General features: G+C 41.7%; 1 protein-coding gene across 1 annotated transcript; it reads right to left on the reverse strand.

The window, feature by feature from the left end:
• Positions 1–3,410: 3,410 nt before the first annotated feature.
• Positions 3,411–39,896, reverse strand: LOC122543150 (AP-3 complex subunit mu-2). Its single transcript, XM_043681522.1, has 8 exons — positions 39,517–39,896; positions 25,698–25,869; positions 23,267–23,404; positions 20,963–21,048; positions 18,857–18,990; positions 13,560–13,767; positions 7,780–7,924; positions 3,411–5,497 (listed from the first exon to the last, which is right to left on the reverse strand). Exons 1-8 carry the CDS (start codon positions 39,787–39,789, stop codon positions 5,397–5,399), a joined length of 1,257 nt encoding a protein of 418 aa, XP_043537457.1. The 5' UTR covers positions 39,790–39,896; the 3' UTR covers positions 3,411–5,396.
• Between the last annotated feature and the right edge of the window lie 24,539 nt (positions 39,897–64,435).

Consider the following 64,435-nt stretch of genomic DNA (forward strand, 5'->3'; position numbering starts at 1 on the left):
ATGGGGATGCAGGTTTTGATTGATAATATGTAAATTTCAGAAGTTCTTTCAAGCCACAGTTCTGAGATATCAAGATTTTTTTTAAAAAAAAGTAATATCTCAGCTCAGAAAATGCATTAAAGATGTGGGGTTAGAATCTATTATTTTTTTAAAAAAGTGACATTTCCACTTCAATTTCTTAGGCATGTTGTATTTAAATAACGAGCAATGCAGTAACAGGGTGGGGTGGGGAGAGAGGGTGCAGCATTGTTTGTTTATTCATTGAATATGAACATTTCTGACCTATTCCGGATTGCCAGGAGAAAAGTGGTGCTCTTGAACTGCTGGATTCTGTGTGATGAAGGAACACCCACATTGCATTACTTATCTCACAGCTCTGATTTGGACTAAGCTGTAACAGTAATACTGGACAAGTCAGATCCCAGAGTGACCTCTGAATCGCAGCAGCATAAATTTTATTTTTGTAATTGATTTATTGGGGTGGTCAGTCACGGAATATGTTCAAAACAGGTTGCAATGTACATTTAACAAAATAAAATCAAACATTTTGAGCATTCAAGGGGAAAAACAAAAATGTTACAAATTGTAAGAACTGTTTGAAAGGGTTTTATGACAAATATCATAAATAAAGTCAGCACAGTCTTATAAATACTCAAACTTCAATGAAGGGTCACCCTATTTCCATAGTTTTTTGTTCAGTTCACAAAGCTGTACTTGGTTTTCTTTTGGCAACTTCTGCATGCCTTGATGTCATTGAAATAATTCTGCAGAGACCAGAAACCCATTGCCAAGTCACCCTTCATTTACACCTGGAAAGTCCCTGACAATGAGCCAGCTCCCTCAGAGACAGCTCTCAGACTAAACAGCACCTCTGACACTCCTGTTTCTGCCAGTCAGACAGACCCAATCAGGAACTCCAATTCTATGATGTCCACCTGGCTGACATCATTCCAATCACTGTCCCTAAGACCCTTAAACTGATAATACAGATCACTTACTCCATAACATGTATTCTATAAATGCATTTAACAGTCTTGCATGATGTCTTACTCTCAGACACTTTAAAAGTCTTTGTTTCTGGAGCTTTAATCTCCTAAACCATGAAACTTTTGCTGACTTGATTGTTTTGGAGACTGATAGGCCTTTTTCTCTGATTTAATCACTTCTCGCAGACCTGTAAACAACCCTACAAATCACATTTTATGCACACTTATTAAAAAGTGCTACTCTTAATTCACAATCCTCACCACTTTTTCCATGCTTCATTCTGTGCTGAAATCAAGTATCTTTGTATATTCACGTCCTAGCTTTGATACTTTGCATTCAATTCTGTCAGATTATATATTTATAGCTCATTGATTAGACAATCTGTCCATTTTGTCACAATACTATGTTTCGGTACAGAGCCTTTAGTTCTGATTTTTACTCAGCTTGTAATTTCTGATCTTGCTTGCTGACTGACAGACCCTTAAGTTTGAATGTTCAGTCCCTTTTGCTGCACTCTGTTGATTAACCATGTTGTAACCCTCTACTACTGCCTTGTCCTTTCCATTTAAATTTATCACTTCTCCCCTCACATGACACCAAACTGCTAAACTTCAAAGCCTCTCCACTGCCCAAATTATACAATTCAGCGCAACACTTGTGCCAGTGAAATTCAAGTGAAGACCAAACCATAGGTACTGCTGCCACTTTCTGCAAGTATGGTAGTAGTATCCCATAAACTGAAAGATTTCTCCCACACCAATCTCTGAATGATACATTTAACTCTCTGATCTTATTTGCCCTTCACCAATTTGTGGTGATGTAAAAAAACAAAAGAAGCAGAAGGAAGACCAAGAGCATTTGGTTTCTGATGTTAGTTATAATTTGGAATGTGCAAGTTTCCAGAGGCAAAGTGAATATGCCTTTAAGGTTTTGTAAGAGAAAGAAATGTGTAAAGGAACTAGCAAGTAGAATTAAATCTAGGACACGTGTCTAAGTTATGGTATCAATAATGAAACAGTTACTCATGTTAGCAAAGTGACATCGTGAGACAGTTGTTTTGGCTGATTTCTTCCCTAACAGGACGATAATATTGATCTTTCAAAGTGTTATGTCCATGCAAGGACAACACAAAAAAAGTTAGTATTGAAATAAGAGAACAGAAAAAATAGACAATAGTTTATTTGCCAAGGAAATTGTATGTCACTGCAAGAGGACAGAAGATGTGGAAGGATGTTTCATCATGGTACGTGAACAAGGTATATTACTGTAGAATGAGAAAATTGAATTTAGAGTGAGATGTGTGTCTAACTGCCATATTTGTAATGGTATTGAACATGGAACCACAGAATGGGCATTTTTGAAGTGTACTGGGTAATGACAGTGCTGAATATATGAAAAGAATACAATGAGTAGCAACTGATGTACAACCACTGAAATTATACTCAAAAGGTCGACACGAGTATTGCACTTCTCTTACCTATCAAATAACCATTGCACTTAGAAGTATATGAAACAGGTTGCAGATGGAGAAGAGTACATTCAAGGCCAATGGTGGGACATGATATGTTAGCATTTCAGTGAAAAAAAATCTCAATTTTAGGCCAATAAAAGAATGTGGTGTAAAATTAAGTGCTGTCTTTCAACAATCCAGTTGTGATTCATCTAGTACATTTTGGGCTCATCCACTGTTTGTCTAAAAACACTGCGCAAAGTTTGAGAAGATTTGTAGCTCGGGTACTCATTGTTGTGGTTCTGTTCGCCGAGCTGGGAATTTGTGTTGCAGACGTTTTGTCCCCTGTCTAGGTGACATCCTCAGTGCTTGGGAGCCTCCTGTGAAGCGCTTCTGTGATCTTTCCTCCACCATTTATAGTGGTTTGAATCTGCCGCTTCCGGTGGTCAGTTCCAGCTGTCCGTTGCAGTGGTCGGTATATTGGGTCCAGGTCCATGTGCTTATTGATAGAATCTGTGGATGAATGCCATGTCTCTAGGAATTCTCTGGCTGTTCTCTGTTTGGCTTGTCCTATAATAGTAGTGTTGTCCCAGTCGAATTTGACAAGCAACATGAATTCGACTGGGACAACACTACTATTATAGGACAAGCCAAACAGAGAACAGCCAGGGAATTCCGAGAGGCATGGCACTCATCCACAGATTCAATCAATAAGCACATCGACCTGGACCCAATATACCGACCACTGCAACGGACAGCTGTAACTGACAACCGGAAGCGGCAGATTCAAACCACTACAAATGCCGGAGGAAAGATCACAGAAGCGCTTCACAGGAGGCTCCCAAGCACTGAGGATGTCACCTAGACAGTGGACGAAACGTCTGCAACACAAATTCTCAGCTCGGCAAACAGAACCACAACATTCTATGAGCTTAAAGAAAAGGACTTCAAGTGACAACACATTATGCAGATATCGGTTACAATAATGTTTTACTTTATTTAATGCTAAAGAATACACACCTCAAGCAAAATGATCAGATTCTTACAGAATCATACTCAGGAATAACATTAACCAACAGGAAATTGCACCAATACTCATTCCGTTAAATATTTCCAAATACTTAAAAGAAAATAAATTAAAACATATACAAGACATGACCCAAATCTGCCAAAAGGATGTAATGAGGTAACAGTTTCAGGTAATCTTGGTGTTTGTTACACACGAACCTGTGTCACATCTTTAAATGACTGGATCGACTTGATTTTATTTGGGTGTCAACATGGTTAAATGAACCAAATACAGGAAGTTCAGTCTTCATGAGATGACAAAAAAAGTACATGTCTATTTTGCTTTGTTTTGTTTTCTGTATATACTCTCTCACTTTCTTATCAAATTCAGTTAATAGTGTTCAGTGTTGAATTCAATTATTTTCATCAACAAAAGGTTTACTATCTCCAGTTTTGCACGTCAAAATGGTGGTGGAACAAAAATAAAGTAAACAAGAATAAAAAAGTTATTGGGAGAACTGCAAGATCTATTTACTTTAGCAACAGCTTTTGAAGTTTAATAATTCCACAAAGAATTGGGTGGGGAAAAATAATCCAGGGCAAGAGAGCAGGTGAAGATGACAATTTGTGCTGTGAATTCACAAAGCTGACTATTAGTACATCATCTTATTCACCAAAATTGTAATGTCATCGTAGTTGAAGATTGTTGACAAATAATACTTCGAAATGAAGATGTTTCCTGCTTAATTCACTGCCCCTCAAATTAAGAGGGCCAACCAACATGAAAATCAGGAAAATGCATATTTCTCTATGAGACATTCTTCCACATCTGATCTGAAAATCAGGAAAGACGAAAGGATGTCAAACAGATGTCTAAACATATACTTTCAAGTTAAGTTTTTGTTACAAACATTCACCATATCTTGCTTCATTTCTAAGATTATTTTGTATGGTCCTTTCTAATAGGATACCCATTCCGATACTCAAATGCTCCAGTCACAGAATATATAAATCGTTGAATAATTTCAGTGACTTCACAAATCATTCCCACATCGACATTAGGGACACACAATAGTTGACAATTCACTTTTTAAAACTATAACGTACGGGTATGGTCTGGAAAATAAACCAAGATAACAGATTGAAAGATCTGGTCCAAAAAAATAGCCTTGCAGCAGTCCACTGCACTGCAGAAAATACAACGCATCTTTCAAAGAAAATGTCAAGAGAGAATTCTGTACTGCACATAATTGTTGTTATGCAAGGACACCAGCCAACATGGTTCAGAAATGTAGCCTTTATGGCATTTGTGCACCACTAACTATGCTGCCTCAAGATTGGAATATCAGTTTTCCTTTAGGGAGAACAACAAGATCACGTGAAAACCACATATCCTCATGATGGGGAGTAACATAAAATTAAATCCTCACCTTCGGAAATCAGAATCCTAAGTTACTGACATAATGACAACATTAAAAAAAAGGACAATGGTTTTTTGAGAGTTTGGTTGAAGGTGCTACACAGTATCACTGCACTCCATAACACTGCGTTTTCTATTCCGTATGCCAACCCTGCAATGCAAAATTAACACCACTTTGCAATTTTTCAGCTTTTATCTTGCCCCATAAACTATGTTTCCAGTTAGAATTTAATAGATTTAAATCATTTTCTTTGAGAATAAGGTAGTTGATGATAATAAACAGCATTTCTTAAAAGTCAGGAAGGCGTAAATAAATTTCACAGCAGGGCACATCAAGTATAAACCTTTGGCTCACGTCAAGAACACTGCAAGTTAACTTGGAGTTCAACTCAAAAGCCCCTCAAGTACGGTTAACGATGTCATTTGGTTGTACTAATAACAACTTAACACACAAGGAAAAGGGAAGATTCAATTGGTAAGCAAACGGGGAGGCAAAGAGTCTTGCTGCTGCAGCAGTTGCCTTCAGAAGAGTTATGTTCGAACTTGAAATTTTCCAGCTTTTGTCATGTACTTGATGCCTTTAAATGGTTTATATTTCTCACCATACATGTCCAGTCGATTTACCTTCAAACCTGAGACAAGATGGAACACAATATCAGTTAGAGGGTTTATTCCATTCAGAAGTCAATGCCAATAAGGTATAGTCCATAGAACTAAAATTGCATTTTGTGGATCACAGTACGCAAAAATGAAAAGGGTTGCAAGAAATGAAGGGACAATCCAAAGACTCTGGCAGTTGTAAAGTCAAGATGATCATCTGTATCTAGTTCCATATTCCAGCAGAAAACATATTTGCAGTTGCATTGTAGTCATATTGATAACGGATCAAAAATCAAAATGTCACACAGCTGTCAAATGAAATGCTGTTCTGAGATTGGTACAGCATCACACTGTACCTAGGTACCTTTGTACTTAAGGTGGCACTGCAATTGGTGACTTGGTAAACTTGCAATGCACTTGTGTGAATACATGTGACAATAAACCTAATTATAATCAAAGTGCACTTCGTTTTTCTAACCCCTCAAACTTAAAACAGAATGATGTGGAGGAGCTAGTGTTGGACTGGGGTGGACAAAGTTAAAAAATCACAACACCAGGTTATAGTCCAACAGATTTATTTGAAAGCACTAGCTTTCAAAGCATTGCTCCTTTACCAGTGAACTGTAGAGCAGTTCTGGACAGCTGTGCCTTATGATCCTGCTTCACAGCTACCTGAAGGTGGAGCACTCTGAAAGCTCATGTGTGAAACCTGATGTGTGAATTTCAACTTTTAAACAGAATGATTAATGCTGAAACTCACTACATGATGCCTAAAAATAGTCAACTCCCATTTTGTATCCTTGATTTGCTTCAAGACAAAACATTAGCTGCCTAAAGATACTGCACAAGTCCAAGTATTTCTTATTTATTTCTATAATACCTAACAGAGACTAAACGCAATCAAATAATTCTTTTCAGTCCATTTAAAGTTCTTGTCAAGATCCATTAAAGGTGTTTTTGGCTCTTTCCACACTCCATTGCACTCAATTTTATCATCAGTACATACACTGGAAATGTGTTGCTGGAAAAGCGCAGCAGGTCAGGCAGCATCCAGGGAACAGGAGAATCGACGTTTCGGGCATAAGCCCTGAAGGAGGGCTTATGCCCGAAAAGTCGATTCTCCTGTTCCCTGGATGCTGCCTGACCTGCTGCGCTTTTCCAGCAACACATTTCCAGCCCTGATCTCCAGCATCTGCAGACCTCACTTTCTCCTCATCAGTATGTACAACCCATTTCATGAGGTCTACTTGGATATATCACTATCTGGTATGGCAACTGTACCCATTCAAGATCGGAGACAGTTACAGAGAGTGGTGAACTTGGCCCAGACAATCACAAAAGGCCAACCTCCCATCTATAGAATCCATCTACTAGGCCTGATGTCAAGGAAAGGCCGCCAGCATTCTCAAAGATCCATCCCACCTTGGCAATGTTTTTCTACAACCTCTACCATCGGGGAGAAGGTACAGAAGCCTGAACACACACACCAGCCAGTTTTGTAACAGTTACTACCCTGCTATTGTTAGAATATTGAATGGACACAAACTCTTAACATTCACCTGTACCTGTGTTTTTTTGTTTTTGCCGCTGTTTACCTATTACTTATCTATGCTACTTAACTCTGATCTGCCCATATTGTTCGCAAGACAAAGCTTTTCACTGTGCCTCAGGACACATGACAATCAATTCAATTCACTCATGTGAAGAAAAAGAGCATAATAATAAAATATTTCACAGTACTGTAAGCAGCAAAATTCAACAAAGCTAAAAACAATATTTTTCTTGCAAATTTTGAACAGCTGATTCTTTGCATGACTTTCTTTGGTATTCTAGTTCTACACTTGTACCTATTTCACTCAAAAAATTTAAATGTGCTTAAAGGTCAGGAAGAAGTGGGTACAATGTTCTGGGCTTTACTTTTAAGAAGCAGAATTGTCCTCTTTGGAATTCAAAATATCAGAACAATAGAGACAAATGTGCAGGTTGAAGCAGTGTATGGGAGTGTTATTTCTCCCCAGTTATGCCTCTGTTACCTCAGTGAAATGCCTGCCCATTTCCACATACAATGACTTCATTTACAATAAGCAGGGCAAAAATTCAGAAATAATGAAAATGAGAAAGCAAAACATGGTAACCACAGTCATCAAAATAAAGCACACATGGAATCAGACAGTCCTGCTCTGTAAACAGCAGGAAAACCTCCAAGCTTACGAAAATATGCAGGTGCACAAGGGCACCCTTTACTTCCAGAGTCCATAAGTAACCACCCCAAAAGCAAGCTAAAAATCAAGGTAATTTTTTTTGCCTTTCTTACCTGAAATTGCAAGTTGCTGGATTTTGAACTGGATGTTAATATTGGGGTTCTCATCAGGCTTGGGTGTACCTGCCTGGAGACTCATGGAACCTTTCAAGCTGGGCAGCTTCTGTGGGTTAATCTTCCCGATATCCCATGACAGTATCTGCAAAAACGTTGACAACAAATTATTGTATTATTACAGCTTTAAAAGTACTCAAATCACAAAATTTGTCATATTGAAAACAAAACATTCACTGCATTAATGCAGAAACCAAATCTGTAAATATTTCCGAAAATGTTCCAAGTTCCCCAAAAAGCCAAGCATAGTTGGTCTGCACAGAAGGAAACAGAATGGTTACATATTTGGAAAGGTTAATGAGGAAAGGCAAGGTGAGTACAATTTTAAAGCAGGTGCAGGAACAGAGATAACCTGGGTGTAGACAAAACTTTCAAGTCGCAAGGTCATCTTGAAAATACTGGCATAAAATACCAAAATAAGGAAGCTCTGCAAAACTTTGGTAAAGCTGATTCAAACTCGTCTGGGGTTCACCATTTGCGATTCTTCCCATTATAAAGCGTTCTGTATCCATTCAGAGTAAGGCTTGGACAAGTAAGTGCCAAGTAATATTCGCACCACATAAGTGCCAGGCAACATCCATCTCCAATGAGATAATCTAACCCTTGATTTTCAGTCATTCCCATTCCTGAATCCACCATCACAACATGCTGGGGGTCACCACTGCCCAGAAACTACTGAATTAGCCACAGAAATATTGTGACTACCATAGCACATCACAGGCTAGGATTTCATTGGTGATTAATTGACTTCCTGCCTCCCAAAGCCGGTGCACCATCTACAAGGCATAAACCAGGATTGTAATGGAATACTGATGTTATGGAGCAGGCCAGACCCTCAAAATATTTCAAGGTAGCCCAGACCTGAACTTTTCTAGCTGTTTTGAGCAGGTGTACAGTGCATATTCCAGGAGTGATGCAGCTGGTCAAAACCCCTGGGTTTTAATCGAAACAGAATTTATGTACAGACTACTGAATAAAACAAAACAGAAGTTAACAGAATACAGAATAACTTAACCTGTCTCGAAACCCAACAGATTATCCCAACTTCACGATGCTGTTGCAAATACTTGCAACAATCCCCGTACAGACCCCATGGCACAAAGGGTACAATCAAACACAGGGACTTACAGGAGAGAGAGAGAGAGAGAGAGAGAGAGATGGCAGACAGATTCAACATGGAACTCCTTCCATGTAATGGTTTCTTTTAGATTCCCAACTCACAACTGACCAGTAACTCTGAACAGCCAGGCTGCTAAAAACCAAAACCAAACCAAACCAAACCAGAGAAAAGCTGAGCTGGGAGAATTGGCCACTCCCCTTTCATTGTAAAAGTTTTTTTTGAAAACTTCACAAGGACAACTTCACCTTGTTCAACGAGCAGCATCGTCACACTGTCCACTTGCCTGGATGGGTGCAGCTCGAAGAACACTCAAGAAGCTTGACACCACTTGGCAATGCAGCCAACATCATTGGGAACTCCAACATTCACCTCCTTCACCACCAAATGCACAATGGCAGCAATATATACCACCTACAAGATGCACTGCATTAATTCACAGAGGCTCCATCAACAGCACTTTCCAAACCCCAAACTAATGCCATGTGGAAGGTGATCCATGGGAACACCACTGGTTGCCAATTTCTTTCCAAGCAACACAATATCCTGCCAAAGATCCTGATGGGGTTTGAAAGTAGTCATACCAGACTTGAAACATTTAACTCTATTTCTTTCTTCACAGATGTTGACAGACCTGCTGAGTTTCTCCAGTACTCTTGAGGTGGCACGGCGGCTCAGTGGTTAGTGCTGCTGCCTCATTGCACCAGGACCCAGATTCGATTCCAGCCTTGGGCGACCGTCTGTGTGGACTTTGCACATTCTCCTTATGTCTGTGTGGGTTTCCTCCCACAGTCTGATGATGTGCAGCTGAGGTGAATTGACCATGCTAAATTGCCCACTGTGTTGAGGGATGTAAAGGCTAGATGCATTAGTCAGGAGAAATGTAGAGTAATAGGGTAGGGGAATGGGTCTAGGTGGGTTACTCTGAGGGTCGGTGTGGACTTGTTGGGCCAAATGGCCTGTTTCAACACTGTAGGGATTCTAAGATTCTCTCTATGTTTCAGGTTTCCAGCATCTGCAATATTTTACTTGAAAGTCACTCACTGTCTTGAGTAGGAAATATATACCCGTTCCTTCACTGTCACGGAGTCAAAACCCTGAAACTCCCTGCCTAATCCTTTAGAGATGCACATACATCAAATGGATTGGAGTAATTCAAGAAAGCAGTGCATCATCACCTTTTCTTGGTGAATTCGGGAGGCACAATAAATGCTAATCTGGTCTAATGCTCACAAAGAAAATTACAGCACAGGTACAGAACCAAAGTCCTACACAACTGTCACATGTCCCGCCATCTCTTGTACTCAATACTCAATGAAGGCAAGTATTCCATATGCCTTCTTGACCACTCTTAATGACCTGCATTGCCACCTTCAGGGTACAATGGACCTGACCACCCAGACCTCTTTACATCAATTTTCCCTAGGGCTTTTCCATTTACTGGAGGGAGATGACCGCAGGGGACACCTGCACTGCCTTCCTGCTCGTTCTCTGCTTTTTGGTCACCCATGCCCTTCCTCCCTCAGCAATTCTAATCTGCGGTGTGACCAATTCGCTAAACGTGCTAAATCACGACATCCTCAGCATCACGGATGCTCCAAAGTGAATCCATCCGCAGCTCCAGGGCCGTTATGTGGTATAACAAGAGCTGCACGGGACACACTTCCTGCATGTGAAGTAGTCAGGGACATCAGCCATATCTCTGCACTCCCACACGGAGCAAGAGGAGCATAATGCAGGTCTGAGATCTCCTGCCTTTTTTTAATCTTTAGCTGAACTTAATTCAACTATAATATCAAATAATAGATAAATGGAATTAAATTTTTTTTTGCAATCACAGTACTTACCAGCACGCTATAAAAAAAGAAAAAGAAAAACCTTGCCTTAATCAACACACCGCAGAGTCTTTTGTTTGTTTAGAGGAGGAACAAAGAATTCCCAAAAAGTATTTTGAAAAGGTCTTGTGTTCCTTTCTGGGATCGATACATTAGCAAGAATATCATGGTCTTGAAGAGGGTACAGAGAAGATAGACTGGAACGGTATCATGGTGAAAAAACTTCAACTGGATGAAAACAGTGGAAAGCGGTGGGGGTTGTTCTCCAAAGAACAAACAGTTTGACAGAAATCCTCAAAACCACAAATTATTTTGACAGATTAAAATGAGAAAAAACTCAGTTCCACATCAGAAGTGTCAAGGGTTAAGAAGCAATATCTCTGATTGAGCAAGAACCAAAGGATGATCATAAGGAGAATATTTTTATGCAGCAAGCTATGGTTGGAAATAGACTTGTCTAAAAAAGGTGGTGGATGCAGATTCCTGAGTAACATAAAAAAGTAACTTGGACAAATAATGCAGAGGAAAAGAAACAGAGGTACAGAATAAGAGAAAGGAATGGGATTAATTAGCCACTCTGCCAAAAGCTGGCATGATGATGATGATAATGGCCTCCAGTGCTACATCATTCTTTTATCCATTCCAAATATCACAAATGAGACCTAATCCTGATTTACTTTTTATGTTGTATCAAGGTTTCAACTTCAAAACTGATATTTTCCACATCATTTCTTGTGGTAATTTGTAGGAATAGCAATGGCCAATTCTTGACATCAAGCCTGTAAGTATACTTCACTGCTACCACTTATTGGCTCCAAACGCTAAATAACCAATTCACAACCATTAATTGTTGGTTCTTATAAATGTTATTTCCCATGCATAACTTGTTCAATGGTACAGCTCCATCCAATTCCATTATTTCATTGAATGTTTCCATGTCATGGTGTCCAGTATCCTCAAATAGTTAAAACAGTATTGATTCTCAATACTTAGGCCAATTACCTCAAGCTACTGAAAACCATTCTAAGGAATGAAATTATTACTGGCCACACTTTTAAGGTGTGATGATCGTCAAAGAGAATCATTCTACCCATTTTGCAGATTTCTTAAAATCCAAACTACTTGTTGTTTCCCATTGTTTGGATGAATATAGGACAGTATGACCTAAAATATTGTTCTGGATGAAAGCATAATATTTAACAAGAGAATACAATTTCAACCACATAACATTTCCCACTTAGCTGCTTTTCAATACTCATCCCACTCTCTGTTCAATTATTACACATCCAGATGAAACATTTTCAAAATCTGTTGAATTCCATTCACATTTGTGAGTTTAATTGGATTAACAACAAATTAAGAGGTGACGATCAGTGTTTACAAGGTTAGTTAGGCCTCATTTAGAGCAGTATGTGTTGTTTTTGGAGAGAAAAACAAACTGTTGTATTGTATTATTCAGCAAATACAAGACTGAGAGGATCCAATTACTATGAAAACCTGGAGAAAATAAACCTGTCCTCACAGGTTTATTGGATAAAAACTTGGGGTGGCACAAGGAGAGCTTTGAATAGAAAGTTTCAAAGCTTGGAGAAATTGAGAAAATTAATTTCTACCAGTTTGATAATCAATAATGAAGGAACGAAAATTAAATATCAGTCCAGAATTTATAAAAGGACAAGATGAGGAAGTAATATTTTTCATACAACTGGTCAAAAGAATTTGGAATGCATTTTAATAAAATAATTTTAAAAACATTAATTATACACGACCGATGGGCATTGTTTGAGGTGGTACTGGGATCATTGATGAAGGGAGTCAGCTGCAAAATAGAGTGAAATAACTCTATTGAAGCCAGTATCCAGTCACCAAGTCACCCTTCATTCACACACAGAGTCCTTGACACTGATTCAGCTTCCTCAGAGCCAACTCAGTGAACAGAACCACCAACATTGCTGTTTATATTTGTCAGCCAGGATTCCTCGATTAGATCAGATTAATCCCAATCAGGGAACTCATATTCTAGGAAGTCCTCTTGGCTGACCTCGTTACAATCACGACAGAGAGTCATCAGGGGTACCGGGATAGTTGTCAGCATGCAAGGTTGCATCCTGTGATTAAACCTACTTTTAATGAAAAGGAATTGTGTTTTGTTCCAGACTTAATCATCTAGCTTGGATCCATTTTGCATGTATCATAAGACTGGTAAACGTGGAAGGAAGCGACCTTTCAAGGTATGTGATTTGCCATTGTTTTATGATTAGCCTTGCAAAAACAAAAACAACTAGCTTTCAACCTTCCCACAGCTGCACAAAGTCACTGCGCTATCACATTAATCTTGAATGTACTTGGTCATTGAGAATTTGGACTGGTAATTAACAGCTTCAAAACATTTTCATCAGAATTCAGGGAGTAGCAAGCTATGGACCAAGTGTATATAAATGAGATTAGTGGTGTTTGTTGGTCCACATAGACACGGTGGGCTAAAAGGCCTCTTTCTATTCTATGAGACTGTATGACAAAAACCAAAATGTATTTTGAAACAAAAACATTCAATAGATGAGGAAAGTGAACTCTGATGCTGAAAACATGTTTATCTGAGAGTGTGTACAACAATTTTTTTTCTTATGTTTAGATTAAGTTAGAAATCTCGGGTTTCATATGCTTGGTGAGAAACAATATATTTGTACATGAATAATTTTGTAATCTGGAGTTTATTTTTGAATCGTTACGTGCTCATTGATGTGCCATCAGCCATCATTTCCAATTACCTTGGTGACTGGGTCAAAGGTGTAGTTCCCTTGAGTGGAGGCGAGATTCATGTTCAGAACCACCTTTGGCAGCTGGCTGGTCACTACTGTACCTTCGACCATCTTTCCCATTGTTTGTTTGGGGCCAACGGTAATTTCAAACCGTCCCATGGAGCTGCCATCCCGGAAGGTGATGTTGTGCTTTACGTAGACAGGAATGGCAACCAAACTGTAAGGCAATAAATACAGACAGGCAAAGTGTTTGTATCTATTCAGATTGGCTAGATATATTGCAAGAGGGAAAAGCCATTAGTATTGTCAGCATTTCATTTTTGTTATTTCTTCCACTCCCCCATCCTTGAAGAAACCTGCAATGAAATGGCAGATGGATGCTTTACCTAGTGGCGATTATTTTAGCATGAGCTTCAGATCTTGAACGGAAAGGCCCCAAATTTGGATGCCATGCAGCTAGAAGGCCATCTGACCAGAGACAGCATCACAGCCAAATCCAATTATGTTAGAAAGTCAGCTGTTACTCAGATCCAAGCAAAAAGGTTCTTGAATATTCAGGTCATGAGCATTACATGCAAAGCAAAACACATTTAACATTTCAGATCTATTCTTTAAATACATAAAAAAAACAAGAGGGGCCAAAGTAAGCATAGACCCCTGGAGAGAATGAGGCTGGGAATGGGGAACCAGAAAATGGCAGAAGAGTTGAACAGTCTTGGATTCCTGATGAAGGGCTCCAGCCCGAAACGTCGATTGTTTGCTCCTCGGATGCTGCCTGACCTACTGTGATTTTCCAGCAATACACACTCAACTCTGATCTCTAGCATCTGCAGACCTCACTGTCTCCCAGTCTTGGCATCAACCAATAGCAATTATAAAACCATGAAGGGACAAAGAGAAGAGAGGAAATAAATACAAAGAACATCACTTCAGGAAAGGTGCAAGGGAAACCAGAGACCTGCATTCTAAAATATGAGAGGAAGTCGCAACAGAGATACCATATGTTCTTTTCTTATGGTCTACAGGTCATCATCTTCCAAGAATTCTTAGATTCTAGAGAGGTCCCAGAGGATTAGAAAACTGCTATTGTAACATCTTTTCTCTAACAAGAGAAGGAAGAACAGAGGAGCTGAAGATTATTGAAATGGACAAAGTCAGCAGAAAGCTACAGCACAAAGGAGTTTGGCAATCCTCAAATCTGAAAAGGCTAGCCTCCAAATTCTGCAGGTAATACAGAAGGGACATGGAATGCCAGAGTTTACGTCAAAGGGAATAAAGTAAAAATGGAATAGTCTTGCTTAAAGTGTACAAGGCACTATTCAAACCACAGCTGGAATTCTGGGAACAGTTCTGGATCACAAATCTAAAGATAGATATGTTTGCATTTGAGGCAGTCCAGAGAAGGTTCACTAGACTGACACAGGTGCACAATCCTTTATCTGAAATGCTTGGGACCAGCTGGTATTTGGAATTCAGATTTTTTCGAATTTCAGACTAAGTGGCCATTTAATGGTGAAATTTAAAAAAAAGTCTTTCCAAAGAATAAACTTACGTGAGTAAAACGGTCTTGAAACAAAATTGAGGCCTGCCAGTGCTGGGCCAGACCCCCACACAGCGCATCGAGTGGGTGTGGACTTGGGTCAACTGTTTACACGCCAAACAATCTTGTTAATGAGAAAAAAATTCACAGAAAACCTATGGACTTCGGAGCTTTTCGGATTTCGGGTAAAGGGTTGTCTACCTGTACCATGTGGAAAAACTGTCTTATAACGAGAAGTTGAGTAGTTGGGGCCTGTACTCAGTGGAATTCCTAAGAATGATAAATTACCTAATTAAAATATGTAAGACTTTTACAGGGCTTGACAGGGAGATGTGGAAAGGTTGTTTGCCCTTGTGGGAGAGTCGAGGGCTGGGGGCATAATCTGAGAAGGAGTGATTGCCAATTTATGATGGAGAGGAGGAGTAAATTCTTCTGAGGTGAATGAATTTGTGGATTTCTTTGCTGTTCAGGCTGAGTTATTCATTTGCAACAACTCCACAAACATGAACTCTCATTATCCATAAGTATTGTTAACCTGCTCAGTATTTGCAACCTCTTTTGGTTTCAGATTTCGAACATTTGCAATATTTTGCTTCAGCTGGCTGTTGGTTTTAGTTTCACAAGTGCTACACAACAGCTGGGTTTTGTGTTTTGAACAATTCACTTGACAGGAATGGCTAAACATTGGTTAAAAAGGAAATGTTAATTTTTCTACGCATTTGTTGGACATGGACATAGCAGGCTGGGCATCATTTATTGCCTGTCCCGAGGTGCCTTCGAGAAGGCGGTGGTGAGTTGCCATTTTGAACCATTGTAGCCCGTGCATTCTCCTTTCCCTGGAGATACAATGTAATTATCCTGAAAATTCACATTCTGCATCAAAAGTAATATTACTAGCTTTAACCACTCAACTTTGGAGTTGGTGCGAATTTCACATTTCACTTTTGGAGTTACTTAACATTGGAACATCAACAGGACAACATTTCCTAAATATGCAAGCAGTTAGGTTTCCTTTCAACAATTCCAGTTGTGTTCATAGGCATCAGACTGCTCTGATGAGCAGGAATGAAAGAAAGTCGATAGGCATGAGGGAATAGTGTGCTACAAAACCAATAATTCCACTTTCCCATTTCATTAGGCAGTACAGACTGCAAAGATGTTGAACACCCCAAACATTAACCCAAAATATAGTAAATGTTGACAGTCTAACTTACTTACATGAATGGCAGGAAGTAGCAACAATTCTGCGAACATATCCAAAAAAGTATTAAGATGCTAAATTCGACCTGCCAGCTTTATTCAGCACTGTCTAACTCCCGAACCATCTAAATTGCCAATATAATTCAGCAAACACAGGTATTGCTCCATTGCAAGACTATCTGCAGTTGAAAGATGTTCATACTGTATTATCAATGTCATCTTTGAATAATAATTTTACTTGGATATTTCAAACATTTAAGATGATCAAAGAACTGGTCCTTGTGCAAGGATGAAGAAAATTTACAAGAGGTCTGCTACTTAACCTCTTCAATTACATCCTCAGTCTTGAAAAATGTGCTTGTATCATTTGTACATATTTTAAAATAACCGAGTAAGACTGACTAGTTCAGGTCATTTTGCTATAACACAAGTTTCGTCAACACAAATGCGCTATAACGCGATTGAGAAATTGGGGACACTTTCTAAAGCATGAACATTTCCAACATGTTGGCTACATCGCCAACTCTTTAAGAACGGTTACTGAAGCACAATTTTTCTACAATACCAGGGTTGCACAAGAATACAACCGTCGCATCATAAAATAACTACCTATATGCTAGTTTTCAATTCTTACTCCTTCTAGTCACAATCGTAAAAGAGAAAACCAGCATGCAGATAGGGAAAAATTATGATCAAATATCCTTGACCCTGGATTTAAAGTGGGAGCAAGAGAGGACTGCAGATGCTGGAGGTCAGAGTTGAGAGTGTGGTGCTGGATAAAGCACAAGTCAGGCAGCATCCAGGAGCAGGAGAATCTAATGATGGGCTTATGCCCGAAACATTGATTCTCCTGCTCCTCGGATGCTGCCTGACCTTCTGTGCTTTTTCCAGCACCACATTCTCAACCCTAGAGTTACAATACCAAAGACTAGTACTGAAATGGAATGTGTTTTCACTTATTGAATAAATCCAGTAGTCAATACGTTGTGATCTGTAGTTAAAACAGAATACAAGATTAAACAGGATCCATGTTTGAATTTAACAACCAGAAATTTGAAGTTAGCCATGGGTACAAAGTGGAGTGTGTAGTTCCTTGGCTTAATGATACATTTGTTTTCTTTACTATCACACTACAGTTTTGTTTGCAACTGAAGGATAAAGGTATGGTCTACTTTATATTGCTTTGATAGCCTCTTTATAATTGGACTGAGGGGGTGACGTTATCGAGGTTTATAAAATCATGAGGGGCATGGATAGGGTAAATAGACAAAGTCTTTTCCCTGGGGTGGGGGAGTCCAGAATTAGAGGGTATAGGTTTAGGGTGAGAGGGGAAAGATTTAAAAGGGAACTGAGGAGCAACGTTTTCATGCAAAGGGTGGTACATGAATGGAATGAGCTGCCAAAGGAAGTGGAGGAAGCTGGTACAATTAGAACATTTAAAAGGCATCTGGATGGGTACATGAATAGGAAGGGTTTGGAGGAATATGGGCCAGGTCGTGGCAAATGGGACTAGATTGGGTTAGGATGTCAGGTCGGCATGGACAAGTTGGACAGAAGGGTGTGTTTCTGTGTTGTACATCTCTATGACTCTGTGACAAGATCCTTTGACCTAAATGTATTCAAATTACTGGCACATTGAAAGAAAATGAATATTTGACTTGTAGACTCTAATCCAACATTAAAAATAATTTAAGGTCAAATGAGAAAAACAAATGAATCAGCAAATGACCACATAATCTCCAATACACCAGAGAATGGTCATGCACTGATACATAGGGGACACATGAAGTGGAATAGTAGTATGGTAGTACACAGTCAAAGGGAAAGAGATTACAAGTTCTTTCTTCTATCAAGTTTTAACTTCAAAAGATCAGGAATCAATGTTAGGGCCACGACTATTTATAATCCATATTAATGAATTGGAAATGGAGAAAATCTGTATTGTAGCAAAATTTGCAAATTATACTTGGATAACTAGGAAAGCAAACTGTAGGAGGATACAAAGAGCTTGCAAAGGAGTATAGACAGGTGAATGGATGAGGTAGAAAAAAAATGGTGGTAGAATATAGTGTGGGAAAATCTGACAAAAATTCATTCAGCAGGAAAAATAAAGCATGAGAAACAGAATACAACTAACCAGAGAAACAATAGGTACACGATTCACCAAACAGCAAGTGTGCAGGTGCAGCAAGTGATTTGGAAGGCAATTAAATATTGGCCTTTATTGCAAGTGGAAAAAGAATATTAAAGCAGCAAATTGTTTTTACTACTACAAGGCATTTAAATGACAGCTACAGCAAAATACATCCAAGTAACAAAATAAAAACTGCATTAGTTACAAAACTACACATCCATTTGGCATGTAAATCTTTCAGTGCAAAATTAAAAATGAAATAGAGATCTGAAAATTAAGGTCTGAATATCCGTTCACCTACAGGTGAATACTAGACTTGTTCGGCTATTCACAGCTGAGACATTGGTCTCCAAATGAAAGAAAAATCTCGAAAGGGAATTAAATATTCATAATTCTTCCAAATACTCTTTGACCCAAAGAAGTGTTACTTACTTTTGGGAACTGACGTGATAAGATAGGAGACGAAAATTGCCATCAGGTGGTATGAAGGAAAGAATTCGTTCTGACTCCCAACGCTTGAAACGTACACAAGGATGGAAGCTGACATCATCCAAGAGTCGAGGATTCTGCAAACATTGCAAGAGATAATATGATTTCTCACAGATCTTTTAAGAACATTACATCAATGATCAGCCCCAATTTGTTAGGAGCACAGCGCCTCTTTTGTCAGGAGCCCAAACTCATCAACAGTTTAATTCCACAACCCTTCCTCTTAGTTTACAGAGCAAACCTTGACTGAAAGTCACTCATTTCTATGGTCACACTAGTCTCGAAGCACTTCATCATTTACCTCAATTGTCCATTTCAATAGTGAATTCCAGACAATAGAAACTGTCTCTGTGTATGAGCACCCACCTGGATTCATGGCATTATATAAAACGGAGGCAAGGAACCACTTGCTGATTTCTTTCTCCTGGCCTAAGTCATTGATGACTCAGCAGAAAAATCTGGACAATATCCAGGTTTCGGGAAACATTTGCACCACACAAGTGCTCAGCAATGATTATCATCTTTTGACATTCGATGGGAGCGCCATCCATGACCAACATGGCAGGGATTGGGGGAGAGCATTGGCCAGAAATTGAACTGAACTCACTATTTAAATAACATGATTACAGGAGCAGGTCAAAGGTGAGAACTTCTACAGCAAGTAACTCACCTCCCCAAAGCCTGTCCACCATCAACAAGGCACAAGTCGAATAGTGCAAGGTCACGTCCCCCGTATGCCCGGATGAATGAAGCTCCAACACCACTCAAGGAGCTTGACACCGAAGCAGGCCACTTGATTGGTATCACCTCCACAAACATCCACTCCCTCCACCATCGGCACTCAGTACGTACAAAATGCACAGCAGAAATTCTCCCAAGATCCTTAGACACCATCTTCTAAATCCATAATTACTACCATCTACAAGGGTGACGACAGCAGATCTATTATGGCAACACCATCATTTGTAATTTCCTCCTCCAAGACCTCAAAGTATGTCTGTATTCCATCACTGTCATTGGTTTAAATCCTGGGACTCCCTCCCTATTATGTGAGTATTTACACCAAATGAATCACAATAGTTCAAAATGGCAACACCCCATCACCTTTGAAAGGTCAATTATGGATGTGCAACAAATAGTGACCAGGCCACATTCCCTGAATGATTAAAGGAACATTGTGTTAAACAGCACACAGAATTTTATTTAGGTCGGTACTTCAATGTCAATCCCCAATAGCAGCTCAGTAGGACTGCTACTGAGTGAGCTGGCAGAATCCAGTATAGACTTGTAGTAGATGACTAAAGAACCCACAGCAGAAAAACCTACCTGGCCTCAACTTTGCCAATCTGCCTTTCAAAGTTCTGTGGTAATATCAAGAGTAGTGACCACTACAAAGTGTGAAAACAATTCACACAAACTGTGTTAAGTTCTTCATTGTTTTGCGTGGCATGAACACTATTCTAAATGGGATTGTTGGAGAACCCGAATCGAGCACCTCAAAAACTAGGCATCCATGAGGCGATAAAGACCATTTCAGCAACTCGGTGTTCCACGAAGATTTGTAACATCGTTCTCCTAACCCCCATTCCATCATGGTCACCAAGTCAAGTGACCAACCCTGATTTCATGAAAAAATGTGGAAGAGCATGTTAGCATAAGGGGTACCTGAAATGACGAGCAAGCCAATGAAGCAACACTACTGTACTCCATGCATGCTAACAGAGGAAAGCTCTTTGGTCCTGTCACTTCCTGTCATGAATGGTGACAGCCAACTAAACGACTCTATGAACATCACATCCTAAATAATGGCAGAGTCAAAACGAATCAATGAAGAAGTCTGAAGAAAGTCTTAACAACCATCTTCAGTCAAAAGTGCTGACAGGATCACCAATCCTAGCCACCTCCAGAAGTCCCCATCATCTTAGATGTTAGCTTTCAGCTGACCAATTCACCCACAGACTAAAAAAAATGGCCTTGTATAATCATTTTGTAGAAAATGGTTTCTCAGTGATATTTGAAATTGCTCAAGCACTACGCAGCAAATCTTACCGTGAAGGAGAGGGTGAGATCCGGCATTCCAGTCAGTTTCACACAAGCATCAATGACACCCTGTATTTCAGCAAATACTGTTGAACCTACAGCAAGTGTAACATCAGCATTAATAACCATTCAGACAAAAAAAAATGCAATCAGAACTACATGCATGAACAATTACATATTTGCTTAGAATTCAAATAATTTCAGAGAAATCTGAACCATCCAATGGAGGTATTTTTATTTTAATCAAAAAAAGATATGATTTGTCAGAAACCGCACCTTTGATTCTGGAGCACATATGGACCAAATGCCTTATCTGAACACTTCTCCAATTAGCCTTGCACTTCTGAGGGGGTATGAGCAATGGGTATCAAGTGTGTCAGAGGTTTACCACTACAAAGTTTACAAACACAGCATAACACAACAGCTGATTTTCTGAATACTATTGCACAGCTAACTGTAGATAGTGATACATAATGGGCGATATTCAACTCTAATTCTCAAGCAGAAAGGGTGATGTCATTAGATTCAAAACTAACTTTCGAAAGGGAAAATATTTATAAAGTAAATATTTCAGGGCCCTGGTGCAAAAGCAGAGAAGTGGGTTAACTTGAATAGTTCTTTCAATGAACCAGCCTAAGGATAGATGGTGCATCGTGCTGATTCTATCAATGTAGCAAGAGCTCAAGGAAAAAAAATAGTATGTTTCTACACTTCTGACCTTAGTAACAGCAGAAGCAATATATCCTCTATTAATCAAAAGTTACTTTGAAGTCAGCTGACTGGATGAGAGTCTGAAATCAATCTCATGTCTGCACCATAGTTACAATTCACAGGCTGCATGCAATAATGGGCCTCAGTAACTTGTTTGGAAAGAGGTGAGGCTGCATACACTTTCTGTCCAGTCTAGCACAGCAGTCAAGTAGTCAACATTAACATTCAGGTCAAGTGGCTAATAATATTTACCAACAAATATGGGGATGAGGTTACAAATAAAGCAAACAGTCAAGACAAGAACTACTAAAATAGGAGCATTAACAGAGGTTAAGCAATCACATTTAACTATATCAAACAATGATGGGCAGCTTGCAACATTTAACAGGACTACGAATGAATCAAGGTGTGCCTAAGCTTAATCAGCTCATCGGTATTATATGAGCATTAAGATTGAATTACAGCTCCATTACATACTTCCTGGGGGCAGTTTTAGTGATAGCAATGGTAGTTTTAGGTAAAACAGGATAGGTCCGTGTCTATTTATACTACATTTGGATGGACATTTCAAACATAGATGCTGAGCTCACAAGTCAGCCAGGATAGAAAATTATGGTTTACATTCAATGTCAACTATGTTAAGTTCTCAGGCAACAAAGACACAATGGGTCTTATGAGAACCCTCGCTGATTTTTCATTATTTTTGTTATTATTCTTGTATCAATTTTGAAGTGCAAGCCAGAAATGAACCACTTTCAGATAGCTTGTGGTAACAGAAAAAGAAAAGACCAAACAAATTTTGTTTTTTCAGGAGGCCAGGCCTGGTGGCTAACTGCAGTCTGATTCTTAGTTAAAGAGATTCCAATGCATGTAGGGACCCTGGGAATCAGTTCCAGCAAGTCTGGAAGGGATCCTGTGTTCAAGCAGATGGCAGCTGTTGAATGGTAATTAAGGCCCCGGGAAGAGTCCATCAGGGCGGAACCAGAATTAAAGGTTTGTTTTAAACTATGCTTTCTCAGAAATGATTTTTGGCTGCTTCTGGGATAGCATGAAGCTTTGACACCTCTCCACTAGCTTCCAGAAACCCAAAAAGAGTGGAGAGATGAGTTACGTATTGTTGTCTTTGCCAGAGTGAATGGACCACATGTTAGGAAAAGCAGTCAAGGAGTCCACATTTATGCCTGTGACCAATGCAGCATGAAAGTCATTTACATAGTTAGTTTGTGATTTTATTTTATCTATCCCTGAACTGTGTTTGCCTGTCCTTGGTGTAAGTGGGGACCGAAAACACATGTTTTAAGTACAGACAATAATCAGCTTAGTGTTTTTAAGTTTGCTCTCAACTATTTATTAAATGCACAATAATCTTAGTAAAGTCTTTTGTTTAAGATCCAAAACTGGGAGTTTTAAATTTACTTATTCAAAATCTGGACTTTATTATCACAAAGTCTGGCTTGGAACCATCGGATTGCCAGTTGGGAATCTTTGATGGTTTAGTTTTATGTAGTATGAAGACAGATCTAGAGAATTTGGTTTGGTTGAGCTGTTCCGTATCGTAACAATGTTCATCAATAACAAAGAATGCTACAACGTCATGTGTACCTGATTTGTCAATGATAGCATCAATCTCTTCCACCACATCAAAGTAGGCTTCATTGTTAGCATATCTCACTCCTGTACGGCGCCAGGGTACCACAGACAGCTGTCCTGTGGGGAGATGGTCCCCAACATTGGTACTACCTACAAATAGCACAAACATGAAGAATGCAAGTACAAAATGAAAAAGCTACATCTCTCAGGAAAATTCATGAGTCAAGACAAATTAAAAATTGAAAAGCTACTGCTCAATAAAATATTCAATTAAACATTTTGAATTGAATGTTATGATTCAAAGAGTATCTCAACAAAAACTGCCAGAGAAAATTACATTCAAAAAAGATTCAGCAAATCCTAAAATTCAATGCATGTTTTAATATTTTTACATGATCAAAAGCTGCCAGCTGTGAACATTTTACTCAGGAATTCTTTCAAAATACTTCATGAGTACTCCTTACAAACCTACATCTTCCTGTGAATGCAATATTTTGCTTGCAAGCGATTAATGTCCTTCTGCCAAGACATAGCACATGGATTGAGCTGCACCTTGGCAGACAACTGCAATACTGGAAATCCAGCATAAAGCATCTACTCTACAGAGTATCATGAAACAGCACCAACTGTACCTATTGCTAATGTAAAATATCATTGGTCATGCAATCAGAAGCAGCAATATTTTAAAATGTGTTGCCAAATAAGTAGTGCAGCTTAATCATGCAAATGGACAAATGAAATATTGTGGAAGTATCAAGAATAAGCCATGATGCCTCTGTATTTCACTGCTACTATACATAAAAGGGAAGGTGCCTCACTGCAGTGATACTGAAGCAGTATAACATATCAAGTAGATCTTCAATATCCAACTTACATTTCATGCCTGCAGGCAATCAGGACAAGGAAACCTGGTCAACATGAATGTGTTGGGCCGAAGGGCCTGTTTCCATGCTGTATAACACTGACGATATAAGTGATTGGACTTTTTGATTCAATGTTTTGAAGAGGTGACCAGGTGTGTGGATGAGAGTGATGCTTTTGATGTCATCAATTTGGAATTCAGCAAGGTTTTTGATCAGGTCCTGCATAAGGGACTTATAGCAAGAGTCGATGGGATCCAAGGAAATCTGGCTTATTGGATCGACAATCTAATTTGTGGCAGGAAGCTCATGGTGATGATAGAGGGGAGTAATGGAAGTAATGTCCAGCAGGGTTCGGTGTTGGGGCACTTGCTATTTGAGTTGTAAATAAATGAATGTTGGAAGGTTGGTCAGTGAGTTGGCAGATGATACAAAAATTGGTGGGAAGCAAATAGTGAGCAGGATAGCCTCAGATTACAAGAGGCTAGAGTCAGGCTATTCAATGTGCTGATTGGAAACAAACAGAAGTCAATCTGAATAAATGTGAGGTGATGCAGGACAAACCAAGACAAGGGAATACATGATGAATGACTGGAATCTGGGAAGCACTAAGGATCAGAAGAACCTTGGCATGCAAGTGTACCAGTCCCTGTAGAGATCAGGATAGGTTGATGCAGTGGCTACAAAAGCATATGATATACTTTCTTTTATTAGCCAAGATTTATACTAAAACCACATAAAACATTAGTTAGACCATGGCTGGAGCAGTGAATGCAGTTCTGCGATTCACACTGTAGGAGGAATAGCACTGGAGAGGGTCCAGAGGAGATTAACCAGGATGTTACCTGGGCTGGTGAGTTTTAGTTCTGAAGACAGATCAGACAAACTGGGGTGTTTGTTCCCCTTGGAGCAGATCAGAGTGAGAAAGGACACAATTGAGTCAAAGAGCTGTGCAGCTTGGAAACAAACCCTTCGGTCCAAATCATTCATGCTGACCAAATTTCCTAAATTAATCTAGACTCATTGGTCAGCATTTGCCCCATAGCCTTCTAAACCCTTCCTATTCGTGTACCAATCCAGATGCCTTTAAAATGTTGATATATAAAATTATGAGGGATATAGATAGGGTGGATAGGAAAACACTTTTCTCCTCGATGGAGGGATCATTGATCAATAGCCTGAAGGTTGAGAGGGGATGGTGAAAAAGTTTTTTCACCCAGAGCGTGTTGGGAATTTGGAATTCCCTGCCTGTCGGGATGGTAGGAGTAGAAGCCCTCACAACATTTCAGAAAGATTGAGACGTGCACCTGTGATGTCAAGCCCAAATGTTGGAAAATGTTAGAATAGGTTCTTGTTTTATGCTAGTGCAGACATGATGGGCTGAACGGCCTCTTTCTGTACTGTAGATCTCTATGACACGTATTTGAGAGAAATGGACCTTATCAGCTTTAAAGGAGTAGAAATTAGATGGCTGGTTTCTCCTCATTTGTAAGTTGTGCCTAGGGTACATGAAGACTCTCTCATAAACATGATAAATTCCTATTATTTTTGTAGTTTCTCTTGCTATGTGCCACAATACATACCAGTAATGGTATTCACAACAGTACGGAGAATGGTAGGGGGTCTGATCAGCTCCTTTAAAATATTAGACTCAGTTGCCAATGGGAAGCCATTGTCCAACATCTCTTCCAACACCTCATATACAACCACAACATTGTCTTTGATTGCCACCTCTGAACAGGTTCCAAAATAATCCTAGATAGAAAGCAGATCAACAAACATCATCAATATTGGCAATAGTTAAGACATGTGAGATTTCATAAAATATTCCAACAATTCATTACGAATTACTTTTAGCTCTGATCTAAATCAGAGGCAGGGAAATTAATGAAAATGGACCGAGTTTTAATAATTTTAAAACTAATGATTGGAGATAACTTAATAGTTACCTCATCTTCAATTGTTTATTTTTTTCAAATATTGGGTTTAATAATGCTGTGGACACCATTCATTGACCATTGAATTTAATACATTGAAATAGCCAATAAAAAAAATGCTCCAGCATTCTCAGATTGATACACCTTGTCAAACTTGGCTTTCTGAATTGTGGGATATGATCGCCTAAGGCGTATTCTATATCTTTTTGTGATTCACTGTCTTCAATGCAGCCAAGACCCTAGAATTCTGGGAATTTATAATAGGTCCATGTTCATGTGTCTCAACATATTTGTTAAGATCCCATATTTCATTTATATTGAATGGCCTCTCTCAAACATTAAGGAAGGACCATCTGTGTGGAATGAGCAAGGGAGCACTCGAAGTGATAATTTTGCATCCTTATCTGTATGCCATTATTCACAACAGTTAATCAAACAATGCCTTATCATGCCATAAGTCCACAAGCTAACAGCCAAGAACCATGGAATCAAATAGTACAGAAGAGACCCTTTGGCCCAACGAGTCTATCCTGCGAAAAATAACCAACCACCTGCATTAGTCCCATTTCCATGGACGAGGTCCACAGCTTTGGATGTTATGACACTTGAAGTGCTCATCTACATAATTTCTATAAGGTAGAGAGGTTATCTGTTTCGACAATCTTTCCAAAAAGGGTACTCCAAACCCTCCCCAGCCTGTGAGCAAAAAAAGAAAGATCTTTCCTCAAATCCCCTCCCGCTTAACATTCAAGATAGAGAATTCCAAAGATTAACAACCCAGAGGAAACAAAAATCCTCATCTACTTAAAATGGGGGGACCCCTCACATTGAAATGGTCACCCTCTGCCATAAGGAGACATCTTCCCAGCACCTACACTGTCAAGTCCCCTTAGAGCCTCGTGCCAAAAGTATCAGCTGCATTCTTCTAAACTCCGAAATTCTAAACCTATCCCAAGAATCAACCTGCTCAACCTTGTCTAAACTGCCTCCAATGCACATACAGTAGCGCCACTGTTATAATTTACTCAGCAAGTTGAAACCGCTGTGAAACACGCACTCTCTCCGGCAGAAGTGATTGAGAACAAAATATTGAATGTTTTCAAGGTGGAAGGACACATACTTTTTAGGGCTAAAGGAATCAAAGGGTACAGAGGGAAAGCAAGAACAAGGTTCCAAGTTGGAAGATCAGCCACGGTAGAGTTCAGCAAGGGCTGAATAGACTACTCCTGCTTTCTATGTTCTGAGGTTTTCCTTGAATGATCACGGATTCAATTTTCTTTCCATCTGACCAAGAGTCTCTCCTGCTTTCATGCCCTGCCATTGGTTTATGCTCGAAAGATTTGCAAGTTAATATTCAACGAGTTTAGCTGCATAATGTATGCACTTTGTGGCCACCAAGTCCTCAGGTGAGACAAGACTCTGGCTTGGAAACAGGGATGTAACCCACTGTGTCACAAGGCCAGCACACTGTCATGAGACAGACTGCAAAACCTAATGCAGGTGGTGTTACCAATGCCCTCTATAGTGATACAAGACTTCCCTAATTTTATGCTGATGCAACATTACATTTACCTTACTAATTACTTGCTGGAACTCTATGCTAACTTTAATTCAAATACAAGGACACTCAGATCCCACGTACCGCAAATTATTTTTCTCTTTTGTTCTTCCTTCCAAAGTGGACAGCTTCACATTTCCCCTATGTTTTACTGTATATGCTAAATTTTGACGAGTCACTTAACCTCTTTATATTCATTTGCAGACACAATCCATCCTCCATGCAATTTGCATTCCGAACTACAGTCATACAGCACAGAAACAGACCCTTCGGTCCAACCAGTCCGTGCTGAACATAATCCCAAACTAAATTAGTCCTACGTGCTGGCGCTTAGCCCATATCCCTCTGAACATTTCTTGTTCATGTATTCATGCACATGTCTTTTAAACGCTGTAATTGTACACACATCCACCACTTCTTCTGGAAGTTCATTTCAGATATGAACATTCCCTGTATTAAAAAAAGTCTCATGTCTTCTTGAAGTTTTTCTCCTCTTACCTTAAAAATATGCCCCCTTGTTTTAAAACTGCCCATCCTCAGGAAAGAACACCTGCTATTCACATTATCTATGCTCATGGTTTTATAAACCTTTGTAAAGCCACCCCTCAACCAGTGAAAAAATTCCCAGTCTCTCCTAAAAAGTCAAAGTCAAAGCTCCATTTTGTATTGTTAGCAAATTTGTTAGCACACTTAGTCTTTTCATTTAAATCATGAATAAAAGACAAGAAATAGTTCAGGGCCCACCTCCAGGGTCACCCCATTTGTTTCAGATTACCAAATCTTGAAATGACTTTTTTATCCTGACTGTTTTCTGCCACTGAAACAATCCTATGCCATGGTAATATATTTCTCCCAACAATGAACTCTGTTGCGCAGCATAAGGCATGTGATCAAATATTTTAAAGGAAATCCAAAAGCATTACATTTGCACTTCTTCAGTCTTCAAGGACCTACACACAATTTAAAAAACTTTAGAAGGTGACAACCAAGCCGTCCACAGTCTGTACTCCCTCCTTTTTTTTTTAAAAAAAAAAGTGCAAGGATGCGAGTCATCAGATCCAAGGGACTGGTCTTCCAGTACTTTTTCTCCATTGATGGTGACTATTTTAAGTTCCTCTGTCATGTTTGCCCCTTAATTTTCTGCAATTCTTGGGAGACTTTTCATGTGGTCTAGAGTGTAAGATAGTCCAAAAGGTGCTCAAAGAATCTTCTTGCTGCCCGCAACTAATTCGACATGTTTAACATTTCAGACACTCTTACTAGAGTACTCTATCCTTTTTTTAGATATCAATAGGCAAGTTCATTAGTCTATAAAGGCAGAACACCAGGACCATATTTTCAGTTCCAAAGTGTTTTGAAACTACTGGGCTTGTATGCACTCTGTTTCCATCCCTTAAGATGGCTGGCAACCACAGTATCAAGGTCACTTTTTCTTACCTTTGATGATTTTGAAGGAGCATATGACACAAGTAGGGCTAACCAACAAGCATAAGCCGATAGTTATGCAATTTGCTACCTGAGGGCAGTATCAGACCTACCACATGACTTGACAGGTGATCATGGGATCTGACAAAGATTCTGCTGTGCTTTCTTAAGAATTTGATTTCATGTGCTCTGTTTATCAATGGATCTTTTCTCTTGTCCATTTGTGACAAGGAGTGCTCAATAGTTATCTTGGGAACTGTACACTGTCTCTGTATGGTCACCGTTCATCACAAGTGCAGAAAACTACACAGTTAGTTTTGTGCCTCATCATATTGATTTATGAACACAGCTAGCTGCTGAGCTGGATAATCTTGTCAAATAATATGGTTCAGTAGTTGGCGAGGTCCAAACAAAAACAGACAACAGATATTACACAAAGTCAGTCATTCATTCATTCTGAACAGGGATCAACCATTGCAAATCTCGATCCATTCGTAACGATCTACTCTTACAAAAAAAAGAAGCATTTCATGGTCAAATCAACTGATTACAGCCAACTGCAATTGGACAGAATAATAATTATTTCTTGCAAAGCAACACAAACTGTTGCAAGGATCACCTACAACATGAGCTATGCAGCATCTGTTAACATGAATATTTAAATGATGGAGGATCACGTTCACTGTCCAGATCAGGTTTTATTCTGTCTTAGTTAAGGTGGTAGGATACATCTCAGTAGAACTGGTAGTCTGTACACTGGAATGAACAAATTGCAAGGCTACAGGGAAAGGGCAGGGGAGATGGGGGAGCTGTATTTTTCAGGATGGTATGAAGTGAGGTTTTCCAGGGATTTGTTTGTGGCTGACTCTATTTTGACTAAAAATAATGATCTCAACTCAATTATAAGAGCACAATTTCAGAATGTGAAGAAGCCAAAAAATGTAGAAGGTGAACAGTGATACTCTTAAAGAGAACCTGGATAGGGTAATGCATAGAAGTAGACACATGGAAGGTGCAATTTACTATTGAGAAGTGTGAAGTGATAAATGTGAAGAGCCTCCAACTGAATTGGTAATGGACAGGGAAAGTGTACTTTGGGCCCCTTCGTGCAGGGAGTGGTGTCCTCGGTCGACTGGGAAGGGATTGGGTCGATTGGGCAAGAGAAAAAGCAAAAGAGCAGAAAGCCAGGATTTACAAGCAGGAAGCCTCAGATGGCTCGAGAACCAGGAAAGGGTATTGCAACAGAGATGAAACTGATAAATACTAAGAAGCCTCAGAGAGAAGGGAGGTGGAGGGAGAAAGAAGAGTGGAGGGAGGGAGGGAGAAAGGAGGAGAGAAGGAGAAAGACGAGTGAGGGAGCAAAGAGAAGAATGAGAGAGAGAAGACTGAGAAAGAAAGAAGAAACAAAAAAAAAGGTAAAGACATTGTTATCCTACCTGCACACAAAGGACACCTGACAGTCATTCAAATCGAAGAGATGACGTTGAAAAAGCAAACACACTACTTACAGATACCAACACTTACCCACAAGTGGCAATAGCTCAGACCCACAACTTGAGGACCAAATCACAGCCTTACTCAAAAAAACTTCAGAAATCTGGAGAAATAAATAAGACTAACTTCCAAAAAATGAAACCAGATGAAGCCAACACACCACACTTCCACTGACTACCCAAAATTCACAAACCAGGAGCCCCCCTCAGACCCATAGTCGCACTACCTGGAACCTCCAGATTAGCCAAAGAGCTACACCAAAGACTAAAACACTTAGTAGAAGACTCACGCCACTCCACCCAAGAATTTCTGAATACTAAAGACACTAAGACAGAAGAGGATGAAATAATGGTCTCCTTTGATGTAACAGCCCTGTTTACATCAATCAACATTAGCCTGGACAAGAAAATACTGACTACACTATTAGAAGACCCAAAGACACATGCACCAAACACCACTAACTTCATCAGCAAGGACAGTAATGTCAAGCTAGTGGACCTATACCTTACCACACACTTCACCTTCAACAACAAACCTACGGAATACCCACGGGATCCCTGATATCAGGATTCTTAGCAGAGGTAGTAATGCAGAGACTCGAACAAACCGCTCTGCCAACCACCCAACTCAAGCTTTGGGTCTGCCATGTGGATGACACCTTTGTCATCACAAAACGAAGCAAATTAGAGGAAACCTTCAAGACCGTTAATAATAATACCCTTACTGGCATAAAATTCACTAAAAGGAGGAAGACGACAACTAACTGCCATTCCCAAATATCACAGTAGAGCGAACAGCCAATGGTCAACTTCAAACCTGCGTCTACAGGAAAACAACACATACAGAGCAAATATTGAACTACAGATGCCATCATCCCCAACACCCACCATCGAAGCTGCATCAGAACATCATTTCAACGAGCCAACACACACTGCAGCACAGGAACTACGCACAGCAGAGGAAAATCATCTATACCGGGTATTCAAAAATAATGGATACCCAATGAACATAGTCCACCAATTTCACAGCAACAAACCCAAACAAGTAGACAAAACTTGTCCAGAAACCCTAGCCATTCTCCCCTACAAAGACATGTCAGAAATGACTGCCAGACTACTCAGACCTCTTGGCATCATGGTAGCCCACAAACCCACCAACACACTAAAACAGCAGCTAATGAACTTGAAAGACCCTTTAGACAACAAGCAAAACTAATGTCATTTACAAAATACTGTGCAAGGACTGTAACAAACACTACATTGGACAAACAGGCAGAAAACTAGCCACCAGGTTACATGAACACCAACTAGCCACAAAATGACATGACCCTCTCTCACTAGTATCCTTACATATAGATAAAGAAGGGCACCACTTCGACTGGGACAACACATCTATCCTAGGACAAGCCAAACAGAGACACGCACGGGAATTCCTAGAAGCATGGCATTCTAACCGGAACTCTAGCACCAAACACATCAAGTTCGATCCCATCCACCACCCCCTAAGAAAAGGAGCAGGAAATAATGTCACCACAGGAAATGACATCACTAACCCAAAGAAACCCAAACTTATAAATAGAAAGCAGGAATCATGTACAGTGCTTCGCCTGGAGGCCCACTGAAGATGTTACCCAGTAGGGTGGTGAAACGTCTAGAAATGAACCTTCCAGCTCAGCGAGCAAACCCACCTCCAAAAAGGAAGAACAATAGAAAGAGAAATGAAGTAAAGAAAGAAATGAGAGAGAGCAAAATTAGAGAAAAGAGGAGAGAGGGGAGATGGAAAGAAGCTGGGAGTTGGAATCAAGTTCAAGGGTGATGGCTTATTATATCTGGGAGGTGTCAAGATAACAGAGGAGGTGGAAGTGCCAGTGTTGCACTGCAGTGGACACAGTCAAAAATCACACAAAACCACCTTATAGGCCAACAGGATTAGTTGAAACCACAAGCTTTCAAAGTCCCCCTCCTTCCTCAGATGGCTAGTGAGTGAGAATACATCAGACGCAGAATTTATAGTAAAAGATCAAAGGATCATACAACTGATGCAAATGTATTGAACAAACCTATATGGCCATCAATCAGTTAGAACAGAGGTGCAGGTTTTGATGGATTAGTACGTAAATCCCAGAATTTCTTTCAATTTACTGCCCCAAGATAACATCAGGTTTTATCAGAATAAACTGTGACACCTCAGGTCAAACAATGCATTTTAGGTCTGAGGCCTTGTTTTGAGGTAAAAACAATGACTGCAGATGCTGGAAACCAGATTGTGGATTAGTGGTGCTGGAAGAGCACAGCAATTCAGGCAGCATCCGAGGACAGGCAAAATCGACGTTTCGGGCAAAAGCCCTTCATCAGGAATAAAGGCAGAGAGCCTGAAGCATGGAGAGATAAGCTAGAGGAGGGTGGGGGTGGGGAGAGAGTAGCATAGAGTTCTTGTAGAGAGAAGAGGAAAACTTCTTCAAGGCAGGCATCCTTGCAAGAGGATTCGCAGTAGGGTTAAAATCAACGAGGTAAAAACAATGACTGCAGATGCTGGAAACCAGATTCTGGATCAGTGGTGCTGGAAGAGCACAGCAATTCAGGCAGCATCCGAGGACAGGCAAAATCGACGTTTCGGGCAAAAGCCCTTCATCAGGAAGTGTCAGGGAGTTCTGCATTATTGGAGGTGCCAGGCAGTACTGCATTATTGGCGGTGTCAGGGAGTGCGACATTATTGGACATGTCAGGGAATGCTGCATTATTGAAGGTGTCAGGGAGTGCTGCATTATTGGATTCCTGCGGTGGCAGGGGAAAGTGCCAGGATGGGAGGGTGGGTCGTGGACCTGACCAGGTAGTCACGGAGGGGACGGTCTTTGCGGAAGGCGGAGAGGGGTGGGAGGGAAATATATCCCTGGTGGTGGGGTCTGTTTGGAGGTGGCGGAAATGTCGGCGGATGATTTGGTTTATGCGAAGGTTGGTAGGGTGGAAGGTGAGCACCAGGGGCGTTCTGTCCTTGTTGCGGTTGGAGGGGTTGGGTCTGAGGGCGGAGGTGCGGGATGTGGATGAGATGCGTTGGAGGGCATCTTTAACCACGTGGGAAGGGAAATTGCGGTCTCTAAAGAAGGAGGCCATCTGGTGTGTTCTATGGTGGAACCGCTCCTCCTGGGAGCAGATACGGCGGAGGCGGAGGAATTGAGAATACGGGATGGCATTTTTGCAAGGGTGATGGTTTATTATATCTGGGAGGTGTCATGATAACAGAGGAGGTGGAAGTGCCAGTGTTGCACTGCAGTGGACACAGTCAAAAATCACACAAAACCAGGTAGAGGTAGGGTGGGAAGAGGTGTAATCCTTGTTTTGAGTCTGTTTGTGTCTCAACCTGGCGTCAGACTGGCTTTATTTCCAAAGTAGGAATTGATGAAAAGCCACATGGACTGACTGCCTACAGACCGTGTGTTTTTTGAACAAAATAGAATGTATCTGCAAATGCAAATTCACCCCATAGATTTATATACGTGTGCTTGTGTCAGGTAGTGTGTGTGCGCGCACGTGCGCGTGTCAGGTAGTGTGTGAGAAAGGGAGCATGAGTGTGTCTGAACTTGTTAACTGACTGGTTATAAATCAGGAGTGAAGCTCTCCAACAATATTCTCATAAATCTGCAGCATCAGGCTAATGTGCATAGTCAACATTTTATTCCTGTTAGTTACCCTAATCCATCAAAGTTCATAAAGATCAATTGCCAAGGGAATAAGGAATCCCTCTTTTATAATCTTCATGCAATTTCAATTGCTTGATATATTCAGAAGAACAAAGAGAGTAGTTATGAAAAAATTGCAATTCTTAGGAGAGTTCAGGAACAGAGAAGCCAAGTGTGATGGGTGCACAGAATTGGTGAAGGTAACAGAAAAGATATAAAAAGTAATTTCGAAAGGTGGGATTCTGAGTTTCCCCATGTACAGAAGCAGACTACAGGAGTCAGGAAGTTAGGATGAACCTTTATGAAACACTGATTTGGCCTCAATGGAAGGATTGTGTCCAATTCTAAACACTGCATTTTAAAAAGAATGCAGAAAAGATTTAAAGTAGAGGATCCAGGGATTAGGAATTTTGTGGGTAGACTGGAGAAGCTGAGGTTATCATCTTTGGAAATTTTGAAAGATGTTCAAAATCATGACAGGGTCTACAGGAAGCCACCAAAGAAGAACTGATCCTTTTAGTGGAAGGATCAATTGCCTGGTGACAGAAATATCAATCTAACTGACAAAGTACCAACAGCAAGCTGAGAAAAGATGTTTCACTTACCTATTAAAAAAAGACAGTGACTGATTAGTACTTGAAATGCACTGCCTAAGCATATGGTAGAGATATATTCAATTGTGGTTGTGAAAAGGGCAATGAGTCACCAGAGTAGAAACAATTTTTATGGCTATGTGGAAAAGGCAGGAGTGTGACTGAGCTGAGCTGTTTTTGTAGATAGCAGAACAAGGACCATCTCGATATCTCTTGAAGAAGAACTATCACTATCTCACCATGCCATAAAAATTTGTTCATTCCTCAAATTTGGAGTTTGAGATTTAGTCAGGGGAATAGCAACAGGTGGGATAAATAACTTACAATTATCTTGGGGCAGGAATGGGGCAATGATCTGATGACAGTCTCTTCCCCAAATAGATTTGGTGAATGGACATGTGCATATACAGTGGTTAGAAAACACAAGCTGTGAAAATGCAGACTCAAATAATTGACTCTACTTCAAACCGATGAAATTCCAACGGGAACTCCATTAACATGGCCACAGTAGAGCTGGAGCACTCTGACAACTGTCTTCTTTCGAACTCTGGTAGCAGTACAAAACCGATACCAGCCATTAACATTGTTCCATTCCACTCAATGCATCACTTTGTTTTTCAACCTGGCCATCAAACTGCAAAAGGTATTGTCCACGTAAATTCTATTTGCGGCTCGTTAACAACAGAGTTTCTTCAGTAAAGTACTGTTATTATTTCAGCTGACGTATGCTATAATTACTGGATAAGTTCAGACTTTTGACTGGACTCTTGCTTGACTGATCATATTTGTCTGTTTTGGTTTTCACAAAGTAGTCTTTCACTGAACATAAGCAAGCAATGTTGTGGATTTGCTGTGTTAAGAAAGTTTCAGTGCGGTAAGATACTTCACACAGTTGTTTTAAAATGTGAGGTAATGAGAAAGAAGGAGAGAAATCAACTCCTAAATTTAGCTTCCCTACTTCATCTGGAAGCATGAATTGTAGCACATGATCGTGTACGTGTTTGCAGAAGTCAACACATGATGAACCAGATCATAGCAGGACACAATGACTCTTATGTTAACCCACTGAAGCAACTCAGGCCTGTGTGTCACAGACTGGGTCATGCACTTGACAATAATTAAAGATGTCAAGATTCCTATTTGTGCCGTAGCTGTGAGATCTATAGTGAAATAGAATCAGCCATTGTCTTGAACTTAACAAGACAGATGGTTTTGTACTCTACTCCTTAATCATTCGGGGAGCATTTGAGACCATAATGTGCTTCTATAGATTTTTCTTTTGCCTCTTCTGATATAAGAAAAACCAGGAACTTGCAGTGACTGTAGCATTCTGTCAACTTGTTTGCAGCGTTCTCTTTTGCCAATTGAAGGGATTGGAATCAAGTTGACCTCGTCAACGGCAAAGTGTTTGATTGGGGCTGTTAACCTGGACCAATCAAGAAATCCTTGGCTGACCAGTATAACCAGGAGACACCTGTACACACACAATATGGGGGGGAGGGGGGTTAGAAAATATGCAGGAGATTTTAAAAAGGGGAAAAAAATAACCAAACAAATAATAAAATAAACAGGAGGTTTAGAATCTCCTCAGTTTAGGGCACTGACTCTGTGCTGGCTGGTGCTACAGTCAGTGTGTTCCTGCTGTTGAAGAGGGGGAGAGTCTCTTTGTCTTTTTGCTCCCCCACCCCCTTTGTTTAGGGAAGATATTTGTTTTTTTGGGAGTTTCTGTGTTGTTTGTTTGTATTTTTTAAAGAAAAGATATATAACCAGGAGAGGAAAAAAATATAAAACAGGAGATTTAGAATCTCCTCAGAGAAAAAAAAATAACCAGGAGATGAGAATCTCCTTAGGTGAGGACTGACTCTGGGCTAGTGCAGAAAAACAAAGGAAAAACAAAGAAAACAGCATCCAGATAAGGCAACATACATATTAATTGGGTGACTGTTACAATCAGCGAATGTTAATAGTAGAGATTAAGCCTTCTCCTGTAATATAATCAATGTTCTTAACCTTGTTAACTGGCTTCACATAATGATACCTTTCCCCTTGTTAAACTGACCTTACATACTGTATGCTTCCAATATTATGAAATGGCAATACATAATGACTGCTTTTCCACATTGTTAACTCATTATCCTTGCCTCCAGCACCCCACAGTTAATTGTATGTTCTTATCTGTTCTGAGTCATGCTCAGCTGAACCTCATTTCACAAAACTCTTTCCGACCTGCTCATACCCAATACACATTCTCAAAACCAGAAGATTTTTTTTACTGAAGAGATTCTAAAGAAAAGAAATGTATAACCAGGAAATGTACAATCCCCTCAGTTGACAATTGTCTTGAAAAGTACTTTGTCCTCATCTGAGTTTTGAAACTACCTCATCTCACTCTATATCTGTGACCTCTTGTTTGAGACTGTCCCACAAGGGGGAAACATCTGTTCAATGTCCACTTTATCAAACTGTTTAGCATTTTACAAACCTCGGTCAGATCCCTTCTCATTCTTTCTGAACTCCAATGAGTAGAAGCCCAAGCCAAACTGCACCTCCTACAATAGCCCTTTCACCCCTGGAATTAATCAGATGAACCTCCTCTGAACTGTCCCGCATGCAACCACATCCTTTCAAAATGGACACAAAACTCCAGATGTGGTCTCACCAACAGCTTACATAATTATAACAACACTACTTTACTTTTATAATCTAGTCCTTTTGCAATAAATGCCAAGGAGTTCATTTGTCTTTCTTGTTATATGTCCTAACCGCATTGCCACTTTGTGATTCACGCTCAAAACTATCCAGGTCGAACTGCACCAATGCACTTGGAATCTGCTTCCCATTTAAATCACAATTTACCCTCGTATTTTTGAGCAATACGGACATTTTCACACAGAGTGGGTTGTATGTGGAATGAATTGCCAGAGGAAGTGCTGGATGCAGGTACAGTTACAACCTGTAAAAGACATTTGGGCAGATAGGGAAGGTTTAGAGAGAAATTAGACAAACAGACAATGGGTTGAGTTTAGTGTGGGAAACCTGGTCAGCACAGATGAGTTGAACTGAAGAGCTTGTTTCCATGCTATCTGACTCAATGACTCTGACAACCTCACCCTTATTCACATCAAACTCCATCTGTCAGATGCTGGCCCATTCTCCTCACCTATGAATATCCAGCTGTAATTTTCTATCCTCAACGCAGTCTGCTTACCCACTTAATTTAAGGGGAAGTTTAAAATGAGATGTGAGAACCACATTTTCCACAAAAAGGGTGGGGAGTGCCTGAAACACACCAGAGTTGGTGGTAGAAGCAGATACAACAGCAGTATTCTAAAAGCACCTGGACTAATACGTGAATAGGGAGGGATACGGATCCTGTAAGAGAAGATAGTTTTCGTACGAAAGGGCAAAATAAGGCAGCACGGACCTGGAGCCAGAGGGACTGTTCCTGTGCTGTAATGTTCTTTGTTGTATTATCCACTAATTTTGCTCTGTTACACTCTGTCCTTGTTTGCAAAGCTAACCTTCTGGGTCAGACTTCTATACCACAGCTGATTCAAGAGTGTCATCCAATTGTACCTCTCATAGAAAAGTCAATATGTGAAGATTTATAGCCATAAATGGGAGAAATAATCTTGTATAGGGACCTCAGACAAATTATTTTTCCCAGCACTTATTCACTGAATAACTCATACACAAATTCAACAGTAAAATTGGTCCAATAAAATCTTAAGTGTTGTTCTTCAGCAGATTGAAAGAGCTGCAACAGTAATCAAAATGCTGCAAGCAAACAATCATTTTGACACAGCTTGAATGGGATATTTTCTCATGGACAGGTCACCAATTGAAATCAGAAGTTGAAACTTCTGTACATGTTCATAAGATTCACAGGAACACGAAAAAACAAAAAGCCAATGCCTTTCATAATTGTATGAAAAAGGGAATAAATAGGCTTTATTTTGGGAGCTTATGGTTAATATCACAATGCAAGCTAATTGTATGATGGGCTTAGTCTGATATCTCTCGTCCCTGGGGGATTGAAGAAACTCATGAACAGGCCCACGTTAAGAGTCGTAAGAATGAACCAATGAACCAGAACTTCACGTTGCTGCATACAGGATTTTGGTCAGCTTTGGCCAGCAATACTAAAGTCAGAAAAGTAAAAGGTAAGAAGGAGTTCAGGAGCACCACATAGCTGTTTTGTGATTTTTACAATGAAATGCCAGCTTCTCGTTTAGAATCTGATTAGAAATTGATTTTTATGGTGAATGATTTGCCTCACACTTGATATGCACTCATGATCTTTGGTTGAATACCTCCCAGTTGTTAGGATCATAGAGTCACAGATGTACAACACGGAAACAGTCCCTTCGGTCCAACCCGTCCTTGCCGACCAGATATCCCAACCCAATCTAGTCCCAACTGCCAGCACCCGGCCCATATCCCTTCAACCCTTCCTATTCATATACCCATCCAGATGCCTTTTAAATGTTGCAATTGTAGCAGCCTCCACCACTTCCTCAGGCAGCTCATTCCATACACGTACCACCCTCTGCGTGAAAAAGTTGTCCCTTAGGTCTCTTTTATATCTTTCCCCTCTCACCCTCAACCTATACCCTCTAGTTCTGGACCCACCCAAAGGAAAAGACCTTGTCTATTTAACCCATGCATGCCGCTCGTGTTCCCCGAAAGAAGGACATGGTTTAATAACTTCCCACTGACCTGAAACGTGTCAACCACCCGATGGAGAAACTCGATGACAAACAGCGGCGGCACCTCACTCTGGATCACAGCCACGAAGAAGATGCGATCCCGGTAGACGCTGATTAAGAAATGATGCGGAGTCGGGATGACGGGGGGCACATTCTCCGACTCGCTCGCCTTCTCTTGCGCCTCGAAGAAGTAATCGCAAACCGACCGGCTCACCACACTCTTCCAGTGCTTCTCCAGGAAGATGTCCCCAGAGGAGTTGATGAGGAACAAGCTGTGGATCATAATTCCGGCCGAGGTTACCCGGTGCGAGTGGTGCAGTTCAGTCTGCAGCCAGCTCTGCACCGCTGAGTCCCCAACTTCCGCCTCTCCAATCGCTTCCGGGATCTCCTGCCGTCTCATTGGCCAATCCCCCACTAACACCGCCCCTTTCTTCAACTCGACGGCCAGTGATTGGAGGATGACGAGTGCACTCTCACTTGTCAGCGATTGGACAAGCTTCTGTGCTCCCATTCAATGGTCAGTGGTCACACGAGGGGATTGCTGTGGAGGAGCCGGTGTTGGACTGGGGTGGACCAAGTTAAAAATCACACAACATCAGGTTATAGTCCAACAGGTTCATTTGGGAGCACTAAGCTTTTTTCGGAGCGCTGCTCCTTTATCAGATGGCTGTGGAATACAAGATCCTGTTTTGATTAGATTCCCTACAGGATGGAAACAGGCCCTTCGGTCCAACAAGTCCACACTGACCCTCCGAAGAGTAACCCACCCAGACCCATTCCCCTGTATTTACTCCTGACGAATGCACCGAACACTACTTGATGAAGGAGCAGCGCTCCGAAAGCGAGTTCTTTCAATTAAATCTGTTGGACTATTACCTGGTGTTGTGTGATTTTTAACAATGGGCAATTTAGCAGGTTTAGATTAGAGTGGTGCTGGAAAAGCACAGCACATCAGGCAGCATCCAAGAAGCAGGAAAATCAACATTTCGGGGAAAAGCCTTTCATCAGGAATAGAGGCAGGGAGAGATAATTTGGGGCGGGTGGGGCTGCGGAGAAGGTAGCAAAGAGTACAATAGGTGAATGAGGGTGGGGATGGAGGTGATAGGTCAGACGAGAGGGTGGAGCGGACAGGTGGGAAGGGAGATTGGCAGGTAGGACAGGTCATGAGGACGGTGCTGAGCTGGAAGGTTGGAACTGAGGTAAGGTGGGGGGGAGGGGAAATGAGGAAACTGGTGAAGTCCACATTGATGCCAAGGGGTTGAAGTGTTCCGAGGCGGAAAATGGGGTGTTCTTCCTCCAGGCGCGGGTGGTGAGGGAGCAGCAGTGGAGGAGGCCCAGAGCCTGCATGTCCTCGGCAGAGTGGGAGGGGGAGTTAAAATGTTGGGCCGCTGGGCAATGTGGTTGATTGGTGCGAGTGTCCCGGAGATGTTCCCAAAAGCGCTCTGCGAGGAGGCATCCAGTCTCCCCAATGTAGAGGAGACCGCATCGGGAGCAACGGATACAATAAATGACATTGGTGGATGTGCAAGTGAAACTTTGATGCATGTGGAAGGCTCCTTTGGGGCCTTGGATGGAGGTGAGGGAGGAGGTGATGGTGCAGGTTTTGCAATTCCTGCAGTGGCAGAGGAGGGTGTCAGGATGGGAGGTTGTTAGGGGGCGTGGACCTGACCAGGTCGTCATGGAGGGAACGTGGAACGTGGAAAGGGGTGGGGAGGGAAATACATCTCTAGTGGTGGGGTCCGTTTGGAAGTGGCAGAATTGTCAGCAGATGATGCAGTTTATGCGAAGGTTGGTAGGTTGGAAAGTGACGACCGGGGGAGTCCTGTCCTTGTTATGGTTGGAGGGGGGGGTTTGAGGTGCGGGATGTGGATGAGATGTGTTGGAAGGCACCTTCAATCACGTGGGAAGGGAAGTTGCAGTCTCGAAAGAAGGAGGCCGTCTAGTGTGTTCTGTGGTGGAACTGGTCCTCCTGGGAGCAGATACAGCGAAAGCGAAGGAATTGGGAATATGGGATGGCATTTTTGCAGGAGGTGGGTGGGAAGAGGTGTAATCTAGGTAGCTGTGGGAGTCGGTGGGATTGTAAAATTGGCAATTTAGCACGACCAATTCACCTGGCCTATACATGTTTGGACTGTGGGAGGAAACCTACGCAGACATGGGGAGAATGTGCAAACTCCATACAGACAGTCACCTGAGGCAGGAATCAAACCCAGATCCTCTGCACTGTGGGATAGCAGTACTAACCACTGAGCCACCTGAGAACAGCCTTCCTGAGAACCACTGGCTTTTGCCCGAAATGTCAATTTTCCTGCTCCTTGGATCCTGCCTGCACCTGCTGTGCTTTTCCAGTGCCCAAACTCTCGACTCTAATCTCTGCAGTCCTCACTTTCTCCTTCCTGAGAACCACCACCCATCCACGATGAAGCCGTTACTCTAGCACCTTTCCCTATTTCATTCAATGTAATGAAACAATGGGAGATGCGTTCACAATCCAAGACTGGTCGTACCAAGATAGAAAATAAACACAACACACAATTTTTTCCACGTTCTCCAGTGACTTGGTAACCAGGTAAAGAGGACGTGCTTTGCTTCCCTTACCAATGTGCACCCCCCCACACACACACATCCCCCAATGCTGTAAAATGAAGTGGTTGGAATTTCTTTCTTTTTTGCAAATCAATTTCCTCTGTCACTCATGTCAACTTGTTCCGCCCCCTGAAAAGGACCAGTTGTGTCGTGACTTGTCTTGTCACAGAAAACCTCCAAACTTGACAGCACCAAAGCTAATTGGGATGGCATGGTGGCTCAGTGGTTAGTACTGCTGCCTCACAGCACCCAGGACCTGGGTTTGATTCCCACATCGGGTGACTGTGTGGAGTTTGCACATTCTCCCCGTGTCTGCATGGGTTTGCTCCGGTTTCCTCCCACAGTCCAAAGATGTGCAGGTCAGGTGAATTGGCCATGTTAAATTGCCCATAGTGTTAGGTGCATTAGTCAGGGGTAAATGTAGGGGAATGAGTCCAAGTGGGTTTTCTTTGAAGGATTGGTGTGGACCTGTTGGGCCAAAGGGCCTGTTTCCATACTGTAGGGAATCTAATCCAATCAATGCTGAAAATCTGAAAGGTAAGCAAAACATGGCAGGGAGGATCCAACAATCCAGGCAGCATCTGCGAAGGGAAACAAATTTAAAGGTTGAGATTTCCTCTCAGCTGATTTCTCCAGTTCTCATTGAGCGTCATGTTCACATAGAACGTGAACTCTTTGGAGAGATATCAACTGGCCTGCCAAGTCTTTCCAGCAGTTTTCCTGACCTCAAAGTTCCAGAGAATGGAAAAATAGGCTTTCCTCTTGTTGATCACACAGCCCGCAACGATTTCGACTGCTCGGCAAAAAGAAACATTATTCAGGATTGGTACGGCTGAAACAAATTAATTGTTCACTCTTTAAAAGGAATATACTCAATCCAGAACTATTTGAAATGGGCAGAGGGTCTTGCAGTACAGAATGTCGGGATTTCTCTGAACAGATTGATTAAAAATTCCTGTTTGATCGAAAGCTTTACTGCCTCCTGGCAGTGTACACCTTTGAGATCAAGGAAGAGGCACCATTGTTTGTTATAGTCATCATTCCATCGGAAATGCAACAACCAGACACTGCCACAGCCAAAGACCCTTGCCAACCCAGAATGTTCATGCACTGGTGTGTGAAGTGGGCATAGTAGGTGCAACTATCCAGCAAATCTCTAACGGGGGTAAGGGTTGCAGGACATTGATTCTGGTGCTCACCTTCCAGCTGGTACACCTGCCAAAGTACAGTAATGGCTGGAACTGGGCAGTTGTTCAGGCATCAGTAAAACATAAAGTATCATTTGGATTTGATAGTCAAACTCCACAGACTCCCTTGCAAATTGACTATGAAATTTTATACAAGTAAGCCTGCTCAAGCTTCAGACCTGCCAGGTTAGTGGGTGTCTCACTGCGTCATGGAGTCATAAGCATGAAAACAGACCCTTTGGTCCAACTAGTTCACACTGACCATGTTTCCAAACTAAATTAGTCCCACCTGCCTGCTCCTGGCCCATATCCCTCTAATCGTTTCCTAATCATACACTTATCCAAATGTCTTTTAAATGTTGTAACGATACGCTCATCCACTACATCCTCTGGAGGTTCATTCCACACACCCACCACTCTGTGTCAAAATGTTGCCCCTCTTGTCCTTTTTAAACGTTTCTCCTCTCACCTTAAAAAGTGGTCCCCTAGTTTTGAACTCCTGCACCTTAGGGAAAAGACATTTGCTATTCACCTTACCATGCCCTCATGATTTTATAAACCTCGATAAGATCATCGCTCAACCTCCTATGCTTCAATTAACAGATTCCCAGCCTATTTTTATAACTCAAACCCTCCATTCCTGGCAATATCCTGGTAAACCTTTTCTGAACCGCTCCAGTTCAGTAATATCCCTCCCGAAACAGGGCGGCCAGAACGGACACAGTACTCCACAGAGGCCTCATCAAGTCCTACATAACCTCAGCATGACATCCTAACTCATATACTCAAAGGTCTGAACAGTGAGGCCAATCATCATTACCATAGAATCCCTTCAGTGTGGAAACAGGCTCTTTGCCCCGACAGGTCCACATTGACCCTCCGAAGAGTAACCCACCCAGACCCATTCCCTGTATTTACCCCTGATTAATGCACCTAATCTACACATACCTGAGCACTATGGATAATTTAGCACAGCCAATTCACCTAAGCTGCACATTTTTGGATTGGATTGTGGGAAGAAAGCGGAGCACCCGGAGGAAACCCTCACAGACACGGGGAGAATGTGCAAACTCCACACATCAGTTGCCTGAGGCTGGAATCGAACCTGCGACCCTGGTGCTGAGAGGCAGCGGTGCTAACCACTGAGCCACTGTGCAGTCCCCAGTGTACTAAACAACTTCATAACCATTCTGTCTACCTGTGATGCATATTTCAAAGAATCATGTATCTGAACCCCATGGTCTCTCTGTTCTATAACACTAGCCAGGGGCCTACCAACAATCATTTAAGTCCTGCCCTTGTTTGTTTTATCAAAATGCAATATTTCACATACATGCAAATTAAACACCATCTGTCACTCCTCGGCCCTTTGACCCAATTGATCAAGATCTCTGTTATCTTAGATAACCTTCTTTGCTGTCCACTTTACCAGCAATTTTGGTGTCATTCACAAATTTACTAATCATGGTTCCCATATTCTCATCCGAATCATTTATATAAAAGACCAACAAAAGTGGACCCATACTACTGATTCGTATGGAACATCGCTGATCACTGGCATCCAGTCCAAAAAACACCCCTCCACCACCACCCTTTGTCTCCGACCGTAAAATTAATTTTGTAATTGGCAAGCTCACCCTCAATCCCATGTGATCTAATTTTACGAATTAGTCTACCATGCGGAATCTTACCAAAGGCTTTACAAAAGTCCAAGTAAACAGCATCTACTGCTCTGACCTCATCAATCTTTGTGGTTAATTCTTCAAAAAAAAACAAACAAGTTTGTGAGACATGGTTTCCCTCATATGAAACAATACTGACTATTCCTAATCGTTCTTTGCCTCTCCAAATGCATGTAAATCCTATCTTTCAGGATCACATCCAACAACACACCCACTAGCGATGTCAGACTCACAGGCCTACAGTTCCCAGCTCTCCTTATTAGTTTGCTTCAATAAAGGCACAACATTAGCCACCTTTCATTCCTCCGTGGTTATAGATAATACAAATGTATCTGCTCTGGGCCCTGAGTTTCCACAACATCCTAAAATACACTTGGTCAGGTCCTAGAGATTTATCCACCTTAATGTTTTCTAAGACTGCCAGCAATTCCTCTTCTGTTATGTAAACTATTTTCAAAACATCAATAACTGTCTTTTTTAAGAGTAAGTAGAGTGGGTTCGTTTTGGTTATATGTTATATTGAGATCTGTCTCTTCAATAAAATTTAAAAATATAAAGCACAGGTAGTAAGTTAGCCTGGAGCAATGTTTTTTAGAGCAGTAAGATTGTACTGTTTTTAAGATTGTTAAGGTGCAAAGATGGCCTTTAAGAGAGTAGTGCACTATTCCTGTCAGATATGAGAGATGACGGAGAATTTTTACGTTACTGATGATTATGTCTGCAGTAAGTGTTTGGTTGCGAATCCAATCAGATCACATGGATTAGTTGGAGCGGCAAGTAGAAGAAATGAGGAATTTACAGGAATTAGAGGGTGTGATGCATGGCAGTAAAACAAAGGGAGAAAAAACGCAGATTAAGTCAGGTAGATGGATTACCACCAGGAAAGATAGGAGATGGAGATAGATAGTGCAGGAGTCTGCTGTGGCTATCCCCACCTCAAACAAGTATGCTGTTTTGGAAAATGTAGGGGGTGATGGACTCTCACAGGAATGTAGCACGATCAGCCAAGTTTCTGGTTCTGAGACTGGCTCTAATGTAGTCAGGTAACGTCAGGTTCAAGACAATCAATTGTGATAGGGGACTTTCTAGTCAGAGACACAGACATTTCTGCAGCTGACAATATGAAATCATAATTGTGTGTTGCCTCTCTACTGCCAGGATCAAGGATGTCTTGGAGAGAGTTCAGAATATTCTCAAAGGGGAGTGGGACCAGCAGGAGATCGTTGTACACATTGGAACTAATCTCATAGGAAGGGAAAAGGATGAGATAATGAAGGGGGAATATGGGAAGTTAGGTAGTAATTTAAATGAGGTCCTTCCTTGATTACTCCTGGTGCCACGAGGTAGTAAGGGTAGGAATAGGAAGATAGAGCAGATGAACACGTGGCTGAGGAGCTCATGCAGGGGAGAAGAGTCCATATTTTGGCATCATTGGAATCTCTTCTGGAGTAAAAATGACCTGTATAAGAAAGATGGATTGTACCTGAATTGGAAAGGGCCGAATATATTGGCAGGGAGATTTCCGAGAGCTGCTCGGGAGGATTTAAACTAGTTTAGGTGGGGGGACGGGACTCAGGGACATAGTGAGGACAGAGATCAGTCTGAGACTGGTACATTTGGGAAAAGGAGCAAGTCAAACAGTCAGGGCAGGCAGGGACAAAGCAGAGAACGAGGTAGGATTGATCAATTAAACTGCATTTATTTCAATGCAAGAAGCCAAACAGGGAAGGCAGATGAACTCAGGGTATGGCTCGGAACATGGGACTGGGATATCATAGCAAGTACAGAAACATGACTCAGGGATGGACAAGACTGGCAACTTAATGTTCCAGGATACACATGTGACCGGCAAGGATAGAAGGGGGAACAAGACAGCAGGGAGTGTGGCATTTTTGATAAAGGATAACATTACAGCTGTACTGAGGGAGAATATTCCTGGGATTTTGTCCAGGGAAGTTATTTGGGTGGAACTGAGAAATAAGAAAGGGATTGTTGAGATTGTACGATACTGTGCAGTTGTCAGCGGGAAATTGAGAAACAAATTTGTAAGGAGATCTAAGTTATCTGTAAGAATAATAGGGTGGTTATCATAGGGGATTTTAACTTGCCTGACATAGACTGGGACTACCATAGTGTTAAGGGAGACGAATTTGCTAAGTGTGTATATGAATATCTTCTGATTCAGTATGTGGACGTACCTAATAGAGAAGGTGCAAAACTTGACCTACTCTTGGGAAATAAGGCAGGGCAAGTGACTGAGGTGTCAGTGGGGGAGCACTTTGGGGCCAGTGACCATAGTTCTATTAGTTTTAAAATAGTGATGGAAAAGGATAGACCAGATCTAAGAGTTATAGTTCTAAATTGAATGAAGGCCAACTTTGACTGTATTAGGCAAGAACTTACAAAAGTTGATTAGGTGCATATGTTCACAGGTAAAGGGATGGCTGGAAAATGGGAAGCCTTCAAAAGTGAGATATCGAGAATCCAGAGACAGTATGCTCCTGTTAGGGTGAAAGGTAAGGCTAGTAGGTGTACGGCACATTGAATGACTAGAGAAATTGAGGTTGTGGTCAAGAAAAAGAAGGAAGCACATGTCAGGTATAGACAGGATAGATTGAGTAAATCCTTGGAAGAGTATAAAGGCAGTAGGAGTATACTTAAGAGGAAATTTGGGAGAGCAAAAAGGGGACATGAGATACCTTTGACAAATAGAGTTAAGGAGAATCCAAAGGGATTTTATAAATACATTAAGGACAAAAAGGTAACTAGGGAGAGAATAGGACCCCTCAAAGATCAGCAAGGCAGCCTTTGTGAGGAACTGCAGGAGATGGGGGATATATTAAATGAGTATTTTGCAAAAGTGTTTACTGTGGAGAAGGATGCAGGAGATATAGACTGTAGGGAAATAGATGGTGATATATTGAAAAATATCCATATTACAGAGGAGGAAGTGCTGGATGTCTTGAAATGCATAAAAGTGGATAAATCCCCAGAACCTGATCAGGTGTACTCTAGAACTCCATGGGAAGGTAGCGAAGTGGTTGCTGGACCCCTCACTGAAATATTTGTAACTTCGATAGTCACGGGTAAGGTGCTGGAAGACTGGAGGTTGGTTAACTTGGTGCCACTATTTAAGAAAGGCGGTAAGGAAAAGCCAGGGAACTATAGACCGGTGAGCCTGACATCGGTGGTGGGCAAGTTGTTGGAGAGAATCCCAAGGGCGGTGTGGACTTGTTGGGCCGAAGGGCCTGTTTCCACACTGTAAGTAATCTAATCTAACTTGATTGAGTTTTTGAAGAAGTAACAAAGAGGATTGATGAGGGCAGAGCTGTGGACATGATCGACATGGACTTCAGTAAGGCATTCGACAAGATTCCTCATGTGACACTGTTTAGCAAGGTTAATTCACATGAAATACAGGGAGAACTAGCCATTTGGATACTGAACTGGCTCAAAGATGGAAGACAGAGAGTAGTGGTGAAGGATTGGTTTTCAGACTGGAGGCCTGTGACCAGTGGTGTGCCACAAGGATTGGTGCTGGGTCCACTGCATTTCATCATTTCTATATCATATATACTTGAGTAATAGTTGCATTTTTTGACTACTTTTTAAGGTTAAATTTCTGGGGTCAACTATTACATGGATACTATTTTTGAGGGGCTGAAATTCATGCCTGTCAGAATTCATACCGTATCATTAGCAGAAGCCCAACTGATCTCTAAATGATTAAAGGAAAATAAAAATTATGGTAATTCTGAAAACCCAGATCAGAACACAACAGCTAGTGAACTGCAAGAGTGAAACAACCGGCAGACTGGAAAGCTGGAGTGGGACGTGACGGCAGGCACACTGACTCATAAATGTTGATCTGTTATCTGTGAAGAACGAGGGTCGACGTTTACACAAGATATGTGGAAAACTCCAGATTATTTGGCCAAAAATAGGGGGTCAACTTGCACATGAGATCGACTGTTATTCAAGTATATACGGTAAATGAGTTGGATTTGAACAAAGGAGATATAGTTCATAAGTTTGCAGATGACACCAAAATTGGAGGTGTAGTGGACAGCGAAGAAGGTTACCTCAGAGTACAATGGGATCTTAATCAGCTGGGCCAATGGGCTGAGGAGTGGCAGATGGAGTTTAGTTTAGATAAATGTGAGGTGCTGCATTTTGGAAAGGCAAATCAGAGCAGGACTTATTCACTTAATGGTAAGGTCCTGGGGAGTGTTGCTGAACAAAGAGACCTTGGAGTGCAGGTAGATAGGATAGTGAAGAAGACATCTGGGATGCTTTCCTTTATTGGTCAGAGCATTGAGTATAGGAGTTGGGAGGTCATGTTGCGGCTGCACTGGACATTATTTAGGCTACTTTTGGAATATTGTATGCGATTCTGGTCTTCCTCCTATAGGAAGGATATTATGAAATTTGAAAAGATTCAGGAAAGATTTACAAGGATGTTGCCAGAGTTGGAGGGTTTGAGCTAAAGGGAAAGGATGAATACGGTGGAGCTGTATTCCTTGGAGAATCAGAGATTGAGGGGTGACTTTATCGAGGTTTATAAAATCATGAGGGGCATGGATTGGTTAAATAGACAAAGTCTTTTCCCTGGGGTGGTAGAGTCCAGAACTAAGATGGGAAAGATTTAAAAGGGACGCAAAGGGCAACTTTTTCATGTAAAGGGCGGTGCATGTATGGGACAAGCTGCCAGAGGAAGTGACGAAGGCTGGTACAATTACAACATTTAAAAGGCATCTGGATGGGTATATGAATAGGAAGGGTTTAGAGGGGTAGGGGTCAAGTGCTGGTAAATGTAACGAGATTAATTCAGGGTATTTGGTCGGCATGGACCAAAGGATCTATTTCCATGCTGCACAACTCTGTAACTCTATGACTCTATTTATTTCCCTGAGTTTTCTAGCCTTCATTTCTTTCTCCACAGTAAAAACTGACGCGAAATATTCATTTAATATCTCTCCCACATCCTGACGTTCCACACAAAGACGACCTTGTTGAGTTTGAAGGGGTCCTACTCTCTCTAGTTTCTCTTTTTCTTTCTGTCATCCCTGAGTTCCCACTGTGCCAACTATCCCTCAATAACTTACCCAGCACTCCTCCCCCTATTCCTCTGTATCCCACAGCACTCTCCTGGAAATCTCAGTGCTGCCATTTACCCCACTGTCGTCTCCAAACCATTTGTCTGTGTTTCACTCATCTCATGTCCGATTGCTCCCCACCCTTCCCTCCACAACACATGATCTTTACACATCCTTTGTTCTTTATGCCTCTCTGTCCCTTTGCCTTCCGAGGGACTCTGTGCATGTTTCAGCTGTTTTCCTTAATTTACTAACTTAAGCCACTATCCCGTGGAGAGAACTTGCATGACCCTGCATAAAATTTAAAATTCAAACAGTAAATAATATGTTCAATATTAAATGTGAAATACAAACAAAATTAGGTTCTCAGAGTTCGGTTAAGAACTCCTTTACTTGCCAACTGTTTTCAGAATCACACTCACACAATACCGCGAGATCTGGAGACAGCAATCTTGTCCAATCTCCAAGCCTGATCCTTTTCAAATTCAGCAATACAGAAAAACAACCTCCTCACAATGTGAAGACTATTGCATGGCAAGTAAAGAGCCCACCTTTTTCAGAGAATCCTGCAATAATGCTACTTTATATAATTTTGGCTGTTGTTTTACCAAGACGGCAGTTTTGGAGTGAAACCCTCATTGATCTCAGGCCTGCACTGTGTGTTTTTAATAGCAAGCCAATTACACAATTGACAAAGTATAACTGGTAAAGCAGCTCTGATGAAGAGTCATGCGGAATCGAACGTTAATTTGCTCTCTCTCCATGGATGCTTCCTCCGATTTCTAGCACTTTTTGTTTTCAGCACGAGTGACGTACTAGATTTGAGCATAAACATGGGAACAAATCATCGTCTTTAATCAAACTCACAAAAAGCTTGCTGATGTGTTTCAAAGTGTCCACAAACTCAAGGGTTAAAAACACACTGCTTCATTTCAAAATATACATACTGATTACAAAATGTTCACCTCATCTAGGATCAACTGTTTGCTGGTGTGAATGTTAAATACCACCTTGATGGACATCTCGTTAACCTCAATCACTTCTGTGTCAAAATTAAAGTGACAACCCTCATTATTCATGATCTACCAGCCCGTAGATAGTCTGTGTTGTTGCCACTCTGAAGCAGATTTGCAAACCAACTTTGATCTCTGTGAAGTTCTGTGAACTAGAGACTGAACCAATCCTTCGTATTGCAAAAAAAAGTGACAGATCAGTCCACACCTTCTCTACCAAATACTCCACTTCCTATGTATGAGAGAATATATGTTGAGCGCAACAAGGAGAAAAGTGAGGACTGCTGGAGATCAGAGTCAAGAGCGTGGGGCTGGAAAAGCACAGCAGGTGAAACAGCATCCTGTCGGAGAGGAGGGTGGAGCGGATAGATGGGAAAGATGATGGACAGATCGAGAGGGCAGTGCCAAGTTGGAGGCTTGGGACGAGGGTAAGGTGGGAGGAGGGGAAATGAGGAAACTGGTGAAATCCACACTAATACCATGTGTTTGCAGGGTCCCAAGGCAGAATATGAGGTGTTCTTCCTTCAGGCATCAGGTAGTTTGGGTTTGGCGATGGAGGAGGCCCAGGACCTGCATGTCCTTGGTGGTGTGGGAGGGGGAGTTGAAGTGATCAGCCACGGGGTGATGGGGTTGGTTGGTGCGGGTATCCCAGAGATGTTCTCTGAAATGACCCACAAGTAGGCATCCTGTCTCCCCAATGTAGAGGAGACCACATCGGGTGCAATGGATGCAGAAGATAACGTTTATGGAGGTACAGGTAAATTTCTGTCGGATGTGGAAGGATTCTTGGAGCCTTGGATGGAGGTGAGGGGGGATTGTGAGTGCAGGTTTTGCATTTTCTGCGGTGGCAGGGGAAGGTGCTAGGAGTGGCACGAGGGCTGGTGGGGAGGCTTGGATCTGAGAAGGGACTCGCGGAGGGAATGGTCTCTCCAAAACACTGATAGAGGTGTGGAGGGAAATATATCCCTGGTGGTGGGGTCTGTTTGTAGGTGGCAGAAGTGATGGAGGATGATGCCACATATACGGAGGTTGGTGGGGTGGAAGGTGAGGACCAGGAGGGTTCTGTCCTTGTTGCGTTGGGAGGGGTAGGGTTCTAGAGCGGAGATGCGGGAAATGAGGAGATGTGCTGGAGGGCATCATTGACTGTGTGGGAGGGGCAATTGTGATCTTTGAAGAAGGAGGCCGTCTGGGATTTTCTATGGTACAATTGGTCATGCTCGGTACAGATGAGGAGGAGGTTGAGGAATTGGGAATAAGGGATAACGTGTTTACTGGAGGCAGGGTGGGAGAAGGTGTTGTCCAGGTAGCTGTGGAAATAAGTGGTTTTGTAGTAGATGTCCGTGGTTAATTGGTCACCAGTGATGGAGATGGAGAGGTCCAGGAAGGGAGGGAGGTGTCCGAGATGGTCCAGTTGAATTTGAGGTCAGGGTGAAAGGTGTTAGTGAAGTTGCTGAACTGTTTAACCTCCTCGTGAGAGCATGAGATGATGCCGATACAGTCATCGGTGTAGCAGAGAAAAAGGTGGGTGATGGTGCAGGTGTAGCTGCGGAAGATGGACTGTTACTTGTACTCAATGAAGAGGCAGGCATAGCTGGGGCCCATGTGGGTGCCCATGGCTACCCATTTGGTTTGGAGGAAATGGGAGGATTGGGTTAAGGGTGAGGACCAGTTCAACCAGGCGAATGAGAGAGTCAGTGGAAGGGTACTGGTTAGGACGGCGGGAGAGGGAGAAATGGAGGGCTTGGAGCCTTCGTCGTGGCAGATAGATATAGTACAGAGACTGGATATTCATATCGCAAATAAGGCATAGGGGGTCGAAGAAACAAAAGTCTTGGAGGAGGTGAAGGGCGTGGGTGGTGTCCCAAACGTAGGTGGGGAGTTCCTCGATGAAGGGGAACAGGACAGTGTCAAGATATGCAGAGATGAGTTCAGTGGAACAGGAGCAGGCTGAGACAATGGGTCAGCTGGTGAAGAGTATGTTGAGCATTTATCATTGCTTGGCAACTCCATTGATGAGAAGATCCAAGAAAGAGTCAGCTATTCCAGTTGAACCTTGACTCAACTACGGCAGAGGATGTTTGATAACAAAGACCTCAATAAGTCAATAAAAGTCACACAATTGTCATGACTCCACTCCTGTGCTTCAGGAAGACCTGGACAGTGTATTAGCAACAAGTAAGAGTGCAACTGAAATTCCTTTCGCAATACCTCTCCCTCATCCTTTGGATTCAGTTGGAATACTGTCAAACACTTTTTCTTGAAGCATGTATTTAGGTAAAATCCTGGTGAAATCAATTTCAATGACCTGAACTCTGTGTCCATGTAGTTGAATATGTCTCCACCACCAAGTTTCTTTAACCTAACTTTCAAATGGCCAGTGTTTCTAGAGGAGGAGCAAAAACACCTTCACAGGTACTTTGAACCTTTCCTTGAAGCACAGCATGAATGACAGGAAACAACAGAGAACATCTCCGGGATACTCGCACTAACCAACCCCACCGCTCTGTGGCCGAACATTTCAACTCTCGTTCCCACTCTGCCGAGGACATGCAGGTCCTGGGCCTCCTCCATCGCCACTCCCTTACCATCCGATGCCTGGAGGAAGAACGCCTCATCTTCCGCCTCGGGACCCTTCAACCCCAGGGCATGAATGTGGACTTCACCAGTTTCCTCATTTCCCCTCCCCCCACCTTACCCCAGATCCAACCTTTCAGTGCAGCACCATCCTCATGACCTGTCCCATTTGTCAATCTTCCTTCCCACCTGTCCGCTCTACCCTCCTCTCTGACCTATCACTTTCACCCCCAACTCCATCCACCTATTGCACTTTCAGCTGCCTTTCCCCCAGCCCCACCCCCTCCTATTTATGTCTCCACCCCCAAGGTTCCCAGCCTCATTCCTGATGAAGGGCTTTTGCCTGAAACGTCGATTTTCCTGCTCCTCGGATGCTGCCTGACCTGCTGTGCTTTTCCAGCACCACTCTAATCTGGACTCGAATCTCCAGCAGTTGCAATACCTACTTTTGCTTAGGGAGCAACTTGCTAGTAACTATACAAATTAGCGACATCCTGTCCATCAAGCAACATTGCACTTTTGAGTCCAAATGCCTGAACGTCAAGGCAGATCAGTGACTGCTCTGATAATGTGACTCCTTTAACAAGGCAATGTTGTCCTTTTTTTTCAGGGGGCTTGTAAAGGCAGAGGTTCTGATATGTCTAGAAATATCTATTTGAAAAAGCTTTTAAGTGTTTCTTTAAAACACTTGTACAATGAAAAGGAAGTGGCCAGTTCTCCCAGTTCAGTTTGGTTTGGTTTGGTTTTAGCAAGTTACTTTGATTGCAGCTGCTGGTCAAGTTTTAGCTGGGAACCCAGATTCCATGCAGATCTCTCTCTGTGACATCTCTCCTGTAATAAGCTGGGTTTAATTTATACCTTTTTTTTCCAAAGGGGTGTTTTTGGGGATGTGGCAAGTGTTTGGAACAGCATCATTAAGTTGCGATAGAGTCAATTGCATTTTCAGATGGTTCCAAATTATTATTCCAAATTTGGTTCTCTTTTGTTCGAGTTTCATTCAATAGTCTGTAAATAAATTCGGTTTTGTTTAAAACCAAGTGGTTGGGGCACCTGCATTGCTCCTGGGATATCCACTGTACACCTGCTTAAAACAACTCGCAAAGTTAGGACTTGGGCTACCTGGAAATGTTTTGAGGGGGTCTGGCCTGGTCCATAACACAGCAGAGGAAAGAAAAGGAAGAACCCCTGTACCCTGAAACCCTCTGCCTCATGGGACATTCGGCCGCATGTGTTCAGAGATCTGTGGGGTGAGAATTGGCCTGTTCAGTCTCACAATCAATGGCAGACTCTCTAGACTGTGAGAAGATTTCGCCTTCAAATCGAGGGACAGCCAATAATCAGACATCGCTTCCATAAGACCATAAGACGTAGGAACAAGAGTAGGCCCTTTGGCTCCTTGAATCTGCTCCACCATTCAATTGGACCACAGCTGATCTGACATTGTACATGTCCACATTCCTACGCTTTCACCATAACCTTTGATTTCCCTACTTATCAAGAATATATCTACCTTAGCCTTAAATATACGCACACTTGCAGATAATGAGAACTGCAGGTGCTGGAGAGTCAGAGTGGATAAAGAGTTGAGCTGGAGAGAGCACACCAAGTCAAGCAACATCAGAGGAGAGGGGGAGTCGATGTTTCAGGTCGGAACCTTTCATCAGGACTGAATGAGAGGTCCCAACCTGAAATGTCGACTCCCTTAAATATACACACATCTGTATTGCAAAGCATTCCTTACACTCACAACCCTCAGAGAGAAGACATTCCTCCTCGCCTCGGTTTTAAATTGGTGCCACTTAATTCTGAGACTACGTTCTCTGGTCTGAGACCCTTCCATGAGGGGAAACATCCTCTCAGCATTTACTCTGTCCAGCACTTGAAAAATCTTATATGTTTCAATGTGATCACCACTCATTCTTCAAGCTTCAAATGAGTAGAATCCCAACCTGTTTAGCCTTTGCTCATCTGACAGTCCTTCCATACCAGGGGTATTCTGAGTGAATCTTCTCTGAATTGTCTCAAATGAAAAAATATCTTTCTTTAAATAAAAGGACCAAATCTGCTTACAGTGCTACACATATACTCTCACCCAGCCATTGTCCAGTGGCAGTTACACTTCCCTACTCTTCTGCTCCAACTCCCTTGAAATCAGGGCCAATATTCCATTAGCCGTCCAGATTACCTGCCCACACCTGTGTGCCAGCTGTCTGTGTTTCATGCACAAACATCCCCAAGTCTTTTTGTATTGCAGCTTTCTGCGTTTTTTTCTTTATTTCACCATTCTTGTTCTCCCTTACAAAATGTACAAGTCCACATTTTTCCACATTCTGCTCCATTTACCAACTCACATCACCTATCAACATCACACTGTAAATTGTTTGTATCCCTTTCACAACCTGCCTTTCTATCTTGGCTCTAGCATATTCACTTACTTCCTCTGAGTCATTGAAATATATTATAATCAGTTGCGGTCCCAGCACTGATCCCTGTGGAAGTCCATTGGTTACAAATCACCAACCTGAAAAAGAACTCTTTATCCCCATTTGCTATTTCCTGCACATGAGCCAATTTTCTATCTGTGTCAATGCATTACCTTCAACACCATGAGCTCTTATTGACTTAACCTTTGTGAGGTACCTTCTCACAAAGTCAAATACAACACATCTACTGGTTCCCCTCTCTCCATTCTGGTTGAGATTTCCTTGAAAAACTCTAATAAAGTAGTCAAATACCATTTCCCTCTCATGAGGCCATGCTGACTCTGTTTGAATAGAGTATGATTTTCCAAATGTTCTGCTATTACTTCCTATCTCAAAGTGGGTCCATTTTCTCTAAAAGTTGTTCCTTTTCTCAAGGATACTGTGTCCTTGTGTTTTTTCAGAGGGGTCATAAACAGGCCAGGCTCCGAAAAAGCTGGGTTTGGTCCAGAGATGAAAGGCCTTTTTGTTCATACATAAACAGATGAGACTTTAGGCCAAAGCTTTTATGTTTAGAAGTGACCTGTACAATGAAAGGAGAGTGGCCAGTCCTGGAAACTGAAGTTAAGCTCAGCAGTTCAGTCTAGGACTAGTGAGGGAGTTCAGCTCTGGGCTGTGTGGAAACAGGCTGCGAGACTCTCTCTCCTACTGCCCTTCTGACTTTGACCTGTAAGACTTGGTTTCATTTTTACTGTGTTTAAGGGGATTTGTTTATTGGGACTGTTATGTAGATTTGGAACAGTATAATTAAGTCTAGTTTGGATGGACTGAGTTCTGTAGGGGTTCTTTATTCTGTTCTTTGTGTTCATTATGTAATTTTGTGAATACATTTTTGTCTGTTTTAAAACCTGGTAGTCAATCCAGCTAACTTTCTCTGGGGAATTTTCACTGTACACTTACCAAAATAAATTGCAAAGTTATGGTCTTGGCTGCCTGCTTAAGAATGTTTTGAGTGGTCTGGCCTAGCCCATAACACTTCCTCCATAGTTGATTCCAATATTTTTTCCAAAAAGAGCTGTTTAGCTAATTGGCCTACAGTAACTCATTTTTTGCCTCCATCTCATTTTAAACAGTGATATCAAATTAATAGTTTTCCAATCCTTTGGTATTTCTCCAGAATCTAGCGATTTTTGGAAAATTCTAGCCAATACATCCAATATCTGTCTATTTTAGGATCTGTGAAGGCAAGCCAGTATGGCCGGGAACTTATCAGCCTTTAGCCCCATTAGTTTGTCTATTTCTAATCCTTGAGTGATGGTAATAATACTAAATCCATCCCCCATTTTCTTTCACTGTAAAGACTGACGCAAAATATCTATTTAACTCTTCTGCCATTTTCTTGTTCCCAAAACCATCCCTCCAAATGCATTTTCTCAGGGGCCAGTCGTCCTTTTGACCTCTTGCTTCCCTTTTACATGTTTACATGTCAATTTTTATCTTCCTCATTTCATTTGCCTTTGTAGTTTATTTTCTCTGACTTTATTTCCTTTTTAGTCTTCCTTTTATGGATTCTGATTTTATTTTCGTCTTTGAAGCTATCACTGACATTGGCCTCCCTATATGCTTTTTCTTACAACTTAATACTTTCCAAATCTCTTTGGTTTGCCATGTTTGGTTTAGCCCTCTCTTAGAATGTTTCCTCCTTATTGGGATGTCTTTTTTGCTGAGAGGTATGAATTACCTCCTTCAGTGCCTGCTATTGCTTGCTTCCTGTCATTACACTGGCACCATTTTTCCCACCTTTTCCTTCGCTACATCAATAACTGTATTAGCACCACCTCGTGCTCCCATGAGAAGGCTGAACAGTTCATCAACTTCATGAAAACCTTCCACCTTGAACTTAAGTTTACCTGGATCATCTCGGATACCTCCCTCCTTTATATGGACCGCTCTGTCTCCATCTCTGGTGACTGACTCAACACAGATATCTATTCCAAACCCACCGACTCCCACAGCTACCTGGACTACAGCTCCTCCCAACCCCGCCCCCCCCCGTGAAAATGCGATACCTTACTCTCAATTACTCTGCCTCCGCTGTATCTACACCCAGGAGGACCAATTCCAATCCCAGATGGTCTCGAGTTTCAGGGACTACAGTCTCCCACATGATCAACAATACCCTCCAGTGCATGTCCTCCACTTCCCGCACCTCTGCATTTGAACCCCACCCCTCCAACCGCAACAGGGGTCAAACCCTCCCTCCCCCACCTTCGGTCTTCAACTTCCATCCTACTAATCTCTGGATACAGCGCATTATCTTCTGCCATTTCTGCAACCTACAACCAGACGCCACCACCAGCGTTCCACAGACACCATTCCCTCCATGAGTCCCTCGTTAGGTTCATGCCCCCTCCCCCACCAACCCACCCTCCACTCCCAGCACCTTCCCTTGCCAATGCAAGAGGTGTAAAACCTGTGCCCTCAACTCCCCTCCACCTCCATCCAAGGCCACAAAGAATTTTTTTCACATCTTGCAGAGACTTTTCAGCACAATCAAACACCTCATCTGCTGTGTCCATTGCTTGTGGTTTCCTCTATATTGGGGAGACAGAATGCCAACTCACAGAACTTTTTAGGGAACATCTCTGGGACACATGCACCAAACAACCCCACCACCCTGTGGCCGACCACTCCAACTCCCCCTCCCACTCTGCCAAGGACATGCAAGTCCTGGGCTTCCTCCGCCACCAAATCCATGCCACCCGACGCCTGGAGGAAGAACGCCTCATCTTCCGCCTTGGAACACTTCAAACACGTGGCATCAACATTGACTTTACCAGTTTCCTTATTCCCCCTCCCCCACCTCATCCTAAATCCAACTCTCCAACTTGTCACCACCCTTTTGAACTGTCCTACATGATGCTGCCTGACCTGCTGTGGTTTTCCAGCGCCACACTTTTCAACTACTGTCATTCCTGGTAATCTATCTGCCCAATTCACTTTAGCTAAATCTATTATTGTAATTCCCTTTATTAAAGTTAAACACAGTCATTTCTGACCCAAGTTTCTCATTCTTGAATTGAATAATAAATTTGATCATGTTATGATCACTACTTCCTTGGGAATCATTTACACTGATGTCATTCATTAAACCGCCTTATTGCCATTACCAGATTCAAGGTTGCTTGCTCCCTAGTTGTCTCCATGACATATTGCTTCAGAAACTATCCCGAATGCAATCTATGAATTCTTTGTCATCACTACATCCAATCAACACAAAGATTTAATTCACCCATGATTCCCCCACCTGGGGAGGTGATGCCCTAGTATTATCACTGGACTGTTAATCCAGAGACCCAGGTAATATTCTGGGGATCTGAGTTAGAATCCCATCATGGCAGGTGGTGGACTTTAAATTCTATTAAAATAATCTGGAGTCTGATCATGACCATGAAACTTGTGTCGATTATTGGGAAAAACCCAATTGGTTCATCGATGTCCTTTTGGGAAGGAAATTGCCACCCTTATCTGGTCTGGACAACATGTCACTCAAGACCCTTGACAATGTGGTTGACTCTTAACTGCCCTCCAGGCAATTGGGTATGGCTAATAAATGGTGGCTAAGCCAGTAATGCCCTCATCGCTTTGTGGTCTGAGTTACGAACACTGTGACACATCAAGGAAGGAGGAAATGTACCTGGACAGTGTGTTTCAGGAGGCAGTCACACCCCTTAGATTAACTACCTCAAATTCAGTCAGTGGTCAGAGACAGGAGTGTATGACTATGCCTCAAACCTCCCAATTATTTGCAAATTCCTGCCATAAGTTCGCCTTATATTTTTATTTTTGCTGATGCAGTGCAATTGGAGTAAATTAAATTCAGATTACCCTAACTTTTGCTTGTGTTGAAATTTTCACCTATTCCTGCTGGAAAAGTAGCAAATCCAATGGAACAATGCTTGTGGACAGCCACATTTCCACACTAGTAACTGCAGATGAGTTGAACTCATGCTTCCAAATGGGCATTTTACTCGATGCAGCAATGATTATGTTAGTTCCCATAACATAAATAAACTGAGCATGGATATTGTGGTCTTGAAGTATCTATCAGACATTTATTAAGGCTAATTATTGTGTATAGACCATACATTCCTGAGAAACATAAGTATTTGGGAAAATATTAAGTCATTGAGCTTTCTAGGTGTCCAATCACAGTGGGGAAATTAGCTTGGGTAAGCACCTCATTGGATTGAAGTATTCAAAGAGACAAGAAAACAGGAAATAAAATAAACTGAACTTCTCACTGATGATGAGAGCAAAATGAATGATTTGGACTGGGATTCATGTACAAGCCAAATATCATATTACAAAGTAAAGAAAAAATATTAGATTCCAAAAGATGTGTGGACTTTTTCCATGATGATACAATTAGTCTGTTACTGACAATAAGGCTGTTTTGCCAAAACTCCAGCAAAAAAACGAGTTAATCTCACGCAATCAGGTCTGGCCTTTTCACAGATTCTTAAAATAAAACTAATGGCATGAAAAGAAAATAATTCACAGTGATTTGGTCGTGGAAAAGCCATTCAGTTGTATACAAGAGTACTTCTGGATGTGAAGATAAAAAAGGAACACGATTTCATGGTTTGGTCATGTCCATTTGCATCTGGGGGTCTGTTTTGATGTATCCTGTAGGGAAGCATTGACTGCAGCTTTCTGGATGTTTAGATCAGAGTGGTGCTGGAAAAGCACAGCAGGTCAGGCAGCATCCAAGGAGCAGGAAAATCGACGTTTCGGGCAATAGCTTTTGCCAGAAACGTTGATTTTCCTGCTCCTCGGATGCTGCCAGACCTGCTGTGCTTTTCCAGCATCGCTCTGATCTAAACTCTGGTTTCCAGCATCCGCAGTCCTCACTTTTGCCTTGCAGCTTCTGGATTTCCATGCTTCTGCTGATTCAAAAGTTCCTGTCAGTTTCAGAAAGGTAATGACAGCACACACGCACACAGACACACACATGCACATGCACACACACACACACATACACACACACATGGGTGTGCACACACACATACACAGACACACACACGTGAGCACACACACATAGACATACACACACAGGCGCACACATAGACACAGATACACACACGCACAGACACACATACATGCATGCACACATAAACACACACATATACATGCGCGCACACACACACACACACACAGAGTTTCAGCATCATACTATACAGGTACAAGATCCTTTATCCGACCATCCAAAAACATCCAAAAAGCTCCAAAATCGGAAGGATTTTTTTTGTGAAGTTTTTTTCTCATTAACAAAGTTGTTTGGCGAGCAAACAGTTAACCCAAGTCGACACCCACTCCATGTATGTCAGTCAGATGTGACATGGCGGGGGGTGTGGCCAAGCACCAACAGGCCTGGGCTTTCTCTGTGAACACCCCAAATCAACATCCATTCGGTGTGTATCATTCAGATGCAACATGTTGGGGGGGGGGGGGTGGTTGGCCAAGCACATTCTTAGTTAGAAGTCAGCTTCTCTGGTAAGATTTTTTGAAAATTTCACCATGAAACTATCACATTCTGAAAACCAAAAAATTCAGAATTCCGAAAAACAGTTGGTCCCGAGCATTTTGGATAAAGGATTTTGTACCTGTACTACAATCTAGATTGAAGTATTTCAATGTCCTTTCGTACCTGTATCAATAAGGTGAGTATGTTGCTCACAGATTATAAAAGACACAAGCAGGACTGGAATTGAGATGTTTGTCTGATAACCATCAATAAGCGCATTTGATGGCGAAGATAATAGTTAACTTTCTGGAGCTCGTTGAAGCTGCTCTTCCCTGCATTGCAATGAAGTTAGAAGAGATCCACACAGCAACACTAATTTGTACTTACAAGCTGATGATCAAAGACAGGAGAGTAGGCTGAAGCAGAAAAATTGGCATATGACAGATTATTAATTCATATGACATGGAAAGTAGAGAGGCAAAGTGAAAACTGAACTAAGGGCAAAAAATTAATGTGTAATAACTAAAAAAATCCTGAAGACTTCTTTATGCTTATAAATACATAATTGGGAGGATCAAGGATGCAAATTGCAGAGGTACTGGCCATTATCTCCCAATGCTTTTTAATGGGCACTGGGTAATCCCAAAAGACTACAGAATTGTAAACATAAAAGCTGTAAGAATAAATCATTCAACCACAAACCAGTCAGTTTAACCTTGGTTGTGGCAAAGATTTTACAAACATTGACAGTCCCTGAAAAGCTGTGGACTCTTTCAGGAAAGACATTGTTGCTTTATTTGTGATAAATCTGTTTAACAACTGATTGAGTTTTGATAAGATAACAGATGAGGGGACTGCATTAGTTGTTAAAATTTCATGTTTATAAAGGAGTACTGCCATCGTCTTGTGTCTGCCTGAAATCCAGAAGCATGACGTTGATTTGCAAACTTGACATCATCACGCCAATCTGCCGGGGATTGGCCATAAATTCTACAATTCACATTCCAATTTTACAAATGTGATTTACAAGATTGTTTTCAAAACCAGTTGACTGGAAAATAACATTTCCCAAGCCATAACGTAATGGATGCATGGGAAAAAAAGGTTGGCGGATGGTCCATTTTCTCATGCACTGTTTGAAAGGTGGAGATAAACACTGCAAGAGGGACTATGGATTACTTTAACATAAAAGTCTGCTGTAGAAACTATGAGACTTAGCTCATATTGAAAATTTTGGTTTTCACAACCTATATCTACATCAGGGCATCTCTCCAGGGAAGGGGGCAAAGAGGAAGTGCTGTCAGAAATATTGAGTCCTCTACTATTTGTATTGTGAACCAATGATAAAGGAATTTGTAAGGAAGAGACGTGGAAGAGGAGAAGGAGGAGGCCACGATGTTGGGAAGCCACTTGAATAATGATGGGCTAGATGATGTTCTACCCCGCCAAATGAGAGCACAGAGCTAGACTGTTATCTGCAGATGCCCAGAATGATAAGTCTCCAATTCTGTATCTATTAAGGAAGGCAGTCACATCACTTGGACACGTGTACTAGTTTCCAATTGTGCAGGTGGCCAACTGACACTGATGGCCTTAAAAGTTGAGTTTCCTCAACTCCAAATCATTTAATATGTAAATGGAGGCTTTGTGCGATCATCCAGTCTGCAGCACATGACTGCAATAAGCTATTCATGGATGCCATGTTTAGGTGTGCCTGTCATTGTACCTGTTTTACATGTGACAATGCAAGTCAAGCAGAAAGAATCAGATGCTTTGCAGCATTGACCAGATTCCCATGGAGAGAAGGATTAAGTCATTGCCCCATCCACCTATAAAAGCACCATCTGGACAGCTGAAGCATTCATGAACAGAAAAGGATACTTGTCATTAAATGTTCAGATTGTGTGAGAATAATGCAGATGAATGTTTACTGGTTCAGTCTGGGAGGTCACATTTTCATACCAACAGGCATGAGGACACTTACAACTTAGAGACAGCTTTGCAGGAATCATTATCAAACCCTGGTCTCGGGCCCAGCCCAGTTCCTGCTTCCACTTTCACATCTGTGGCAAATCAAAGAGATTTAAAGGACTGATTTGGAAGAGTTCCCTTAACACGTGTAATCTGTCTCGGGAACGGGTCAGTTGCAATCCAAAGCATTTTCATTCCTGGCAAAGATCTTGAGTGTTTCAGAATAGCAAATGAGCAATCCACGTTTAACTGAAGCTCTTAATTAGTGGTATAATTCACTTGATTTTAATTTCTTCCACACGTTCTTCAACATCTAAAAAGTGACTTCTGGTGCAATTTCCACAGTTTCTTGCCAGGTGTGCCTTTAAATAGATTACTAGGACGAACCTGCAGTTCATAGCCTCTGTTTCCAGATCTGCCATCTTCCAATTGACAAGTTCCTGCAAATAGCAAATTGGCTTCCCACAGGGTGTGTTACCTGATGTCTTTCATCGAGGTGGACAGGAATTAGTGGTCCACATAATTCCAGGTTGGTTTCCCAACCACCAGTGAGATTCATGAAATGCAGGCCAAAGTGCATTTGGGCTTTATATATATCTTATATAAAGGTGTTTTATATATTATCAGTTGACTGGCTTCTCAGCAGCACTGTTACTAGGAGGCATGAAGCTATATAAGTGCACTCAGGCACATAACTGGCCGTGGTCAGGCCTCCCAAACAATTTTGTCCCACTCAGTTGGAAATCATGTGTCTGTGAGCTGCCAGCCAATCAGATCTCCATTGGCAGCAACTGGTTTCTTTCTTTAGGTTCTATTTATGCCAGTGAATTTTGTCATGGTGGAGTGTGAGTACATGATTATAAACTGAGCGGT

The sequence above is a fragment of the Chiloscyllium plagiosum genome, chromosome 42 (genome assembly GCF_004010195.1).
Source record: "Chiloscyllium plagiosum isolate BGI_BamShark_2017 chromosome 42, ASM401019v2, whole genome shotgun sequence".
NCBI classification, from domain to species: domain Eukaryota; kingdom Metazoa; phylum Chordata; class Chondrichthyes; order Orectolobiformes; family Hemiscylliidae; genus Chiloscyllium; species Chiloscyllium plagiosum.

Excerpts from the sequence above, each read along its gene's own strand:
- LOC122543150 (XM_043681522.1), bottom strand. The coding sequence starts at position 39,789 with ATGATCCACAGCTTGTTCCTCATCAACTCCTCTGGGGACATCTTCCTG. Across the intron at positions 21,049-23,266 it reads TGCTATCATTGACAAATCAG|GTTCAACAGTATTTGCTGAA; the intron begins GTACACATGACG and ends CACTTGCTGTAG. Across the intron at positions 18,991-20,962 it reads ATCTCACCCTCTCCTTCACG|AATCCTCGACTCTTGGATGA; the intron begins GTAAGATTTGCT and ends CAATGTTTGCAG.